At 42.4% G+C, this 72,089-nt stretch overlaps 1 long non-coding RNA gene across 3 annotated transcripts; it reads left to right on the forward strand.

The window, feature by feature from the left end:
- The first annotated feature begins 24,302 nt into the window (after positions 1–24,302).
- On the forward strand, positions 24,303–51,926 carry LOC118173499. Of its 3 annotated transcripts, none has more exons than XR_004754239.1 (5): positions 24,303–24,388; positions 34,045–34,214; positions 37,195–37,298; positions 47,528–47,702; positions 51,312–51,926. It is a non-coding gene; the product is annotated as an uncharacterized LOC118173499 (long non-coding RNA). The 3 variants fall into 3 exon arrangements; XR_004754241.1 differs by having other exon boundaries at positions 37,195–37,270; XR_004754240.1 differs by having other exon boundaries at positions 34,045–34,168.
- The last annotated feature ends 20,163 nt before the right edge of the window (positions 51,927–72,089 follow it).

Genomic DNA, 72,089 nt, shown 5'->3' on the forward strand with positions numbered 1-72,089 from the left:
CCCCTGGATATTTCCTTGGGCTGCTCTCCTCCTGCTGAGGGGCAGTGAGATGCTATGGAAATCAAACCAGGAGTGTGTGAGCCTGGGATGCTGAAAGCCTCTCTCCCAAGCTAATCCTTTCATCAGAATACATATATTTTTAAGATTCTGTTGCAGTGGAAGTAGTACATATGATTAGAGCAGAGAATGAGCTGCAAAGCCTGGTTTTATGGCTGCAGAGCAGCTGTGAGTGTGGCAGCAGCTGGCTGCGTGACCAGGTTCCCCTCCTGAGGGAGGACGGACAACAGAGAATTCAAATACCTGCGGCGATGTAAAAGAGCAGCTGTAGCATTCTCCTCTGTAAGGCAGAAGAGCCATTGACCTTCTTGCCACTACCTGGGAGATAAATCCTTTGTGCTGTGCTCTGCTTGCCGTGCTGTGGTCCCCGCTGTCACCCCCCTGGTGGCACAGGGTGCTGGGGAAGGACGTGGGGTTCGGCCACACCAGTGCCATGTGTCCCCCAGCCCTTCTCGTTGCCTGCCCCGTGCCCTCTGCCCACCACCGCATCCCCCAGCAGTGAAGGAGAAGCAGGAGCAGGTTTACACCCAGCAGAGACCCGGGCTGGCCCCGCCAGGCTCGGCTCATCCATTACAGTTTAATTTAGGAGATCCAGGCCCAGGTTTGTGTGTGCAGAGGAAGCAGCTCATTACAGCTTAATTGCTCGTAGTGCCTGGAGCAATACATCTGTATTGATACAGAGCGGCACAGAAATGTGCTATCCATTAAAGCAAACCTATTAGTCCTCTACTGCGACGGCAAGGTTTATTATTTGATACGTGGGCTGTGTTTGCAGTCACGCATGGCGAGGCATCCTTCGGCACCCAGTGCCCTCCCCTGCCTGGGGCAGCTCCGTGTGTGCTCAGGATGGTGCCCGGCCGGGCGAGGTTGGTACCTCACTGCCGTGCTAGGGCTACTGGATTTCTTAGCCGAGGATGTGTTTAATGCGCTATTACCGCTGGAAATTGTGATGGATTGTGTGTAATAGCAGTGGTATGTAACTGAACGACTGGGTAGTTAATTACTCCAATTATAACGTTTTATGAAAAGGAATTGGATTCACGGTCATTCGTTATGATGATGAATTCCCTGTGTTTTGTTACTGGACATCGGCACCACTCTCACGACGTGTGGCCGGAGCCCTCCCCGTTCCTCCCCTCCCGCACCCAGGCAGGTGCTGGTGTCCCCCGGCAGTGGGTGATGGCTTTGGTGTCCAGGTTCGGTGCTGAAATTCGTTTGCACTCACTGCTGACATCTGAGGATTCTGCTACACGTTGCACGGCTAGGTGTTACAGATACATTTAGGGTTGGTTTTCTGTGACGAGCATAATGCATCTGTTTGGAAGGAGGGTTTTGGTGTTTCTAGCTTTGTGCTGTTTCGGGCTGCAGGGAAAATGTTGGCCTTAAATCTTTGGAGAGACCAGGGAGTGAGATGTTTTGGCAAATTGTGTAGAGCAAGTGAAATGACAGGAATCGGGAAGTGGGAGTACTGCTTGGTACAAGATCCTTGACTCTTGTTGAGTGATAAATTTTCCATTACTAAATAGCTGGCACATTACGTTACACAAGGTTGATGGGTGCAAATTATCGGCTTGGTTGTTTCCAGACAGAATGTTATTAGCTGGAGGGAAGTATGGCAAACCGCCAGAGGCAGAGGGCGAACTCCTGCGTTCGCTGCCTTGAATTGCAAAAGCAAACGTGTGCGCATGTTCTAATTGGCAACAGGAAAGTCACTACCAAAGCTATATTTAAAGCGAAGAGATTGAGCTTTTTCCAGTACAGACTTGAGACCTTGATCACATTGAGAATATCGGAGTGCCAGCTTAATTAGAAACGGCGTGTAATCAAATAACCGAATTTCCTGCCACACTGAGACCATAATACTCAGGACTCAACAAAGGATTGTGAGTAAGCACGGCAAGAAAACCTATAAAAACAAATATTTCAGAGAGGATATTGAGCTCCACTGTTCAAGCAGTTTGCAGACAAGCAAGGTGAGGCCTCTCAAATGGCCGGACACCCCCCTGCCCTCATCGCTTCACCTCCTTCCACGTGCTGGTGGCTTCCCAAGCACGGAGGTAGGAGTTGGGCCAGCCCCTTCTCTAGTCCGGTTCTTCATATTTTCCCATTTTGCACTGACCACCAAAATATGCAGTTTTACACCAGCTCACACATATACAGCAAGCACTTTTCGTAGTAATTTACTTTTGGCAGCCAGAGTGCAAAAATGCTGAAACCAAACTTGAACGCCATGGCTTTCCCAGTGCTCGTGGGGACCACGAGTCTCTGGGGGTTTGGAAGCCTCCTGAGCACACTCCTTACCAGTGTAAGCTGTGAGCAGCCGAATCTGCAGTACAAAAACCATTGCATAAAATACGCGTGGGTGATGTTATGTGTAGACAGTGAGGCAAAGGCTACGGAGGGCAGAAGAGTTGACTTGGAGGCCTTCTGGCACGCCGAGGGCTCCACTTCCCATCCCAGGCAGCCTGGCTGTGAAAAGCTATTTTGAAATCTCTTTGAAAAACACTTGTGTCATCTCCTGTTCGGATCAAATAGAAAAATGTTCTCACTGGAGCCTTCTGCAATGAAAACGAAAATGAAAGGAAGGCTGAGACTGGCTGGGGCTTGGTCCTTGGCCCGATGAGACGAGATGCTGAAGCACAGCAGGAGTGCTGCAGGAGCTCGAGGTTCTGCAGCCGATGATGTGAATGGCTCCTGGGGTTCACCAGAGAGGCAAACTCACACCCAGCAGCATTTTTTTTTTTTTTTCCTAGAGAATAACGTGACAGGGTGGCCATGCTGCCCCGCCGGCGGGGCTGTCGCGCAGCCAGCAGCGTGAAGACGCGCTCGCTGGGAAAGCCTTGTGAAGGGAGAAGGGGAATCGCAGCTCCTTTGTGCAGAAACCACGCGGCTTTGCCAAGCTGCAGCCAGCCTGTTTTTGGGAAATGCCAAATATTTGTTCGCAGTCAAGGCAAACATACCGATCTCATGTCAATAGATGTCCTGATTCCGTTCGGTGTTTGACAACAGCGTGCTCGCCCCAGCCAGATCCATTGCTTTCATCAGCGCTGTTTCTTACACAAAATGCTCAGACTGTTTTTGTTTTGACATAACAGTAGATCATTTCTCTTCGCCAGCAGTAGCTGCTTTCAGAAATCTCTGGAGCCAGCAGCCTGCAGCCTTGCTGTGCTGTCTCTGTGGGAAGCCCGTGGGCTCTGGGTCTGGCTGTCCCGGCGCGACGCCCGCTGTGCACGCTGCTGGGGCTCTGCGCGACCCGCACCGCGTGAGGCGTGCTGGGCTTCAGGGAACCTGGTTATGAAATCCTTCTCTGTATAGATATTCACTGGTGTGCTTTCCAGCTTCTGCTTGTTTTTGTTATGATTTAGTATTAGCAATGTTTAACTTTTTATCCCAAATCTCCCGTGTCTGTTCTCCTTCGTGAACGTGTGCTGCCATGTGCCTCCGCAGTGAAATTCAGAATAAACTCCTGTGCCAGAGCATCCTGGCTTTGCTCCTGCTTCTTTGCAGCAGGAACCCTGCCACAGGAGGAAGCCAATCCGTAATTAACCTGCCTGAGGTGGGTGACACACCAGTGTCACTGCCACACACCTGTGGCTGGGGAGGGCTGCTCCAGCCTCTCACCTCCTGCTGATGCTGATTAAATAATCTCACACATTTCTGAGTGTGCACCTTCATGAGCCCTCCCAGGCTTCCAGAGCAAGCACTAACACCCATTTTTGCTGGGGGGTGGATGCAGCTGGACACCCAGGGCACCCTCCCCATGCCGGGGGCAGGGCACTGGGAGCACAGCCACGGCTGGGGTGAGGGAGCCTTGCCTGCAGCTCTCGTGGAAAAGAGGCCCCTCACTGCATTAATTCCCCTGGGATGGACTGATTTCCTTCCTGGGTAATAAAGTTGCCACGTGCACTGTCAATGTGCGCTTGCTCCCTCTCAGCCTGAGCCACGGCCAGCTTTGCCAAGATGCTGAGTGCCCTGGAGGCTGCCGGGACTTCCAGCACCTTTCTTTGAGCGATGTAAACACTGATCTTAATTTTTTCAGGGTTTTTTTCCCCCCCCCCCCCCCCAATCAATTGACATAGGAAAGGCAAATGGCAGCAATTAGGAGCTTCTTTTTTTTTTTTTTCCAGTGTCTTATTTCGGTAACTATACAGGAACTGCAGATCATTAAGTTCCTTGGTCAGGGAAATAACTAGACATCCAGCCTTCATACTGAATATGTAAGTACAGGTGACAACCTGAGCCTTAAACAGGGCCCTTGCAGTGTGCCAATTTGCTTATTCCTCTAATCAGATCCGTGAGATTCATGCTGTGGAGTTATGTAAACATTTTATTAAATATTTATACTTTTTTTTTTTTTTTTTTTAAATTTAAGAGAAGTCTGTCCCTGTGGATATTGCAGGTTATGCAGTTCTCCAGCTTTACGGGGGAAAAGCAAACCATTAGCTTAGTAAGTCGTAAAATGGGAAGGCTTCCCAGGTCGGTACGGTGTGAGTCCAGTCCCAATTTAGACAAGAGACCTGAAATCTCCTGGTGGAGACACGCTCCATTTTCCAGTTTTTACATTTTGAAAAATTGGCTGGGTCAGGTCTTGTCCTGCAGACTGTTTTGATGTGAAAACTATTCATAGAAGCGAATATATCTGCTGGCACGGGCGAGGTGTTCCTGGGGTTGTGAAGCACTGAGCAGGACGGGAGTCTGCAGGTTCAGCTCCAGCAGCAGAGAGCACCTCAGGGACGTTTTGTGCTGTGCAAAGCAAATGTGGATGTAAGCAGCTGCCCGGGGAATGCTGTGGGACCTGCAGTCAGGCGAGGTTTTGCTCGGTGATGTGCCACGGGGCAGCAGCAGAACACGGGGCAGAGCCCGAGCGCATCCTGCTCCCGTGGCAGGCACAGGCGCTGTGTTTGCTGTGCACGTGGCGAGGCAGGGAGGAGTGTGCAGGCACTTGTGTTGTGCTTTGGTTAGCCCATTTAAACATGGGCGAAGCGGGCAATGTGAAATTCGTAATAATTAAATGGCATCGGAGCGGGCTTTTAGCAGTTTGGATGTGAGTCACTGCGCCCAGACTTACAAAAAAATAAAAAATGCAGTATCATTCATTGCTTTTGCTATTTTAAATTACAGAGGGGGGAAAAAAAGTCTAAACTAGCACCTACTGAAGTGAATGGGATGACTTCATTCATTGGGGGGTGTTGTTTCATATTTTAGGACCTTACATAAGAGCTCCCACGTACTCCCCCTTCCCAAACAGTTGGAGGCAACTCGAGCACAGGCTCCTCTGCACAGCGTGGCTTCTCCAGGGATGAGGCGAGGGCTTAACAGTTGGTTAATTCATCATTTTACTGCAAAAGGTTGGTGGAATAATTTACTTGGGGAAAACTAGTGGGTAAAACAGCGCTGGGTAGTGCCAGAAGCCTCGGAGGGTTGCAAACACTGCTATTAGTAAAGAGGGCACGGTGTTTGGGGATTCTTCAAAGAGCTGACCTTTTGGGGTTGGCCTGAAGAAATGTTCTGTCTTTGATCTCTGCTCGCCCCTGGGAAGAGGTGATTTTGGCAGCTTTCAGCGAGCTTCATTTCTCACCTTAGGAAAGCCAAGGGCTCCAGTAGGCAGTGGTGGGATGGGTGCTGCTGCCGGTGCCGCTTCCCAGCCCCGGGGTGCCCGTCCTGGCAGTGCTGGGTTTGATGTTAAAGGTATTTATTAGTGCTTCTCACATGTAAATAGGCTTCCCAGCTTCTGCCTCTAACTTGAGAGATGCAGAGAAGATGCTGGAATGATGTCCACATGGGGAATGCGCTTGGATGACTGCTGATCAGAAAAAAAGCTGTCTTCCAAACCCTGACTTTTGTTTCCTCCAGCCTGCCGCTCCTCTGCTCCTAGTTCTTCCATTTCTTTTGTAAATACAGACTGACATCTGCAAACTTTCTGCCTATTGCAGTTGTGTCTTTGTCAGCATCTCTTCCTGAAAGGAACATGCGTGATGGTTTCCAGAAATAGTCTTCATCTCCCAGAGTCCAAAACAAACCCAGACAAACGCTTTCTCGGTCTGGAATGGCACAAATAAGCAACCTGCACTTGTTAAATTAGGCACTGTAAAAACACTGAGCTTTAAATTGCTGTCCTAGTAATTATCGTCATTATTAGATGACATACGATTTCATTGCTGACAATTTGGAGGTTTTGACACACTTACTTGAGCTGACTGCTCTTTTGGCTAAGAATAATTGCTTGGATTCCTCTCCTGGGCTTTTGCTGCTATAAAAAGATTGTTGACCTTGAAGCTTTTATTTGATTTTGGGTACTTATTCAAATACAAATATTAATAACCTAGAGAAAAGGATGCAGCTTCCCAAGCAGAACTTCCTATTGAGTACCGGAGACCTCGTACAGAAACATGCGTTTTGTTGGCATTGTTAGAAATCCGCAGCCTCTCCCTCAATGCTCCTTTTTCTGCTCTGTGTTATCTGCCCTGGCCTTTGTGCTCTTTTGTTTGGGCTCCTTGTCTACGTGGGCTTTACAGGAAGATTCCTTGTAGGTTTTTTGCTCACCCTTGTTCGGAGGAGGAGGAGTGTGTACTTCTGGTGCTTCTTCAAGTACAGTATTCTCTAAATTATCAAAAGCAAACATGAGCCTTTCTTTTACCCGGCTGTACCTGTCTCACAGATGAGATGCCAGAGCTTTTGAGATGACTTGGTGATAAGCCAGGACACCACTGCAGAGGTGGGCATTTCCCTCCTTGTCCATGGGCTTGCTGGGGAACTGTTGGCAGGTTGCACCCCCTCCCTCAGCCTCTGTTCCCCTGCCTGCACAGGGGGACCCTGCCAGCTTTCCTCGTGAACTAATTCCAACTCAGTGACAAAGCGCTGGGCACTTCATTTGTAGTAATTGCATATCTAAGTCCCTTGCTAATAAGCTAATTTTAGTGCAAATTTTGTGGCGTCTGATGCTCCAAATCAGAGAGAATGGCCCCGAGGAGCTTGCACAGGCTGTGCATCCTCCCAGGGCAGCTCCGGAGGCTCCTGCAGGGAGGCGCAGACCTCTGCCGGGAGAGCATCAACGCCACGGGGGCAGGTGAGAAGCACCAGTGATCCAGGAGGAGAAATGGCCAGATCACAAGAGAAAAGCTTTGTTTGCATTACAAACAATAAGGAGTGGCAGAACTTTTAAAAAATATGGACATAACAATTTGTGAATTTGTACGCTTATTGAAGTGCCGTCGGGTGCATCTAATACATACGGAAAGCAGGTTTTTTACTGGAGGATCTCAGTATTGGAGATGCTCCAATAATTAAAACTCCAATATATTTCTTTGTTTGCTTATTCATCTTGTCCAGGGAGAAGAGGATTCGAAGGCTCTGCAGCAAACAGGAGAGAACTGGACAGACCGATAATCAAAGCCTTACAAATTAGCTCCATGCTGGAGAACTGCTGCCAATTTTTATGCTCTGGGACGTGGGCAGCTCTCTAGCAGGAAGGGTGTGAATGACATGTGTGCGTTTGTGTCCCCATTCTGGCGGGTTCCTGGCTGTGTTTATTTCAAGCAGTTTTGCTGTTCCTACAAGAAGTCTGTTGTTGTTTCCCCCCTCAAAACTGTAGTTGGAGGGAGGAGACCCGCCGCAGCTCGGCTGTCTCTGTATTCACCTCCTGACGTGGTGTTGCATGAAATGGTGTGCACTTAAGTGATATACCAATTCAGCTGTGGTAATAACAAAAAATGATCTGGGAAATAAGTTAAGAAGAAAAAAAGAGTCAGATAACAACATGTAATGGTGCCAGGCAGTGTGAAAGACTCTGGAGAACTCTGAAATGTCATGGTTTCATGCGGTGTGCAAATAAGGATGAAATTGAAAATCAGCTATTTTAGGAAAGCTGTCTCTTCATTTGCATGAAATAATAATCAAATAATTATCTGGCCACCTTAAACAGCAATGTTGAAGATTTGTTTAAGGTCACCTAACTGCACAGAGTGCCACAATACATGGTATAAATTTTTAAGTATTTGGTAGAGCTATAATTACTGATGGGATTTGTTAATTTTTATTTTGAATAAACACTTGTCTATCTATAGGTATTTAGTTGGAATAAACAACTTCAGCCTGCAAACATCTAAAAATATTTGACTCTCCGATGGATCTTGAGTAGTGTTGAACTCCAGGTGCTAACCTGAAACTTAGGAACCGAGGCAATGCATAAATCAGACACAAAGATTTTCAGTTTCTTTTAATCAAGCAAGTAAAATTAATGAGTCCAATGAGAATAAAGATTTCTCCTTGTGACAGCAGGTAGACTGACGGACAAAAGGCCAGATGAGTCAAAGTCCTCTCCTGCATAATTTGAAAATACTTTGTTTACAAAGAGGAGAAGAGCAAACCTTTGTTCCAGTGAGCTGCAGGAGTGTATTTTGTGAATTGCGGGCTAGAAGATTGCTTCCAAAGGGCCGTTATTACAACGTGTCAGCGATGATCACAGGCTGCTTGACGTTCCCCACCTAGCTCTGACTTTCACTTCTGTGACAAGGTTGTAATCTTGACAGCATACAAAAGAAATGTGTCTGGTCAAGTGTGGTGCAAATGAGTTGAGCTTAGTGGTCAAAAAGTGGAAGGTTACCCTTTTTAGGCAATTTTTAACAGAGTCACTAGCACGTCAGTCTTTTGGCTCTAAGATCAAAGCCAAATAAGCAATACAACTTTGCTTATATTGAATGATTTAAGCTGTCTATCCTATATGGGACTCGGACAGAAATTTGAGTATTATATCCATAGTACGGTCTCTAAGCAGCGCATTTTTTGGTCTGTTATTGTTCACAATCCATGCCTCTTACGATCTCTTTTATCGGAGTTAATGGCAAATACTTCTAAGTAATAATAAGGGTGCAGGCTAATTGTTCAGTAACCACAGCTAAAGAATGCGGTGGCACAAAATTTTCCACCCTGGTACAGAAAGGCTTCTTTTCCATCACGCTATTTAACATCCTCACTTAGAGTCCTTAGGATGAGTCATTGCCTCTGATTTAGGATCATTGAAAAGCACATAGTTTCTGCCTTTATTTAATTGGCTTCTGATTTACTGTTAATTAGATCCACGTATCCCTGATTGTACAGTTTAAAACGGGACTCGTCTGGGTGATATCGGAGGCAGTGGAAGGTGTCTGCGGGGCAGCATGGTGGTGTGTCGGCGCTGAGAGCAGCACCTCGTGCGCGTCCCTGCGCGCTGGGGTTTGCAGCACGTGGTGGGCTGCAGGGCAATGCGTGTTCCTCTGAGAGATCCTGCACCTCCACGGCGGTGTTTAAAAGCTATGCTGTGTTTAAATAGTCAGCTAAAGAAGCGTCATGGTGTTAGGTTGTCAGCAGAGGCTGTTTGGGCCCCTGCGATGGTGGGACAGCCAGGTGGGATGATAAGGGTTTCAATCTGGCAAGGACATTTGTGGCAAAGCTTCTAGAAATCCAGCAGGGAGGCAATTATTCTCGTCTTAGGGAAGTGGATGAGTAAAGAGATGCTGTAATGTGATGTTACAAGGGAGCAGCTTTCTGTGCTTGTTGGCCCCATTTCCCGGGGGTGAACCAGCCCGGTGGCAGGGGTTGTCCTGCTGGTCCCACCTCTGTCCTGCAGGTCGTCCGCCTGTCTTCCCCTTTGTGTCTGCATGAAATACGGAGTGACCACGGGCTGCAGGAAAGCAGCTGCGATCCTTTTCCTCCAGGGTAAGGCTTTTGTAGCGATGTTTAATTAATAACACTAATAAATCCTCTCAGCCCATCGGTCTCCCGCAGCACAGGTGAGCATTATCACAGAGACAAAACTCGGGGCACTGGGGTTAATTAACTTGCTCCAGGCCGGTGCCTGAGCCAGGGTAGGTCTTCAGTCAAGAAAACTCCACAGTCAAATGCACGGAAATTAGAAGAATGTCCCCATGGAGGCTGCTTAAGCAGCCACAACAAGGTCACAGAAGGCACAGGAACAGCAAAATGAGAAATGTGTGAACAAGTACAAGCAACTAAGGAGGAAAAAGAGGGAGGAAAGATCCAGGGAGGAAGATGCGATCTATGGAGAGGTTTAACTGACAAGCACAATTTTTTTTTTGGCCATTTTCCCCCTCCTCTGCACAGGTGAGGCAGGATCTCCATGGCCGTGGGGCGGCTACATGCACACCACCTGCTGCACCTCTGCCCGACGGCGAATAAGCAGCAGAGTGTGTGATGGCTCCCTTCGTCCTGTAATACGTGCAGCAAAGTACGTATTTAATGTAATCAGACTGTAGGCTATAGATCAACAGCACTTTCTGCTTTGTGCAGTTTCTGGAATGAGTCATGTTTTCATCTTCATTTGGATGTGCGCATCCTCCAAGCCAGTTGATAAATTGTCCTTCCCTAACTCAATTAAATGTGGCTCTGTTTTCCTGTGGTGCTACAGTTTAATTCACAGCATTGCAGCGAATGTACTGCAACGAGGCTTCTTGTAAGTTATTTGTACACAGTGCTGTTTTGTCTGAAAGAGCTGTGGCTATAAATTAAAATATGAATTTCTAAGGAGAAACAAAGTCTTCTCGAGCTGCGCTTTTAATAAAGCCCTTGAGACCAGTGCATGGAGAACCCTGAATGTCAGCAGAAGACCTCTGAGCTACACCCGTTACCCTGATGTTCCTGGGCACGTCCGAGGTTCTTCAGGGGTTGCTCGTGACCCAGGAGGCAGCCTCTGCCGACACTAATTGTCACACTTCAGGACAGTGGGGTGGTGGCAATTAGCACCATTAGTAGCCCAGCCCCGTTCAGCACACAGCCCCAAGCGCCCATCGCTGCGCCTTGAGGGATTAAGGCTCCTCAGATGGTGATCCCCATTTTGTCATCTCTCCCACAGCAAGCTATTATCAGAGCGCAACTTTTGTTCAAATTAACATCTGAAGCCTTCTGTTTTGGGGGTCTTTGAAAGCTTAGGTAATCTATCAATGACCAAAAGTAATTGCTTTCTCTAAAATATGGCTTTCTAAAAGGAAATCTGACTTGGATGTATGTAGTGAATGACTTAATTTATGTGGAAGCAATGGGTCTGAAAAAGGAGGAGGAGGAAAAGTTGTGATATGGAGGCTGAATCCATCTTAAGTTATGAATAATAGATGACTCACTTGGGATTGTTTTTTTTGCTAGATTTAAATTAAATCTCATCAAATAAGTGATAATTGGATATATTTATAAACGGGTAAAGCCCACTCAAGGGGATTTCAGTAATACTGTCAATACTACAGGTTACCTGTAAAATTAGCCAGAATTTATTATTGCAAACAGTCGTACCTGGCTGCAACAGTAATTCATTGTAGTAATCTCTGGAAACACAGGCTTTAACACCGTGTCCTCTCATTCAGGATTTGGCCTCTAAACTCCAGGAAACGAGGAAGTTCTTGGCTCAGTAAAGTGAGGCTTTCCTCTCAGCAGCCTGGCCCGAGCTGCTTTTAGGAGGTTTACTCAAAACAGCGGTGTGGTTACCAGGAGCTCCAGAACTGTCAAGCAGTTAATGAGTCATAAAGCTGCCTTTCTTGGGACTGGTGTGTCCCCGTAAGGTTTTCTGAGGTCTGAGTGATTTGATACTCCTCGTGTAATGGGGACATTTGTACGCACGCCAATGACCCGTGTGATCTTGTTTGTGCTTTACACGGGCTGTGCAAGCGAGAGCTCTGTCCTGCAGCTGCCTGCATGTTTCTCACGGCACCTGCAGGAGCTCTGGGGATGCTGGTTAAGAGAAATCTGATGGCGCCGGCCAACAAATTCAATGTTTGGTCATATTTGCTCCCCTGGTCAAAGCAAACCATCGACCTGAAAAACCTTTCCCTCTTCTGCTGCTGCCACACGAGCTGCTGTGACGTTTGCAAGGCTGCAGAAAATGAGCACAGAGGTGAGAGAGAAAGACTGACTGACCTCGGCTTGCAAGTTCCATTACTTGTCCTTTTCTCCTTACGTTTTGAGACAAGTTGTCTAGAATTTCTTCTGCACTAAGTGGTACGAGCTGCATCACTCCTGCCCCTCTGCTTTTTTTTTTTTTTTTTTTCCCAGGAGAACAGAGCTGTGGTTATTTCAACATGGTCTACAACCCTCTCATTGTGCTGGGTTAGTCTGGCCAATATAGGTCGTGTTTGCCTCATCTGCATGCAGGAAGGCATTTCTCCATAGCTTTAAGGACTGTGGCATTCTCTACTGATGAAAATTGTTAGATACTTTTTTTTTTTTTTTTTTTATCCTACAAATTATCAGGTCATTTAAAAAAATGAACTCATTTTAATCTAATTCTGCATGTGCAACAGTCTGGAGAGTTATTTTCAGCTCCAGTAGTTGCAGTTTGCAATTATTATGCTTCTTTTAAGAAAAGAAAAGTAACAGCTCTATATTTTATGTGAATTACTGGTGATTTTTCAGCACAACTAGTGTTTAGGATAAGTAATAAAAAAATAAGAGGCCAAATGGATGGTAATGTAGACTTGAAAAAAAACACAGAGGAGGTAGGAACATATGTAAAGATTACTAAAATATTAACATTTGACTACTTAGGCATGAACATTTCAATAAAAAAAAACATGTAATTCTTATTGAAGTGAAATCAATAGTTCCTAACTAACCATTGCTTCTGATCGAAAACAAAAGACACAATATTTTTATTTCATTTATTTAATTGCTGTAATTCATGTATGTTTCAGACTTGTCTGCAGCCCGTCTCCTGGAGCTCTCCTGCACGTAGCGGTGTGTTAGAAGTGCCCCAGTTCGCTCCCAGCAAGAGGCTGGGCTGAAGAGGTGGTTTTTCCTGTGGATTTTTTCCTGTGGATTTACACCCAGGCTTTGAGAAGTTTTTGGGTACAACATGCCAGTGCGTGTGACTTGTCCGAGTGCTGCTAGGACAGGCATGGCTGACGGTCACGCTCCATCCCAACTTGCTTTTAGATTTGAAACGAATTTTGTGCATTTCCATAGAGCTTGCAATGGATTTAAGTGCTTCAGATTCAGAAGCATGGTGGTTACCTCATGTTGGGCTCCATCCCCTGTGTATTGCAGGGATGCCCTGGGCTCAGTTGGATCATGAATCTGCTTCCCATAGGCTGCCACTAGAGGAGCCGAGCGCTGAAGCGGCGGCAGTAAACGCTTCTGGTCCCCTGGATGAGATACAGGATTTACTGAAGGGGAATTTTAAAAATGTTTTCTGTGTGAGCAAGCCAAAGATTTTTGAAACAAAAGAGAGACTTTCAGGAATTTAATACAAATTGTCAGCAATTTGCCTGATGTTTAACAAAGGGAGCAGGTCAATCCAGCAAGCACGAGGCAGGAATAAAAAGCATCAGCATCTGCAAGGAGTGATGCAGTGCAGCAAGGGGGAGCAGAAGAAGCAGGGAAAGGCTTTTTATAATGTTTTGTGGGGATTTCTGGATTTGCTAAGCCCTGTGTAAGCAACGTGTGCATAGCCCTGTGTGTAACCTCCCTGCCTGGTTTCAATGTGCCTTGCTGAACTTGATTCTCACCTGCATATTCAGGTGTAAATCAGGATGGACATTGGATGTGCCAAAATCAGAGTTGTCTGTAAAGTGCCAGGTCTGGGTGACCAGGGCAGCACTTGCAGAGGTTCAGACCCCGTGGGAGGGTGCACACACAACAGATGCCCGTTGCTGTCTCTCTGTGGCTAGCACCATGTCCCTTTCCCCCTTCTCCCCACAGCAGCAGTGGGACATGGCCCCCATTTGTCTTTATAAGTGCCACGTCACATTTCACCATTCGGGTAGAAGAAACAGTGATGGGATATTTGTTCTCTGCAGAATACAAAGTGACAGGACATCTTTCTTAACAAATGAATAACCAGGTTTAAATAACCATGCCAAAATATTCTTTTGGAAAACGTCTGTCCCTAATTCATTTTGCCCGATCATTGTAATTTAGTGTAGTTTCCTTCTGAGAAACCGAATTATTTGGGAGGCCACACAAGATTGCAAAGGTATAACCGGATTTTTGCAGATGTGGAAGTCTCTTACAAATGAGATCTAGGAGGCTTTGTCGGGACCGGAGAGTTCATCCTGAGACCTGCTTTGCCCCAGCTCGGTGACACCAGCTCCCTCAGGGCTCCATCCAGGCAGCGTGTTAGATAAGAGAGCAGCTCTCTCGGTGACGGATGTGTCCCCCCGCAGTGACCGCAGCCTGGGTGCTGCCACACGCTGCCATGGTCAAGCCGTTCCGTGGCTGCACACTGCTTTCAGGGCAATGGCTCCATTTGCTGGCTCTGCTTTTTCCCCCTTTTCCCCACCTCTGCAGTTCAAGTCAGTATTTGCCGTTGAGACCCCCAGTGCCCCTTTCTCCCTCCGACACAGAGACACCATGCAGGAGGCTGGCACCCCCAGTGCCTGTCCCGGTGCAGGTGCTCAGCCCTGTAAAGCGAACAGCAGGCATTCGCCCTGCTGGGAGGCAGCAGGACTCGGGGCAGCTTTCAGGAAAGACAGATCAAATGAAACGGAATTTAAAAATCGCGTGAACACCTCTCTGCATGATGAAGTACAATGGCTGAAGTGCTTCCAGTAAGTCATTTCCCGCAGTTTCTGAGATGGCTTCTGAAAGGACACCGCTCATTGCCCTCATTATGTCCATTCCAGCCAAAAATCAAGGCTGTGTACTCCACTGCACGAGTGTCAAGTGAAATGCTTAAAGGCCCCTTGTACTACGTGTGCGTTGCTCCTATGTTTCCTGGCATGGTTCCTGGGAGTGAAATTAGAGGGCATTAACGTCGTGTGTCCTGTTTTTTTTTTTTTTTTTTATATATATATATTTATTTTTAATTTATTTATTATTATTATTATTATTTTTAAAAAACACCTGTAGAGTTCATTCTCCCGAGCTCTCATTCCTTAACAGAAATTCTTGCAATAAAGGGAAAACCATCCAAGCCATTATCTTTATCTTCTGGGGAACTGGAGGATATTGTTCTTTTTGTGTTACAGGGTGGTGAGAAGGCATATGGAGAGGACAGAAGCACAGTGAGGGACAGACTTGTTTTGAGGCTGAACAAGAAAAGACAGAAGTCGCAGACATTAAGACACCAGGATGCCATTCTTCGAGAATTCAACACCAGGATTTAGGAAGGAAAGGGCCTTTGGTGTAAGGATTGACATCAAACCACACTTGTAGGGCAAGGAGAAAGCTTCAGGGGGTTCAGCAGTATGCTATGCAGAAAATGTTAGGTCTAAGTTTCTGAATTTTGGTGCCAAAATTTCTTATGAAATGTTAATTTAAAATAACAGCAGTGGCAACAACAAACAAGCAAACAAAAACCAAACCATTTTTACAGCAGCAGGAGCAGTAAGAAGGAAAACCCGAGGTGTGGAGCCAGCCGTGCCCAGGATAACCGCATGTGAGGAACAAGCCACGTGTGGAATCCTAAGCAGAGAACTGCTGGGGAGGGGCAAGAAAAGTACCACGAAGTAAAAATCCTTTAGGCAAAATAGATAATTGCACCGCGATGGATATGTGATTCTTTTTCTTATGTATCTAGGCAACTATTTGCTTTAGAAGTAATGACTGTTATAAATCACAGAATGAAGTTTCTAACCCCAACACATGCCTGGAACAGAGCTGATGATACTACCCAGCTAATAAAACATATTTCTTGAAGCAACATCAAGTTGCCTATCATTGTGTCACTCACCTTTGTGGCGATGATTACAGCTTATGCAGGCCATAATTTAGGACACCTTTAGAACAGCTCCCATCTTGTGTCTGGAAACAGCAAAAAGCCGAAGGAACTGTGAACACATGCCATCTTACAAACAAATGGTGTCATCTAACTCGTGAATTTCTGAATGTCACATGAAGATGTGCGGTATGATATACGAGCTGGTGCCTCTCCCTGCCACTGCTCTGGCTGAGGCTATTATTTTTGGGGTCAGTGGGTGAGGGACCTGGGGCCAGTGCCTGGTCCGCATGGATAGAGAGAGGGACAGTTATGTGAAACCTGAAAATAAAGGTTCTGGGAAAAAAAAAAAACAAAAAAAAAAAACACAAGACAAAACAAAACCAAACAAAAAACACATACAAAGATGTGTACTCTATACTATTATCTGGCTGGTTTAGGTCTGGATTAATATTTGCTTCACTGGATTACCATTTTGCTCCTAGGACCTAATGACCACAAATAAATAAATCCTCAAATGGTACTGGAACTTTGATTCCTCAAATGGTACTGGAACTTTGATAGAGCCGTCTGAATGTAAGGATTTCAAAGTTTGGCATTTGGCAATACACTCCGAATGTAAAACACAATGGCATGTGTTTGGCTATTTGAGAAAAATAATGCTGTTTTTTCTTTTGTGTGTGAAAAATGGGCTACCCATTGAAAGAGGATCTTGTTCCACATGCTACAAGCATTTCATGCATATTCACAAAGGAGCAGTTTTGAAAAATACGCTGATGTGCGTGCTGCTGGAGGTAGAGGGGAATATTAAACATCCAGTTGTTTCACTTCTGCTGCTGTGTAAATACCGTGTGTGCTGTCCTGTTGGGATTAGCTGGTGTTTGCTCAAGGTGGGAGAGGTGTTTTTGGAAAACAAGTGGCTTGGGACTGGATTTTGCCCCCCGGGAATTGCTAAAATGGAAGCTGATTTCAGGTTGTTCTCTGTAATTTTTACTGTTGGCTCCAATGGAAAATACCCAAAGCAGAGTCCATGCAACAGGTTGTAGCTTACCTCGGTCCCCTCCACCATGCAACAGGACTGCTGTCCTACACACATCGCTGTCCTTGGAAACTGAAAAGGCCTTTTGCTATCACATTTTTAGCAAAGTATTGAAAATATCTATGATTTAAGGAAGAAGAAACTCCCCAAGTTGCCTGAGACTCTGTGGCACCTAACTTCCAATGACCTAGAAGGGACAAAGTCCCTGCTTGCTATTTATTTTCATTTTAATTATCAATACAAATAAATAATGTTGTCTGGGTTATCAGTGGTGTGAAGAACCCACAGATTTTGCTCCAGCCTTTCTGTTGCCAGTACAACTAATGAGGAAAGCAAAGCAGTGAAATAACAGCCTTGGGAGGAGAACGTGCCGAGTGTCTCCGCCGTGCATTAATTCCGTTCTGCCATGTGACATGGCACCTTCTCCTGCAGAGAGGATTTGAGAAACGTTAAACATATCAGCACTGGGAAAAAAAAAAAAAAGTCATTACCACAATGATAGCCATCACACCAAAGAGTGAGGGAAAGTGCAGAGAACCACATAACTGTTTTTCCAGCTTTCTGTGAAGTGTCTTTCTGTTACAGATGAAAAAAGGGCTTCTCGCAAGCTGATGAGGCTTGGGGTTTGTTTGATGGATGAGCTGATGGCAAGCATTCGGGGGGAGAGCGGTGCTGTCGGTTCTGAGCCCAGTGTCCCACAGCCCAGCAGCTGAAGAGGTGCCTCAAGAGGTGGGAGCTGGGGCATGGCAGGGGCAGGACGTGGCCGGGCCTCTCTGCATCCTGTGTGTTTTGCTTTCAAAATACGAATATCCTCATGCTGACCAGCAGGTTGGTGTTTCCTCCATCCCTGGAGAGGGCTGCAGCCCCCTCCCCTGCACAAGCCCCCCGAGCAAGGTGACTGCTGCTGGCCAGCACCTCCTGCCCAAGCCCTGCGGGAGGCAGCCAGCTACTGCCGATGGCAACGGGGCAGAAACCTGCTGGTAGGCGTGCTGTTGGAGCTTGGCAGCTTCTCACCGTGTGTTCTCCTGAATTATGGCAGCTGGGCAGCAACCATTTGGTTTTTCCCTGGTTTGTCTGAAAGCTGTGCACAGGTCGTGAGGCTGTGCTGCGTTATAATAGGTTGAAAAAGGACCCTCCAAATGCGAGGCAGGATGGGCAGAGTTTCAATTTTTGTGTGTATGCACCATCACCCGCAAACAATTACAAAGCTATATATTTAGTGCTTACATGCTTGGTTAGCTGATTTGTGGTTGCAGCCTGTCAGTGAAGTGCTAAACGCTGCTGTTAGCTCTCGTCCTGATTTCAGAGGCAGGGACACAAATAACACGGTCACAGCTGTCTGGGGCACGGGGTCTTCAGGGGAGGGACGTGTTTGTGCCACACATGCACCCTTCTGGTGGGGCAGGAAAAAAGCCTGGACTGAGATTTCAGGGACTGTTTTAAGAAATATAACTGAAAGCAAGATAAAAGGAAAATAATTCCACAGGACTGTAAAGCAAGAAATTAAAGGTTTTAAAATTGCTTGGACTTGTTTGTTTGTTTTCTTCTTCCTTTTTCTTGGGAACACTTTGCTTGGAGGCAACAATAATTATAAATCTGTTCTGATACTCAGCTTGGGCTATCTTCTCTCCCATTTCAGGAGCGAAAGGGACTACAGAGCTCACCGAGACACACTTATTTGATCACAAATACAAGGATGGTGCATGACAGTAATTAAATTTTTACTTTCAACTAATTTAATTTGTTAGCAAAATAGGGGGAAAGGCTTTACTGCGGATGGGAAGAGGCAGCTTCTTACACCTGACTTTACTGGCACTTGACTAACTGCTTCATTAGAACACAGGCCAGTTTGGTGGCAGATCATTAATTTTCATGGATGTAATCTGGGAAGCCAAGTATTAGTAGAAGGCTGCTCTGCCAAAACCAGCATAAATGTGTTAATGCTTATTAAAACTAAGCTCTAAGTCTGTTTTCATGCTGCCTTTGCCACGTTATGAACTAATTGCTGAAATGTATTAAGACAGCAAATGCAAAGAGAAGGGATTACCATGTGTTACAGGAAAGGCAGTGGTTTTCTACGGAGAGCCCGATCCCTCTGGCACAGGTGGTGTTTCCTAGAAAGCAGGACCGCTGATGGAGCTGGGTGTCAGGCTCAGGCGGGAGCAGTTAGGTGTTGCATTTGATGGCCTCCGTTACTGAGGTGTTTATGCCCTTGCAGTTCAAGTTAATTTCAGTAAAATTACTTATATTGAAGGATACATAGCACTGGGTTGTGAGGCAGTAAGGGCTTTTTATTATTATTTTTATATAACTTGTTTGCAGGAAAATGTCCTCCTGGGTTACTGGAAGAAAGCAGTCCTGAGCTAGCTGTGTCCAGTGCAGAGGCCAGGGACCATCTTTACAATGCTAGAGGGATTTTCAAAAGGGATAATGTAACTGAGCCAAAAAACACTTTTTCAAAATTTCTTTGCCTTGTATTCACAAAGAAAAGGAACTTACTTCTATTAATTTAGATTTTATATATATATATATATAGTTCAGAAAATCAAGGATTGTAATTGATTTGTACAGCAGACTGTAGTAATCCAATGGAATGCAAATAATTCACTATGGGATTTGTCCATTCTTCATGTCTAAAAAAAAATCTGAATTTCTGAGTTATCCTTACAAGATCCGTTAATTGTGTCCTTGGAGATTTTCTCTTAGGATTGATGCTGACTTCTGCTGGACATGTGATAACTTACTGATACAGCAGAAACAGAAACTTATTTAATAAAGTACATAACATTTTTTTTCCCCAGCTATTAGATCGTCAGTGCCCCTGCTTGTTTGTTTTATTGTGAAACTGTTATTGCAAGCAGTGGAAATCTGTGCTTGTTCGGTTGTGCCATGCAGACATTTTCTGTAGCGAATGGTGTCCTTTCTCCTTCTACCTGTTGATAATAACATTTTTATTTCAGTTTGTAACTGTATTTCTTTACCTTTATTTCTTGAATCCACTTCATTTGCCAATAAAGCCCACAGTCAGTGGCTGGAAAAGCTATTTTCACAGCAGAAAATATTCTGCCCAAACATGTTGTAAAATTAGGACAGACGCATTGTTTTTTGAAATACGCGGATATGAAATTTGATGGTAGCACTTCAAGCTTCACTCATTTCATTCCAGGCTCTGATAAAAGTGGCATTAATGGAAAATGTTGTCAGAGCAGTTCTGTTCCCTGTTGCAGCAGGAGCAGTGTCAGAGCCTGGAACAGGAGGCACGGGGGGAAGGGAGGTAATGCCACAGCCCGTGCTGGACGTCTCACCTGCTGACACTGAACGAGGCCATTTAACGTGGGCCACAAGACATACGGGGTATTTACTGGTATTTTTTATCTCATCAGGGAGCCTGGCAAATCTCAGGGTTTGTATGTGCCGTGCCACCTAGCCACACACCGAAATCCCCCAAAGTGTAGAGCTTTCTGAAGTTCTTTGATTTAGCCGTGGGATGTGAGGCCGGGAAAGGAAAATGCTGATCTCCGGGGACTCAGGTGGGGGGAGGCCAAAGCCTTTTACCAGTCATGCACACCGTGAACTCACACTGAACATAACAGGTTTCGAGGGTCTCACCAGTGTAAGGGTGGTTTAAGCACTTCACAAAATTGGCCTCAAAATTGTTATAAGATTATATATGATGCAAGCAATTTACCCCCCTCCAAAGACTCCAGCTGAAGGCTGGCGGTAGTAAACATAATTGTGTTTACCATTCCCAGTTTTGCAGAAGAATTTGTTGATTTCCAGAACAGTTAAATTGATTTTATACCTTTATGAGCACACAAAATAGCAATTAGTCAATGGTGTATATTGGATTTTTGACAGGTATAAAATTATAGTGCCAATTATTTCACCCAAGTCAATGAACAACATTCATTTCAAACAGCAGAGGTTTTTGAACAATCTTTAGAAGAGTGCTGACAGTAGAAACACGGCAGTTCGCTAAATGTTTTAAAGGTGTGACTGCCTTTAAACTGAAAAACAACTTTTGTTATGTGTGTGTATCGTGTCTGCTACAATTTTTGCTATAATGCTGGCCACTTCCTTACAAACATATGCTTAAATTTGTTAAACCTTAACTATTTAACAGTAATGTAATAGTTTGTGAGGTCTCCCTGGTCTTTAAACTTCCAGAGGCATAATGGAAAGAGCACTGAGGTTCCTCCTTAAAATAAATAAATTTGTATCATCTGAGCACAGAAGCTCTCTACCCATTTGTAGCAGTTTTTTGGTCTTTAGGGTAGCTACAACATCACATTTTACTCCAAGGCAAGTGAAATTTCACACCTCCAGAAAGGTTGGTGACTGCAAAAAGGTTTGGTCTAATTGGTATTTAATTTCAATTATTTCATCTATCTGCTTGTCAAATGAGAAAATGACAAGTTCAACAAGCTCTGCAACTTGGCCCTGCCACTTGCTTGACTTGGGTTGTTGATGAAAGACAGCTTATTAACTATGCTCCATTATATTCAAGAGAAGATAGCATTTTTAAAACAGAAATGCATTATATAGGAAGCTTCTGAACTTATACACCTCTCAATATAACAGTTACATCAATTACAGTAATTTTGTAAATTACATATTTCAGAGATTGCCTTCAAAGTTTGCTTCTCTGAAAGCAGAATTTTAAAGGAACACGGTGTTCTTCATTGGTGATATTCTTGTTCTAATAAAAGCATGCAAATAATAGAAACTTGTTATAAACATGATTCCTATATAATTTGGAAGCCTGGCTGAAGTGAATTGCTTTTATTACTCATGGGGAAGGGATGCACAGTTGGTCATGATGAGTACAGGCGGATATGTTTTCAGAAAAAAAAATGCCAGGGAAAGTTCCTGAGATCTTTCTGCTGCAAAGCTGTCCAAACACGTGGCAATGAAACGTCCCCAAGGTGCTGACAGCCCAAAGCGGAAAGGGAAATCCTGCCATGCTCATGGGATGGCTTTGTCTTACCTAGACGGGGAAAGGTATAGGTGGTACTTGGTGGTTTTAAGGATTTGATTGCTGAGGACTTTTATTCATCCCGGTGCTACAGCTCATGGCTCTGGGGCTCTCCACCCCCAGCGAATCTGGCAGTGACATCCAGCAGCCTGGTGGCTTCTCTCCAGTGCCAGGCTGGGGGGGGGTTTATGTTCATACAAACATCCTTCCTGGAAAACATTGCCACTGCACTTTCTAATTTCACCATTTCAAGTGAGGAATTCATTAACTCTTCCCTGACTCTGAAGACACCTCTATCACTATCTTATCATTTATTCTCCTATTTTTCTGTACAATATAATCGATAAATCCATGGCTTCCAACAGCTTTTCTAGCACTTTAAAAAAAATCTCTGTTTATCTTTTGCAAACTTTCCTTCATTTCCAAACATTCTCAGCAACATTTGTTAGTGTTTCTCAGATTTCATCGTATTTTTGGAGCAGCATTTCTGGCAGAGGCTGCAGGCAGCGCATCTGCGGCTCCTGTGGACGTGGGGGTCTGAAAGGAAGGTGAAGCGTGCCAGTTCGTAGACAAAATACATTGCAGGACAGCGGTACTTACAAAGCTGGCAGACCCTGCACTCAAGCAGTGCAAGGTACGAGGATGATTTTTTTTTCCCAGCTCTGTTTATTGTGATGCCAACTGAGATTGAAGAGCCTGTTCAGGCAAACCGTGATCCAGCCGTACATTTGCCTCAGGACACACATTTTAGCTACCTGAGCATTCAGGAGATTTAATTTGAAAGGTCTTCCCTTCCCAACATAGCTTTAATTAAATAGTAATTCTATTTCTTAGCTTTGTGACATAGGGATTAGGGGAGGAAGAAATGATTTGGCAAATATCTTTGGAAAAATACAGAATATGATTTTTTTATTAATCATTTCTCTCCTAAGGTTAAGCTGACTTTACCAGCATAAATGTTAAAATGCAGAGAATTTCATTGCCTTTAAAAGTTTCATTTTTTTTTATTACTGCAACTTTGACTGATCAGGATTGAACTATCCCAGCTAATGGCACCATTTCTTTTTTTTGCAAACAAACGAGGACATTAGAGGCATGATTTATCAGTATTCCACAGAGTTTTCCTAGTCAGTGTTTCTAGCCACATCCCCTGATTTTTATAAACTTCATTAGATTATAATCAATGCATGTGTGAGGCTGAGGGAGATGAGAAGTATGATTTCTTATTCTTAACTGCCGTAGTAAGCGTTTATTAAGGCACACTTTTCCTGTTATGGCGTTACAAGACAGAAATATTGAAAAACAGCAGGCATCCCACAGGGCAGAGTTTGGTAATCAAGATTGCATTAATGCTAATGACAGTGGCTGCACAGCTTATTTCCTGAGAGGTAGAAGTTATTTTAACCAACAGCTCTTGTGATAGAGGTGGAAACTGGGAAAATTTAGGCTGCTTCAGGCTTGTGCACGGACTCTGGCATAGCATACGGGAAAAGAATCCACCCAGAAAGAGGAGCACTGCCGGGACAGCCTCGGGGTTATCAGACTTGGAGGATGCAATGCCATCTGCTTGCGGCGAGCTCGGGTTTCCTGCCCTGTTGGCCAGCATTTAGCAGGATTTGTCCCCTCTGGGGCTGCCTGGGCTCCAGCAGTGTGCTGAGAGCAGGGGTGCCCATATCCCCTCGCCCCCATGGGGGCCACCTCTGGGTGCACGGCAGGGTGGCGGAGCAGCACCCAGGAGCATCCTCCTGGCATGAAGCCTCTCCTGTTAGCAAGGTGCTGAGCTGAGCCCAGCCGAGCCCCCAGGTCCTGTGTGTGCAGACAGGGAGGAATGCTTCCTGCCTCCCCTCCACGCAGCGCGCCAGAGCCCAGCACCTTTGCTCCTTGTTCCCAGGTATGCAGCGCTGCTGTCTCTTGTCTGGCTTGTGATCCACACCGATCCCAGAACCTCTTCTGCAGCATTGCTACTTAACCTTATTATGTTCCCTATTCTGTATTTCTATTTTATGAGACTCTAAATGGAAAATTTTGCAATCTTTTTGATTGAATTTTATGCTTTTCATGTCTTTTTTATTATTTTATTTTATTTTATTTTATTTTTTTCTCCCTTCAGGCTGTTTTTCATCTTTGGCAAGGTCACTTTGAATTCTGATCTTGTCTTTCAATGTATTTGCAGTCCCTGTTAGCCTGCTATCATTGGGAGATTTAATAAGCATACTCTCTGTTCCATCACCCAAATCACTAGTGAAAATTCGGAGTAGTGGCGGATCCTTTGCAAACCCTGCCGGCTTCTTTTGATAGGTGTGTGCCTGTCAGCAGCGGGCTGCTCGGAATTGCTCTTTGTGTGTCCTGAAGACAGGTTCCTGCCGCTCACCTGTAACAACAAGACGGGGACAGGGTCAAGGTCCCCACCACAGCTGCCCTGCCCACCCATCCTGTTGCCTGGCCGCAGAAGGAGGCCAGGTGGGCTCAATGTGGTTTGCTCGTGACAGAGCCATGTCAGCTGTTGCTCATCCCTTGTTTGTGCTGGAGGCTTGTTAGCTGATTTTTCCTAGCTATTCCAGAAGCCAAGGCTGAGCTGGCTGATATATAATGTCCCACGGCCTGCTGGTTTTGCCCTGTCTTGGCAGGGGGGTGTTGTTTGATTTTTTCCTTGCAGCTGGGGCTCCTGAGCAGGCTTCCAGAGGTAGCTAAGGCCCTAAGGCTGTATCACTGCTTACCCAAATGTTAGGGATGGATTTTTTCTGACCCAAGCTGAATGAAAGCATTTAACTTAGTTACCCTCTGAATTTTCCTCTCTGTATTGTCCAATATTCAGTTGCTTTTGTTACTATGCTAGCAGCTATGTGGTTGTGGTTTGCTCTTTAGTGAAGGGAAAACAGAAGAGGACTTGAACTTTTCTTCTTTCTTGACAATCAGAGTTTTAATAATTTGATAAACCTTGTCAGAGGGGAATTTGGACTGAAGATACAGATGTGTGAATTAATGTTGTAATGGCAAATATAAGGGAAAGGCTAAGATCCTTCACCCAGCCATCATCTTTCTGGCTGAGAAAGGCTGTGTTTCTGCCAAGAAAGCTCTGTGGCTTCTTATACATTTCACCTTGGCAGCACTTAATTTAGGGTAGTAGCTTGCTGAGTCTTCTTGAAATCTGCCATTATTATTTTATGGTTCTTTTACTCTTGAATGTTGGAAGTTGTGGGACCAAATGGGGACTGGTGGCTGGAATGAGGAAACGCAATCATAACAGCTCCTGGTGGCTTCAGTTTGTGCCCTGTGCCAAGCCTGAATTTATCACAGAGCTGCATCTTCAGAGCTGCTGATGCCCTAGGTCAAGCTCCTCAGTCCTCCCTGCAGAGCTGAGTGCCTCTGTGGCTGCCCGAGGGTGTCAGCTCGAGGGGAGTGCTTCTTTGCAGTGGTTTATGTGTGTGGCTGGCTGGTGTGCCGCGTGTCCCCGCATCCAAGCAGCACCACGAGGGACCACCAGGCTGCCAAGGAAGGCCTTGCAGGTCAGGAGTGTGAACAAGAAAAAGGTGAGTGCAGAGAAGCTGAAAAGTAAATCAGCAATGGCCAGCGGTGGCAATGTTTGTTTAGAAATAAATGACATTCTGACTTGGGCTGCAATCTGACTGCTTCACCGGGAAGGTGATGTTTGATCTAATATAGGCTTTAGCAGCTATTGTTTTTCAGATCAAATTTTAGTTTTAATGAAGTGGAATAAATGAGTTTGAATTAGTTATCGTGCTAAAAAGAAGAAAGAACATGAAAGTAGTCACTTAATTTGACAGGTCAGGCAAAATATTTCGCAAATTAGCAGTGCGTTTAACTCTAATGGGATGTGATGACTTAAACTTCTCTGTGTAATGCTATCAGCAGGAATGGGATTACACCAGACTGTGTTTGGCAGGATAACTTGGCTAAAACTGCGGTCTTAAGTCGTTCCAGAAGCATAATGGGATATAAAACCCAGGTGCGGAGATGCTTTTTTCTGAATTAAAAATGAATCTGATCAGTCTGGGAGATCTTAATACATCTGGGTTTGAAATGGCTTGAAGCTGCATCTGAGCTTGGTGGGTGCAATGTTCGATTCCTGTTCATTTGCAGCGTTATCACTGCCACAGCAGTAAGGGAATTCAGGTTGTGCTGTTAAGTGCTTCGTTAACTTGAGCAATTTTCAAGTGCAGCCACTGGGGGCTGTGCGTGGCTCCTGCATGAAGCCTTATTACCTAGCAGTACTTCTGCATAAACTGTGAAGAAGCTACTCACCGAACTTTATTCTTATGGCTGTTGCCAAGACAAAGCTTTGGTTTTCTGTATCATTTAAAATATTCATTTGTTCATTGTGTATATACAAAACAGACTGTGGCAAGAAAGAATAAGAGGCACCTGCTCCCCACCTATCCCTGCAAAAATGTTTTGAACGCCGGTGGCTTGGACCGTTTTGCACCACGGAGCTGAGGAGCATCCCTGCTGCTGCTCCTGGAGCAGGCTGTGTGCAGGCTTCTCCCCGCCTGGTCAGTAAGCCTGAGAAGTCCTCGGGGCTGATGTCAAGAGACCTGACTGAGCCAAGGCTGGTGAGGGGCCTGCCTCCAGCCCAGCATGGGCAGATGTCCTGCCCGGGGGGGTTCTCACTGCCCTGTTCCCTCTGGGGTGGGACAGAGCCCAGCAGGACACGACCTGGTGTGGTGTGCGTTTGTGCTGGGCTTCACAGCCACCTGGTGGCTACTGCTTTGGGAAGAGCATCTTTCCTTTCATGGTCCGTGTCCCAGCAGGTAAACGGAAACAGCTTGTTCTTGTTGTCCCAACAGAATCAATTCAAGGCACTTCTCTGTCAATAGATATCATGAATAATTTTGTTGTTGTTGTTGTTATTTTCAGGAAGCACTAAGAATTTGAAATGGTTAGACAAAACACTTGAATCTAATTAAGGAACAATTCAGTGAAGAAAAACTTGACACTTATTTTTAGTATTTTATTCCTTGCCATACAAACTTAAATGTAAATTGTGCTTTGGAGAAGGATGCTTCCATGAAAATCTGAGAGCATGTGTTGTATGCTGAGTGTTTTACAAATGGATTATCTCAGGCCCGGATCTGTAGTTCCTGCCTGTGGGCAAAATTCCACCTCAGTGCTTGCATTACTGTTAGTCATACCACCCTATGTATGCTTTTCTGTTCTACATGTTGTTGATAGAATTGTATGGTTAAATAGGATTTTTTTTTTTTTTTTTTTTTTTTTAAACGCAAGAGATTGTGATCAGTATATTGAGGTTTGGGTTTGGATATAAAGCTTGAAGTAGGCTGAGAACAGTAGGCTAAGAATTGTTTCAGTCACACATTGCTGGCAGGATTGGAGTGCCAGAGATCTTGACTATTCTAAAGCCAAGGGCTTAGTGATGTCTTCAGCAGGTGAGGTAACAGAATGCTGGCTGCCTCTGCTGTCAGCCCCAGCAGTGCCTGAGTCCAGCAGCTCACAGCCAGGCCAATGCAGTGCTCGGGTTTTTGCTTTAAAACAGGCATTATATTGTAATTGTATTATTCTCTGCTTTACTTAATTATGAACCGAAATGAGCTAGTTTTTCAGCTCCCTGAACACCTCAAAGTATTTCACAAAACTTACACCTCTGCAGTCAGTAAAACTGGATTCAGTTCACCAGCTCTGTAAGATTTATGCGGGGTGGCCCCGATGCTCTGATGAGGTCTCTCATCCTTTCTGGTGGGCTGTTTCAGCTGCAGCGATGGCTCGGAGAGCTGGAGGCTCTCACTTGTGTCTGTGGTTCTCAGGTGGTCGCCTCCTGATTGCTGCTGCGGGTCCCAGGGGATGTGCTGAAGCCCCGTGGGCCCTGCAGGTTGGGCTCGGGTGCATGCTGTGGTGGATGCTGGCGACTCGGGTGGAAAACAGCGTCGGACTGAACTCAGCTTCCTGGCTCTGTGGTTTAACTGTCCCCATGAGTTCTGTGATTACTGTTATTTTTTTTTTTTTTTTTAAAGTGGAAGATACCTGTGCTTCTGAGAACTGCAGGAGCTGGAAAAACTTGAGCAAACAAAACACTTAAAAATACACTGCCTTCGATGCTTCCAGATTTACATGGCAAATTATACCGGCAGCCTCGCTATGGAGGCTTTGTAAGGATTCTTAAAATTTCTTTGAAAACTAGCTTCACTCCTACAGGCTTTCTCTGTTCTTGAAGTAGTGCTTTAAACCTAGATTGTACTTTCCTGCACAGCTACGAGAACTTTCTTGCATGTGAAGGCTGCCATTTGAGGACTGAACTCAATGCCCTCGGAGCTGGAAGCACGTTCTTCCCTGGCTCAAAGCAAAGCTGTGCTCCTCCAGCAGAATCATGTAGCTGATCTGTGGCAACACCACTTCCAGGGAGGTGTTATCTCTGTTTTGCACTCCAGAGGAACCAGAAACGTCAGACCTACAGCACACAAAGATGTGGCTGCAGTGAGCTTAATGCGTGTGAAGCTGGGGAAGAACCTTCCTGAGCCTGTGACTTGCAAACTCTGCAACCCCTTCACATGTTTGCAATCAGATGGATTGCCCCTCCTCCAAAAGGTGTCCCTAATCAGAAATACAGGGTTAGGCAGAGGGATTTAGGGAAGTGTTAGACTCTGTGGTGTTATGGTAGAGAACAGCTTTCTGCTTCAGGGTGGAATGCCTGGTCCCGGGGAGAGCCAGAGATTAAACCCGGAATGGCCACTGCTGGGGGTGAGAGCTGCGAGCCAGGAGCATTGCATTCCTCCCTTCTGCAGGGACCAGACACCGTTAAGCTTCTGCTCTCCACAGTCTTGAAGTATTTAAGTATTAGGCTATAAAATCAGTTTGTTTCTCTTAATGGGTATTTAACAAAGCCACACTTCCTTATATTGCCCTGCCAATGGGTGCTCGTCCTTATTTTTAATGCGTTTGTTTTGCCTCAATGGTGTAGATCTATAAGATTGTTTTTTTCTACTTCCAGAAACTTTAAATCCTGGTGTTGGGCTATCTCTTTCTTCTGCATTGTTGTCATTTTCTGGATGTAGAACACATCCTTTAGAAATATTACCAGAAAATAAATTCAGTGGTGGAGGGCACTCATGTGAAACAGCCCTGCATCTTAGGTGTCAAAGGTAGATAAAATATGTATCAGCTACTGACAAGCATTAGATTTTGTCACTGTGTTAATGCTGGTTACATATCACTCAGATAGCAGAAACATTTGCTTCTTGATTTATGTTCACCGACAATGAAATGTCCAGGATGATTAATTACAGCTCTAAATGATAGTGCCCTTACTCATACCTCCCTGGCCTGAATGATTGAAATTAATAAATATATCTGTATTGCCTTGGAATTTGCCATTAGCTGTTAAAATATTTGCACAATTGACATGCTGTGAAGGGATTTAGTTAAGACTTATTTTTGGAATCGGTAACTTACTACTTTTTCATAGCAGTTTATTGCAGGGAAAGAAGTAGTGGATCCTGAAACTGGTTATAAGGTTAAGGACAACAATTTTTCTGCTCATACTTTCACCTTATGACATTTTTGGGAATTTGTGAGTCCTTAAACCATCACTTTCTGCAAGCATTTTCAAAGGCTTTTGCCTTTATATTTTGTCATAATTAAGTCTATAAGTTACTTTGAGTATCTGTACTTTCAAAAGATCAGACCCAGGCACACACCTGGACTAAGTCATGTGGCACTGTCCTGTCAAGAGGAGATCACAGATACCAAAGCATTCAGAAATATCTTTGCTGCTTGCAGACACAAGGCACTTACAGTTACCCATATTTGGGGAACTTTTTATTAAATTAATTTGTTCTGATAAATTTTGTGTGTATGGGGGGAACCAAACAAAGAAAGCAATGACCCTTAGTCATATTTGGCTTATTTGCTCAATGGAAATGCCACATTTTCTGTTTAGACTGGAACAACCATCTTTTCACTCTGAACGTTGTTTGCCCCGTGCTTCTTGTTTAGGCTTCTCGTCTAGTTTTCCTTTAAACGTTCTGCTCAAATGTAATGCTTTATTTATTTATTTTTATTTGAACTAAAACACTTCTGTAAAGTTTCTGGCTAGCTTCAGTTTTGACTTGAACTTCTCTGTGCCTCAGTACCCCGTGTGTAAACTGGAGATAATGCTGCTGCCTTACCTTGTCAGTTTAATTAATGTTGTGAAGCACTCAGATAGTGACAAACAGCAGAGAAAAGCCCAAAGGAAATGAAAAATTCTTTATTCAGAGTAGTGTTTGGACAGTATGCAGGAGATAAGGCCTCAGACATGCTGAAAAATGAGGCGAACACGAAATATTAAATACACGCTCATTAAGTAAAAGGGATCCAGCCTATGTTCAGGAAGGCAGGAGCACATGGGGACATGCTGATGATGCAATTAAAGATGTAAATAAACAAGATGCGTGAGATGAATGAGGTGAGATCGGAAGCAATTTCTGCATTTCTGTAATGCTTGGGTGACTTTCTGTAAACAGTAAATGTATTAAAATGACCTTAAAAGCAAAGCACTTATTAAAAATATTGACCATTTCAACTGCAATTAGAAAAATATTTCTGTCAAGATCAATGTATTTTCTTATTACTTCTGAGTAATTTCTGATAGCGAAATATATTATGGTTTACAGGACCATATATTCTATGAGGAAAAACATATTTTTTTTTTCTGGATTTCATTTGTAAGGGGAAAAAAAATAGACATGCATTATAGGTGGGGGTGATTTTCTTATTAATACGAGAAGCTTCCCCTGACACGCCTGGAAAGGTACAAGCTTCGAGATGAATTAGTTTTGCCATGCATACAATTTTGTCAGTGACATCAGGGAAATGATATTCAGTGCTCTGGGGCTTCCAGAAGGATTTCAGAAGTCAGAAGGAGAAGGAATGAGTGGCTGCCACATATATTAATTCATTACTTTTATTGTCTGCTAGAGCATCTACAAGCAGATAACAAGTTCCTTTAGATCTTATTGTAAGAAACCTTATATATTGGTGTACTAGCGGAGACCAGGAGGAAACTTGAAGTGAAGCTCCTTTAAGAAAATGCAGCCAGTGTATGTTTGGCTCTTTTGTGTGCTAGAGGAAACATCAAACAAATGTTAAATATTTACTGCCACCCCTCTCCAGCACTCTGCTAGGTCAGGTTTCGGTAACTTTCTCTGCACAGAAATCTTGCAGCCACCTACTCACTTCTTTGGCTACGTTAACCCAAACCAACTGCGTGCCTCACCAGAGCAGGGAGCTAAAGGGGTGATTACCTAAACAATAAACTGAATTGATTAGAAAGCTCCTGGTCTGCAGTCAAGATGATAGTTACTGCCTGTGGCTTCTCTGAAGCTCTGATATGCTTTGTACATTCACGTGACCCTTCTATTTCTTCAGAGTGGTCCTTTCTGGGTGGCTTCCAGGTACGCTTGCCCCGTGTGATCGTTTGTTCTGCGTGCAGGCTGCTTTGACATCGCGTTACGTTGCACCACATACAATCTGACATCCCCTATGGTCTCAGAGGATCTGAGGGTGGAGGGTCCTGTGGCAAAAAAATGAATGCCTCTCTCTTTTTTTTTTTTTTTTTCTCTGACAGTAGCAAATGCCTGTGAACCTTCCATCGTTCTTGCTGGCTCTTTCCCATTTGCATCAAGGCACATGAAAAGTGATAAATGCTAAGAGCGAGAACCCCTGTGATAGGAATGTGGTATTGCTGTCACTGGAGAAAGAAAACTTTGCGTTTAGAGAATAGATCTGAAATGTCAACCAGAAAGCCCATATAAATCTATTCCTGTTTAAAATGCGTGATTGTAAAGTCATTGTCACAGATGGCAAAGAAAATAATGTAAGTACTGTGTATATGCATAGGAGTGTGCTCATTTACATGGCTTTCTGCAGTAATAGATTCTTACAGCGCATCTAGTTTCACCGGTGTTCTGTACTTGCAATCAGATCAAAATAAATTAATATAGCAGCCTCTGAATTGCCTTAAAGGGGAGATTTATGGCCCTTATTGGAATGATGAGAAAATCATTTAGGAGGGACTAACAAATAGTTGATTGTGGTGCCAAACATCTCTGGCAAACAGCAAGTGCTTCTGATGTTTATTGAATGAATTTTCTTCATCTCTTCAGATCTTGTGATCAGCCAGATCTGCTATTTCAATGGGATTTGTGAATGGGATAAAGTCTCAGCCAGCAGGCGTGTTTTCCTTTGATGCCTAGGAAATGCTGAATCTTTCCCTTATTATGCAGCTATTCATCCTTCCCTACGTAATTGTAGGGGAGAGAACTGGTTTCCAGGGTTGCTGTAGTGGCTTCCTACAGCCAGATGCTGGACCTTGCTGCAGATGCACAAGGATGCTGGTGAAAAGGCGCGAGGTGAGCTCCTGAGCATGGCTCTCCCTTGGGATGTGCCTGGACAAAGTGCTTAATTGGTTCTCAATGAATTTTCGGTGTGCTATTACTCTCCTTTCACAGACAGTCTTCCAGGGGCGTTGAGAGCTGTAGCCGATCAGCTGTCTGTGAGTTGTCAGCACACCAGGGCTCTCGGCTGAGCAGCTCTGTAAATGCAGGGTATTGTTAGGCGAGATCTTGCAGCCAGCCTGCAAGCAGCGGATGTATTAACTGTGCATCTCATCAGAACTGCCTGGCTCTGGGTGCATTAACTCTTATCCCTTTCCTGAATCAGAGCAGGTATAAATGCACTGCCAGTTTCAGTGGCCCTTCCAAGAGGCCATCGTGATGGTGGCTTGTTTGAGCAATGGTTTGTGCCAGGACTGGGTCACTAATCCTGTGCCCTGCCTGCTTTTACTTGTTGGCTTGCTGGAGGTTCCCAAAGATTGCCAGGAAAAAATAAAAACAGAGAAGGAAATAAAGTGGCTGCATGCTCCAGAGAAGCATGGGACCAGTGGAGAGGATGCAGTTTGTGTAGCTCCCTGGAGATTGGAATAAATTGCTTTTCATGGCTACAGTGGAAAATTGTATTGAAAGAGGGCTGGAAAAATGCATTTTGCTTAATTCCTACCCAACAGAGTACTGTGAATTGCAAGCTAGGAAAGGAATTCAAGCTATTCTTGTAGGTATTACTTTTTGACTTTGTGTTCTCCAGCAAAGCATCACCTGCTGCTCTGCATCTACGGCACTGGGCTTGGAGCAGCCAGGGCTTGCCCCCAGCTGTGTGCCAGCCTGCCCCTGTGGTCAGAGCACTTCAGGTGAAATCTAGCAAGCTGCATGCTTGGATCTTCATCTTTGTGTTCTTTTCTTTAGGCTCTATGAAATTGATGCTGTTATTTTCTTTGTTTGTACTTTTATGTTGTAACCAATTCAAAATAGATTATTTTCCTTATAGTATGGATGCATGGTCACCCGTTAAGTCTCCAACAATGGGTTTTTGATTTCAGCTGTGGTCTCTTAGTGCCACTGCAATGCAGGTGCTGATACCGGTGGCTGTGGATATGCCCCCTGCTGCCCCTAGAAAGCCCATCACACATCCTGCATGCCACACGTGCAGCGAGGCTCTGCCTGGTGCAGGATCCCTCACCCTGGGACTCTCATGGCTGTGGGAGCTTGATGAGAAATTAATTCCCGTAGAGGGCTGTGGCAAGGCAATGGATACCTCTTCCATACAGTCAGCTTACCAGGCATATTTTTAGGCTTTCTGCCACGCTGTAAAATGCCATGTTTGTAGAGTACAGCGGGTTTCTTGCTTGCATGTGAACCTGTTGTGAGCTTGAACTGGGAACTTGGAGGAAAGATATTGTGGTCAGCTGCTGCCCTGGTCTGCGTTAGGGAGCTGCTGGTGAAGTAAACCGTGGCCTCTGACTTTCACCAGGGTTTGAAAACATAGGGGATGCGTTTTCTAGTACTTTCTGTTTTCAGATTAATTTAAGAATTTGACAGGCAGCTCAGCACCCCGAGTTTTACCGTTCACTGCTGTTTGGTACAGACAGCTTCCCCGTCTCCCCGTGTTTATATTGACCCTTTCATTGATTTATTGTGATCATTCTTCAAATTCCTTGTGAAAGAACCGACCACCTCTTGGCATTTAGCATAGAAACCTTTCCATTATAGATAAGTTTAAGAATGGCAAATCCTGTAGGAGTTGGAAAATAATTAGTTACATCTCTTATAAGAGGTTTTGTTCAGAATTAATTGAAAAGAGGAAGAAATTATTCTAGAGGTGTCATGATGGAGTTTACTTTGACTTTTTAATTCTTCTGTCCCTGCTGTGTCAGTGAAACTGTACTTGCCATCTTTATGACTATCCTAGCTTGTCTGAGATACATGCCTATAAAATTCTTGGTGTGTTGTATAAGGAACATAACTCATGTTGTTCTGAAAGTTTTTTATTTTCTAGTTCTTTTGCTACAAACCGGCAACACCTGCGGCAGTTTGCATGTGTGCACGTGCCTCGAGAGGGAGATGTGAATCCAGAGCCAAGCTCTAAGGGTGGAACTGCATCGAGGACATAACCGAGACACGTGAGTGCCTCGTGTCGAGGAGGGCGAGCAGTTATGTTGCAGGAAAGTAAGACCAGCAGTACATTTGTATGACTTAGTCTTTAACTAATGTGCTAGGGGGTTGACATACTGCTGGTAACTAAATGCTATTATGAATTCTGTTAGTCTATAATTACAAAACATGGTTCAGTGCTACTCACATTGCTTCAGATTGGCTGTGCTACAGGATATGTAAGGCTCCTGCCTGCTGAGGCAACACTGAGCCCTTTAAATTGTACTTACAGAATTTTTCTCATTGTTATTCACCAATACTCACGGTTACCCTATGAATGGGTATGAATTCTCCTGACTCAGTATGATATTCATTGTTAGATTAGCACCTGCTCGTCTTTCTTCAGGGAAATCATAGAATTTGTATCTCTCATCATTGATAACAAATATTCTTTTCTGAAAAAAAAAATACACATTAAGATAAAAAAATGAAGATCCCTTTTATGCTGCACCAGTAAAGCCCCTGGATCCCTCCTGTGCCTCAGTTTCCCTGCCTGTAAAACAGGCTTGCCCACACACTTGGAGAGATGATCCTCCAAAGCCGCTTTGAGTTTGCAAAAATCAGATTGAATCCTAAACAAAATCAGATGCCTTCCTGCCCTGTGAGAATTAGTTCCTCTGCTCCTTATAGAGGAACTCTAGCAGAAGCCAGAAGAGCTTTGTGCCCCGAGTGCCCAAAGTCACAGAGGTCATGGCTTTCTGAATCCACATCCTCTTTACAGCCAAAACCCAGCTTTGGTATCTGAGCAGAAGGCCCTTAGGGTTTTAGTCTGCATTGGAGAGTGTGAGTTGGTATGCTTTTCTCATTTTCTTCCAAGTTTAACTCCCTTGTAGTTAAAACAATGTATAATTAAAATAACCTCCTGTCTTCATTAATTATCTATGCTTTAGATTGTTACTGGGGAAGAAATCAAAGGGACCTGGCTGCGAGTTCACTTGAAGTAAATTTTGGCATGAGGAAATGTGGCAGAGTCACGGAAAAAACACTTCGTAATTTAATTGTGCACCAAAGCACACGGAGAGGGATTTCCCCTGTGAATGATGCATGTTTCCCTCCAGGTGACAGCAGGCAGAAGTGGGGAGGCCCCGTTCCTGCAGGCACTTCCTGGCTGAACATCGAGGTGTGCGTGCACTTCTACAAGAGCAGGATCCGGTAGGACACCACGCTCTTAAAACACAGGCTTTTGGGAGGATTTAAACACCTGCAGGGCTTTCATGCTTGCAGCATCACTGCTGTCTTTGGCTGTTTCTGATGAGCAGGATAAATGCTGCTTACGTATTTCAAGGAGGAAAATGTGCTTATCCCACTTCAAAGGAACTCCTGGCTGTGGATGCCAAGTGGATGGGCACATCTCCTGGGAGCTGCCGTGGGGGTGCCAGCCTCCAAGGGAGCACATGGTGCCTCCCACCGCCTAAATACGCAGGGCAGTCCTGAGAGCATAATTTGATTTACTCTTCTTTTTTTGGCATGGATCTGTTCAAAATATGTTCTCTAATGTGTATAGGTTCATGGTAGTTAAAGGCTGAATTTACTTACAAAAACATTTCTCAGCATCCTAGTGGAGTAAAACAAGGACTCGGTGGCACTGTCAGCAGTAGGTAGAACCTGCTGCCTGCTTCCGTCCATGAGAGGTTGAGTGCTAGACGGTTATTGGACTCCTTCCGGGTATAACAATGAAAAATACATATCTTAAATAGGTGTGAAATCCATTATGGAAGAAAACCATCAGTGTTCTAGTGATTATTACTTTTTTTTTTTTTTTTGTGGGGTGATGGAGGCTTTCTAGAAGTCGTTTATGAGCACTAACATCTGCCGACTGTTATAGCACATCTGTCAGGGACAAATGTAAATAACTTGTGTCTTTTGGTACTTGAGAAGATTCAGCAGTATGTTTTTGGTCGTAATTGGTCTGTATTGTTTGCCCCAGAAAGCAGTATTAAGACTGTTACAAAGTAAAATATCTAGCTGGATTGTATAATGCAAATAATACTGAAACCTTATTTACAGCTAACTAAGCTTTGTTTTATTTGCATTCACATTAATTCCTATTAGAATCCAGGTTTTATATGTCTGAGAAGTTACAAATTCTGTTCTCTGCCAATCTCACGTTTTGTGGAAAACCATCAGAGCTGATGTCTTCTGCCTTACCCCTCACTGCAAGGTCCTCCTCTCCAGATGGTCTGCCCCTGAGCCATCCCAAGCGATGCTCGCAGCACTGCTGCTGGCATTTCTTCACCTGCCTTACCCCAGGAGCAAACCCTCCCACATCAAATTGGCACCCACCTTGATCTCCTGTGTGCATCCTCAGGCATGCCTCTGGAAAGTAGAAATTTTCTTTTAAATTTTACTATTTTTCAGGGTTTTAAAACTGCACAAGGGGTGTTTTTATTTATGGGCTGAAATATCCCATTTCACTTCCCATCCAACGCTGCTTTATTTCACTTGTCACCTCAGTCACCATGTGGTGCAATTCATGGTTGCTTTTGTGAGCAAACAGTGATCACGCAGTTGAAGAGCTGGACTCTATTTGCTTTTGACATTTATATTTAATCCCCTTTAAATTCCCTCCTGTCACGGACAGGGAAAATCTGTCTTTCTCTCTGGGGCTCCTTCCCAGGTGAAGAGCAGGGACAGTATCGGTTTGCTCCCCAGAAGCGTTCTGTGAGCACGAGTAAGTCCGTCTTTCTGAAGTGTTTGGGTGTTAGTGTGCTGTGCACATGATGACTGATAGAGAAACATGTACAGCTGGTCTGTGCTTGGACGTTGTCCCAGTATAACACAACGGCAGTTAGAGCAGTAACAGTGCACTTGTGATGACAAATGTAATGTACGGGTAACAAACGGTGCTCGAACTTTTTGTAAGAATAAACATAACTTATACCAGCAAATTAACTGTGTATGCAAACTGAAGGGGATTTAACAAAACATTGTAATGCATCTTTTAAGTGTAGACAGCCTATCACATTAAAAAGCTTATGTCTTTGTGTTTTCTCAGCCGAAAGCTCAGCACAGTCCCATCCGTGACTGGTTTCCAGCTTGCTATCACAGCATAAGCAACAACAGCATCAGTGGTGAGATTCTTCAAGCTGAATAATAGAGGTATTTATGGACACACAATAAGATGACTATATTTAATGAACTAGAAACTGTGTACTGTGAATTTATTTCTAGAGCTATTTTAGTTATAGAGATACAACAACATTAAACTTCTCTCTATATTCCCTTGCTAATCTCAAGTAGCAATAAGTATGGTAATTAGCTTTCACAAAAATTAGGTATTCAAAGGGAGCTTAATTGCGTAACGTCAAGTGGATACAGGAGCTGATACCTTGCTCTCAAGAGACGGGGCAGGGCCAATATTTGGGCAGCACCGCCTGGCCAGCAGCCCGCTGCCGAAGGGGCGCTGCCACCGGGGTGATGGTGTTTGGGTAGAGCCTGTGCGGAGAGGCTTAGGCAGTGCAGAGGATAAACAATAAAGCCGAGTTATTCCCTGTCAGGGAGTTGGAGTCATAGCTCATTACATTCCCTGGCATAATGCGAGTTATTCTTTTATTGTGAGGCACAGGTACTGCTTTGTTTTGGGCTGATTGATGCGGCGCACGTAGCTTTTCCCAAGGTGCCTAATTGAAAGTACCTCGTCAAAGCTGCAAGGTGTGCTGACACTACCTTTGAAGTTATCATGTAATGTCAGAGCCTCCTGAGTTATTCTACTTTATTTTTGCTTCATATTCTGAATGATTGCCATTAAATAGATTGATGTTTTCCTGGGAAGATTAATGCATGGAGTTGGGTGAGATTTAATTTTAGGCTTTAAATGCGGTTATTGTGTTCTGGCTTTAATGGCAAACAACCAGATAGCTGACTCTTTCCCAAACTGTGCTTATCGTCCCTGGAGAGATCTAACGTGGATGTCTATATTTTACTGTAAGACATAAAACTGAAGAAGGCCACAGCATTGCTATAATGACTCCATGGCATTTGACTGACTTCCATTGGCTCTGCAGCTTATTTATCATTATGGAGAGAGTGCGTATAAACCTCTTCGTGGCTTGGGAGCTCACAGCTCTAAGCTTAATGTGGACCCATCTACCCCATGTTGGCAGAGTTTGGCTGCACACCGTGGCTCTGAGATAGCAGGGCAATTTAGTTTTCATGTTACAGAAACTGACTTTAACTCATATCATCTGCAAATAACACCTCAGTACTTGACATGGATGATGTTTTAATATTTAAGTTGGAGGTGAACAATGAATTTATTAGACATGATGTCCGTAACTCTTGGTAGCTTTTTGGTAGTTTTGTGTAACTTCAAGTGATAATAAAATGGGTTTATGCAGTAATTATTGGAGCAAATTATCACCTGAGATAATAGTGGGCCATTTAAAATGAAAAGACCAAGGATCTACATGCAAAAGGAACATAACTTACTTTGCTCAAGATTTTATAACTTATTCAGGTCCCAGTGGGCTCCCTGTATTCATACGGAGTGTCATGCTGAGGATCTTTTGGGCCCTAGGAGTGAATTTTCCTGGAGCTGAATCTCTACCTGAATGTGCTTCTCTGCTAACTTTAGAGATAGGTATGGTGTCACTGTCAGAGGATTTTTTTTTTTCTATAACAATTTGATATCCTTATCAGAAGTTCAAGAATCTTGTGGTTACCAGTTTACATTCAGACTCAGTTTACATCATTTTACACTCTCTCTGGCTCCCAGGTAAACAATAGCTCTGTGTGTCATCTAGATTATTGATATTTAAAACTAGTTGATTTCCAGCTTAGGGGAAGTTCTAGATACAGACAAGCAGAATGATCTGTAAGCTATTCGGCTCAGAGAACACTTGAGCAAGACCAAAATTGATTGCACGCTTTCATCAGGCTATCATAATGTTCATGCTGTGGTTATTAGTTTCCATTCTCCACTCTCATGGCATGAACGATGTTCATGCTGTCCTTTTATTGTATAACACAGTTTAGCATTCTTGCTTCTCTCCACCATTATCTATGTTCCGAAATAACAACACTGGAGATACGGTGTGATGATCACCACTGGATTTTCAGATTGTCCCAATCCCTCTTTGAACTGTGGCACCATAGCCTGTTTCCAATTAAATGTAAGGGACTTTTATGAGTCACCTTGGCAGGCTGATTATGATTCTCCACATTTGTGGTGTTAGTGTTCAAGATTTGAACACTACTTAGAGGCAGGTAGACATAAGAGTCTGTACAGCTTCACAACAAAAGCATGTATGCCTATATATCCATGTACGTATACATACATATATATGTACTTTTGTTCCGAAGCCAGTTTATGATCATTTCAGGATGTTACTATTTCTGTCATATTGTTAAGTGATTAACTAACTGACAAAATAGTCTATTCTATCTTCAGCTTTTAATAACTATTAAATGCTTGGATGGAGCTGATTCAAATCCTTTTATCAAGGCTTTTCTTCAGAGCTGTTGAGAAAGACAGAAACACGTATCTGAACCAGCAGCTGTTCTAAGTTGTTATAGTTTTAGGTGCAAAAAAGCAGTAACAGTAACCGTCTACTGAAGATGCAAATATAAAATCCAGTATTATTTTTGGATTCTGGATTTATATTGTACATAATATATAATTTAAAGCTTAAATTGTTGTTTAAGCTGCAGAGCACACATACGAACTACTTAACACCTGGTTGGTTCCTTTGAGATCAATTGAAATAGTAAAATGGATCAAATAATTGCGTTTTGGGTCAAGACAGTGGTAGAACAAAGTTGACTATTGCTCAAGGATATAGCAACTTCAGCATCAATAATACATAGCATGTAGCTATATGAATAAATCTCTTTTGGTATTCAATTCAGTGGTTCCTCATCCTTAGAAGATTAGTTCTGTAAATGTGTTTTGCAGTGGTGTGTAAATTATTACCTTTGGAGAAGTATGGTACACTTATCGGAGAACTACTTGGAAGGTTCAACAGTGTTTTTTCAGTAATGTACGAGAATCACTGATCTTGGATAAATGCAGCAGAGCTGGTTATCGTGACTGACATACTGTAGGGTAAAATGAATTCAAATTGCAGAAGAGTCCATTAGTCAAATAAAACCAGTTTGGGGATCTTGTTGAACTCTGCAATAACTGGACAAAGTTCCACGTTTTGCCTTCTGGCTTATGCTTATCTGAACAATAAAAATGTGGGGGGTGAATTTACATTTTATTCATGTTGTATTTACTTGACATAAGCTGCTAAAACAAAAACACTTTCTTAGTGTTTTATTAAAGGATTCAAAATATGTTTTCTGGGATTTTTGTCTGAAAAGATCTTTTAATGAATCACTTCTGAAAATACAATCAATCTTTTCTGAAACATCAGTATATACTGGTCATATAATACTGTGTGGGGCAGGAACTGTAATCTCTCCCAGGCACAAATAAATCACAATCAATACTCTTAATGAAACTGAGTTCTGCTTGGCAATGTCTCCTGCGATACGGGTGGCAATTACTCTTACTACTTAATATCAGTATTCTTTTGGTGACTGTGATGGTCTGATGGTGAACAAAGCAAGGCTGTAGTGAGAGGTAATAACTGGAAGAAGGGCTCGTGTCACTTGGTACAATCGTGGGAATGGCTGCATTGGGTCAGACCACAGGCTGTTATACCCTGTGGCTTGAGAAGGGTAGGAGCCAGCAGAGAAAGCATGGAGAGCAGGTGAAAAAAAAGTCATTCTGTAATGCTGTTAAACAGCAAAGAAATTACCCTCCCTGCAGGCTTTGCCTATCTGTAGTGACTGAAGCAGTGTCTGACACTGACAGCGTTTGACAAACAATTGTCCTGATAGGATTTGCCACCATCAAAGTGAGGGCACTGCTGTATATTGCTTTTGATTAAATTCTTCTCTGCCAGCTGCCTCGTGTGGGTGACTGGCAGTGAGTGCAGGAGGCTGGTGACCTCCAGCCCCCTGGTGTCCCAGCGCCTGGGGCTCCCAGGGCTGCCGGGGTCTGGCTCTTGAAAACCCTTCTGGTGCTTGCAGGCTCCCTCGCTCTGGGACAGTCCATCAGCTGGGGTGGCTGAGACTCCAGCTCTGCTTTGAAAAGTGCTTTGGAAATGTGGAAATACATTCTATTCTAAGCTGGTCTCAAAACTGGGATTTTTTTCCTCTTTGAAATGTTGCAGTTTTTTCTTCAGCTCAGCAACACTTGCAAGATACAGCAATACCGGGTTAGAGACATTTTACTGGCAGTGCTGCAGTGATGAGCAGACTTTCATGGGGGTGTAGGAGAAAAGAGTTAAGCTTGTCACTAGTTGCCTTGAAATGTTGTGTACAGTGATAACGTAGTCTTGCAGTGTAGTGGCTGCCTTCATTATTCCTTCCTTCAGTCTTTCAGACACTCAGTCTTTTGTCAGCTGTGACTCCAGTACTTTCTCTCTTCATTCTATGTGCTTAACGTTGTAAGCCCCATCAGTACTCTTCTGTCCCAGAATTCAGGATGCACCTACACTCATGCTACTTATCTAGGAGAGCGTAACTCCCATGTATTAGCCAACCTTTCCACCGATAAAACACTTTTTTTCTAAGGTCATAGAGCATTCATAGCACAGTAGTGTGATATATATTGGAATTTTTCCACAATAGAGCTTGCAAGGCTGAATCATGACAACCTCTGTGTGGAGAAGTGCCTCTTCTAAACTCTACTTGGGTATTTAAATAAGTGCCACAGCAATAATCAGATGTCTTATGCACAGGTCTCAAAGGGCAGAGCTAGGACTGGCAATCTTAAAAATAATTGCTTACCAGAAATGTTTTCAAACTCTAGTAAGCTAGAGATGTTTTCTTGGTCCCAAAATATTTATAAGATTACTTGGACTAGAATACTAACAAGTTTTTTTTTTTTTTTTTTTTTTAACAGTGACTTTTAATGAGAAATTACTGGCCTTATTATGGATACAAAATTAAGGATGTGGTAAAAATGTCTGTAGTGTTTAGTAATTCATTAAGAGTTTTTCTCCAAACAGAGAATGCATAACTGATGAAGCTCAGCTTATAGAGTAAGTGGAAGCATTAAGATATGACAAAGTGTGAACCTATTTCTATATGCAGATCTGCAGCAGAAATTGTAAGGCCACAATTAACATTGTGCCAATCTCTAGATTTAGAAATGTATTTTACAAAATGCATTAAGAATGCATGTTGAAATGCCAAGCATCTTAATGATGTTGTGTTCATATGTACAAAGGTATGTATTCTTAAAGAACGGAAGGGCTAGCCAGGGTAGATTCAAAACACATTAAAATAGTTTGGAAGTAGTATTGCAAAGCACAACAATCTGATTTATGAATAGGAGGAAATTAAAGTGATATGCCATACCTAATTATTTTTGTTTTTGACTTAGAAATATCATAACTGTCATAAAACAAAATTGTCTTTTGATTGTAGTAATATGCATTGAAATAACATGTAGGAAAGTTAATCTTCTGAATCTTATGAAAAAGCTTATGAAATAATTTTTTTTTTATTTTGTACTGAGGATACATTTCTTCGAAAAGTTCTCTTCTATCTGAAATACTTTAATTTTAGGAGTGAAATGAAACTGTGGATCTCACAATGGCCTGGGGAGGTGTTGCTCCATACGAGGAGCAGGAAGGCAGGCAGTCTGACTCATGGAGCTCCGTGCTGCACCTGGAGCCTGAGCACAAGCTCACTGCAAATGTCTGTCCCTGGGGACTCCCTGATATTCTGTTATCTTTCTGTCAGGGGAACAAACCAGGGAAAAGATGAGGTCGTCTCATGTTGCAGAGGCTGGCCCTTAAACAGCTTTTGTCGTAGGTTTCCTCCACAGCCTTGAGCAAGTCACTACAGCCTGGTGTGCTTGGGGTCTGCCCAAGGGGAAAGTCCAGTAGCCCCTCTTCATGGGGTTTTGCTCTTTTGAGGGCAAGACAAGAACATCCCAGGAAATCTGGAGCAGTAGATGTAACAGCCTATATGAGATATTGTAGAAACAAAGCTGATTCCCTCGGCAGCACTCGCTGCGGTCTGACACCTGGCCTCACGGCAAAAGGGAAGTTTTAAATATTCCATTTTGTGCATCATTGGCCAACTCAAAATTGACTGATTTATATTCAACATGAAAACTGGATTTCAAAGTACCTTTAGGAGTGTTGCAAGGAGGCGGCTGGCCTAACAAGAAAATTATTCTGTGGTATCACTGCATAATGTAGCTAATGAATTAAATCTAACAACCTAAGGTTAAATCTGTTTGAGATGTATAAAAATTCACATGAAAATGAGTTTTTGTATTAAAAGTATCATAACTCATTACTTTCTTCAGCCAGAACGTATATTACATCAGTGCATTGCTGTATGTACAGCTGTAAGGTGAATGTTATTACTCCACACATTTAATCTAAATACCCAAACATAATTAATTATTTTCACATTTGTCATAAACCTTGTGTTTCATTTTTACAGTGCACCCATGTCAGGAATCATATGAACAATGATGGCCAATATTTGCTTCGTTAATAGAAGTGTTAGTGGAGATTAATAGAACTAGTCTGATTCATCATGTTATTCACGATGAAGAAAGTGTTGCTCCAACCAACAGCAATATGCACTATTATTTATCATTTATGTTGAAACGCTTGGTTATTCGGTTGCTTGATACCTGTTGTAATGGTAGACCTTCCACTAATTTTTTTTTGTGAAATTCCTGCTCTTAGCTCATTAATCTTGAAGAGTTTAGGTGGTATTTTCGTTAGTGTTTTGCCTGGCCACTACTGCTGTTCTTCTGGCTGCTCCCCCCTGCAGTGGGCACTGCTCTGCCCAGCCCTCCGGCCGTGTGCCTGAGGGCTGCTCCTGTCCCTGCTCAGGCATGGACCCCTCAAAATAATTTTCTTAGGTTGACACTTTATGCACAATAAGTTTAATTTCAGAAGAATTTATAGCTTTGTTTTAATGACTCATTAAAATACCATTTTGTTTATGGCTTGTCTTCACTTAAGGCAATGTTTGAGAAGTTTTGTGATTTATAAAAGTGAAAAATTATAACTGAAAAAACTATTTCAATCTATGAATTCTCTGTGGAGAAGGTATGGTGATTGCCAACAGCTCAGTGACTAACCAATGTTTAAATGTGCACTGGCATTTTTCAGCAAATATTTACTGAAGTGTTTTTTATATACAAAACTTGAATCTTCAAGTGGGACATTGGGATTAAGATGATAGGCAGTGGCGGTTCAGAATGATTCATTTTGGGCTATCAAATCATCCTTGTTATTTAAAAAAAGAAATGTATTCATTGAACCTTAACAGCTTCTTCAAAAGTTGTTCTAATTTATTAATTTAAAACAAATATGCCCTTTAAAAAGTGCTAGTATTACTAATGTTAAAAGAAATCACACGCATCAAAAGGCCAGGAAGCATCAGTAGCTTTTTGGATGCTGATATGTTTTTGTTATGACAAACCACTGCCCCTTCCAGCCTCTTAAGCTCGCTGTTGGTGTGCAATTACCCTCGTGCTGTATCTACTTCAGGAATCCCTTGGTGTCCATCACAGTGGTAGCCAAGCTGTTCCTCAGTAAACAGCACAACTATATTGCTGACTTGTACCTTAACAGACACTTTTTTTTTTATATTATTGAACATATGTGGTGGACTTGTGTGGAACTAATTAATTTTTTTAATTAAAAGAGGACAAACATCATCCTTGCAAGCAGTACTTGTAGGAAGCTCTGACTCCACATATTCCTCCTGGGCGCAGGTTCCTCATTGCAGGTGGTGATGAGAGGTGCGGGGGAACTGCTGCAGAGCCTCTGCTCCCAGAAAATATAACCCAATATTTGTGAGTGATTGATCATAAAGACCACAACATGTAAACCAAGCAATTTATTTCCAGTTGTCGTAGTTCACCTGTGAGCATTTGGAGTGTTGGCTAATTAAATTATGGACTGGATTGGCTTGGCAGGCAAGATCTTTTTTTTGTATGATTTTTTTTTAAAATGTGTGTTATGTTCTGAGGTTCTTTCTCATCTCCTGTCTTCTAAGTGATAACACTGGTTTGTATTCCTGAATTTTAGAATCTCTCTACTCTCACAAGAGTTTGAACAACTCCCTTGACATTGCAGCACTTCTCTGCCTTGGTACTAGAGATGTAAAACTGAGTGTGTGAAAATATTAAAGCTGTCCGTCTGGGTGTGCTGCAGTTCTCTGGCTTCAGCTCTGTGCTCACAGGTGTGGGGAGCTTTGGGTCTCAGCACCTCTACTTCACCAGCACCAGCTTCCAGCTCTGGGTTCAGGCAGTGCAACCAGACTTGGCTCAGGTTCTACCTTCTGCACTTCAGGCACCATCTCTCATCTCCAGACAGTGCCTGACCACCAAGTACCTTCTCCCCTTGCATCCTTATTCTGAGTGTCAGAAATGCCACAGGATAATTGCGGTGTGTCACTGAACCTCTTGCTTTCTGGCTGAGTTTCAAAAGTGGAAAATTAAATGTATTGAAAGCAATTGAGGCCATTGTGTCTTCCTGGCGAGCCATGGTAACTGTCAGAGGCAGGAATTAGTCTTGTCTGGATACAGAAGAACAGAAATGTTTATCTATTTCACTGAGAGGTGAAAAAGAATATATAGGCTGAAGCTGAAGTATGCTAACAGGGTTGGCTGTAATGAGATTATATGTCTTATAAGCACTAATGATTATATTCCCATTACTAAAATATACATAGGGAATGAAGACAATTATACTGCAATCACTGTGGGGCTATGAACTTATTACAAAGTATACCCAGGAATCAGGCACATATTTTTATATGTTGACAGCTGTACTTTAGCTTTCACACTGGCATATATCAGGAATCTCTCTCCTGAAATCAACAGAATTAGTGGAACTGGAAGTGAAGAGAGAAAAGCAGGCCAAGCAAATTAATATCTTTGTAGGAAGGAACGCAGGATGGAAGCATCCTTTTGCTAACAACCATTGACTTGGTAAAATATGGCTTGCTTGAAATGTATTTTGCTGGAGTAAGCACTGTCACATAGGTCCTGAATTTCAGTGGGTATATAACCTTACTTTCAGCGTGATGTATGTAAATCACTAAACAACCACGTATACCCACTCAGCCCCAGCCCAGTGTGTTCAGTGGTATGCTGAAACCCTCCCCGGGGTGCTGTGCAACACAAGCTAATATTTCCTCATGCTTTCCTTTCTCTTGGCTGTCATCTCTGGTTTCTTATTTTATGATTTTCAGGACAGGAGGTATATTTTCCTTCTGTGGTTGTGAAGTTTATAGCATAATGAAGCCATGGTGTGTGGCTTGAGATGCAAATAGCTGACGACTACTTGGCAGCTAGATCTGTCCAGTTAAATGAGAGGACTCGTGCACACAGAGGAAATTGCTTTTCAGAAGGACGGTCTGGGAGCAATGTCCTGGGCCAAACGTTGAACTACCAGGTTGGGTCACATTGCAACACTATATTTTGGACCCTTTTTTTCAGTAAATACTTGAATCTTTGTATATATTAGACAAAATCACATTCAAACAAAGCTTTATTGATTTAAGTGAAAGTAATAAATTTCTACTGGAACATGACATAAGGAGTATATACACTGTACTGTCTGTTGGTCCTGCGACTCTACTGCAGCTCTTCAGATGGGGAAAAGGAAAAGCAAGTGGATAAAAACAGCCTTCCTGGTTAAATGTCCCTCTCCCAGCTTCACAGGCAGGGCTGTACTTTACCAAGAGAAACCTTGATGACATAATATTGACCCATAATACCGGTTGTGAAGTTTTTCTAGGTAGTGCTTCTGCAAGCTTTTAAGGTGTAATCAAATCTTTGTGTTCTATTTATGCTCTGATGCACTGATTTCTGTGTTTCATTTCTCTGTGAGGGGAAGAAAACCCTTGTTGCTGTCAAGAACACTTTTTTTTTTTTCCTGGAAAATGTATAAGCCAACACAACAATATAAGCCAGCTTGCTGGCTTCACAGCTGGCTTTTTCTAGTGCCTTGGATGATCGTGGTCTAAGAGGGTGTGAGAGAAAACTGGGATACTTGTCTCAGTGTGCTGGGAATATGGCTTTTTTTTTTTTTTTTTTTTTTAAATTAGGATTTACAACCTTATAGGCATTGCTTATTTATTATGTGTTCTTGAAAAAATTCTTTGAGTTGCTTCTTAACCAGCCTAACATTGAGAAACTCATTCACCTGGATGCCAGCTGCGTGGGATATCTGTTGTAGTGACAAGTGCTCACTTTCATGCTTTTGCAGATTAAAACATTCATTGCGTGTTCATAACTCTCCTGTCTTGCAGTTGTCCTCCTCTGAAATATCTCCAACCTGTTCTTCCAGGTCTTCATCTTTGTGTAGGTGCATGGAGGTGATAAATGAGCTTCACCTGGAGGATGAACACAGCACTGAAGCTGAACTCTTCAGTTTAAATATCCGTGTTGCCAACGTGGCCTTCAGCAGGACATCTCCCCCTGAGAATGGCTTTACTCGGAGGCATTTTGATCGTTACTTGTCAGTAAGTGTCCATGAAAAGAGTCTTCAAAAGGTCCTTTATTCTACTCGAGCTGAACAATAATTAATTTTATTTCACATGATAGTTGTTTACTGTTCAATATCTTCAGTAAAGTTTCATTTCTAATTAATGTGCATACCAGGAGGTTTCTCTTTATCTCTCAGAAGATATGTACTCAGACAATCTTCTTCTAGTAAGAAGTGCGCAAGTGAGTATGCAAAACAGAGAAGTCTCTGACTCTTATTAAATTTCTAGAGCAAGCCTTAGTGTTATAAGCTTTTGATCAGATATGATCTTTTCTCAAACTCAATCCAATATCCCTGGGTAGCAGCTACTTCTTTACTTTTTTTTTTTTTTCCTTCTTATTTTAGCTAGTAGTTTCTCATCAGTTTTCTCCTCTCGTTTCCTCCATGTAGGAACTCAGGCACTGAGCAGTCGTGCTGCAGTTATGCTCTTAAATGTGAAATTGAGAAGGTGGCAGTGCCAGCCGGGCTGGTTTGCTCTGTCCTGGACTTTGGGCTGCAGCAGCTCTGTCCGTGCTGCCTCTGGCTAAGACAGACCACAGGTGCATGCCCTGACTGAATATTTTTGGAGAAACAAAGCCTTTCTGCTGTGTGGGACAGCTCTACCACCCTCATCCCCTCTGAAGAGGCTGCTGGTGTGCTCCAGCACAAAGTCCCTGCTCAGCTTGCACTGTTTGAACCCTAGGTACTGTGCAGCGACTGCTTCAGGACAAAGAGCAGCTGGGTGCATATTTATAAATGTAAATTCCCTTTCTGCAATTAATCTAATTAATGTAGGCATAAATGAATAAAATAATTTTATAAACAAACAGCTCTTCTCCAACTCTCATTATAATAAGCTTCTAGAGATGTCTTCATAAGCCTTACCTTGCACCTACACTGCCACACCGTGTTCAGTGTAAGTGCATAGTCTCACCAGAAGGATGCAACCTTGCACAGCACTTTCTTTTTATTCAGCAGCACTTCTGCACACAGCCAGCTGTGGTGTTTGATCCTCCTGAACCAGGTGTTCAAAGGTCCTCGTGCAACAAGAGGGCCAAGCAGATGGGTAGATGCACAAGCTAAGTGCCTAGCTGCCATGGAAACTGATTGAAATTAGGAAATCAGTTAAGGACAAAACCAAAAAAAAAAAAAAAAAAAAAAAAGTGTTATCACTTTAGGAAACTCTGTGCTTGTCTACATCTTTTCATTCTCTATAGATTCTTCCATCTTAGGCATGCAGATATTTTAATTTGTTACCGTGTATTAGCTCAACAAAAGAAGTTCTAAATTAGCCTGAATTACCTTGCATTAGCTACAGGCTGAGTGTATGCATAAACATGGAAATCCAGCTGCTTTATGAGGAGTTGCTCTGGCACAATAGCTTACCCTTATGTCTGAACTCTTAGAAAATTTAGCCTTGAGGGCTGACTTTTCAAATGAGCTATTGGAAAAAAAAAAAAAATCATTGCCAGGCTGGGAAAATAGGGATCTGTGTCCTGTTAATGGCATAGCTGGACAATCTAGAGAAAATTCTGGATTAAAAAAAAAGGAATTTATATTTTGCTGATTTGAAATAAAGTTGTCAGAATCAGCCTAATGATAATCATATTTGCCTGAAAGCAGGCAGTGTTTGCCTCAATACCTGTCAGTATGTGGTGCCTGAAAGACACTGAGTCCCAGCCAAGCTTTTCACCTTTGAGTTCCCACCTGCTCCCCCTGCTCTGTCCTGCTCTGTCCGGTGTTCTTCCCGTTATTCCTCGCGCCCCTTGGTTGTGTTTGTTCTGTCCCCGTGGTCCCGCTGCTCAGCCCTGGAGCACCAGAATCAGGAGAAGCAGCTTCGTGGTCTGAAGTATCTCCTGGGAGCAGATTAATAACCCTACCAGCATATATTTCTCTTCCAAACCGGCATTTTTAATTTCATCGGTCCAGGAGCCGGAATGCTGGAAGGGCCCTGAAGGTGTTAAAAGGCCATACTCGTTGCAGCTCAGTGGCAATCAAATCCCAGCCAAAGTTCAGCCTTTCAGCTTCTTCAACTGACATTTGGAATGGGATTTTCAGCCATCCCGAGAGATGAAGTTCCACTAAAAATCAATGGGACTTTTACAGTTCTAATGACTGAAGCGCCTTCAGAAATCCCATCCTTAGGATTCTAAATTATCGTCTCATTTTCAGAAGTGCTTAGCAGCTTTGCCTAGGTTTTACTGCTGCTGGATATCACTTGGGTCTCTCTAAATCTCCATTAATTATCTTAAGAGCTGTGGGAGCTGTGTTGAGGACACCTGCAACTATGGCTGACATTTATGGATTTTTGGATTAATTTTTTAAAACACTTGCCAAAAAAAACATGGTGTTTTTTATTTTTATTTTTTTTTTGAGATCTTCATAGAGATAAAGCCTTGTATTTTTCTTGCATTCCCCTTTGTTAAGCATTCAATTCCCTATTCGATCTACAGGATCTAAATAAATGAGCATGTTTGCCTATCTTACCCAATGTCTAATTAAATATGAAGATTACAGATGTACTTGAACTGAAAAATGAATGCTGATATATTTTCATTGAGATCTGGATTTATAATGAAATGATTTATTACTTTCAAATTAGAAGCATTAGAAGAAGTTACAGTGTTTGTACTTGTGATTGCAACAAACTGCTTATATTTGCATCTCATGTTTTTTATACAAACACCATCCCTCTTTTGTAGAAAATTGCTCTGAGATGATGATGTTGCCCTTCTGAGACTTTTTTCCTATACCTTTTTAACTGAGTGTAATGCCTAGGGGAGAAGCTGAGCATTAATCTATCGCTTTTCTGGTTCCAGTAGCTGAACTCAATCTGAGGCTTGAAATGCCTTACTAAAAATAGGTTTTGAGGTTGTTACAGCTGTTTTCTTGTCTATAGTTTTAATTTCTAACGAATTCCATGAACCTGATGTAACATTAAAATGAAGTTTGATATTTTTCCTTTCAAAAATATTTTTCAATTGCTCCTTAGGCTTAGAACATCTGTGGAAGCCTTAAGTGACGTTCTTCCCTCCCGAAAGTTGCTGATATGTGGACAGCAAAATGATAAACTTCTGTAGAAATCTCTATTTATCTTCATGGCAGTGAGATCACTTAGAATTATCCAATGAACGAGCTGCTGTGCTGGATTTCAAGACACAAGACTGGCCGATGAGAAGGGCAGTAGGATGCAAAACTTTATGGTAATTCGTAAATACAAGGGTACGTTACTGAGAAGGAGTAACAGAGAAAGACTTCCAACTGGTAAGAAGATGCACCTGTGGGGGTTCATGCTCTGCAACTGGCACATTTAAGCAGGGAGGCATGGCTCAGCCATATTTCATGGAACATAAAACAAGAAGGTATTGTAGGGAAAAAAAAAAAGATACCAACAGTGATGTGGAGAAAAAAAATCTTTTGCAATTCACCTGGTATGCGGGCCCCAGAATAGCTGTGTGAGAGCAGAGTGCGGTGGCAGGTGGAGTTTATTTCCTGCAGATGAAGCAGAATTGCAAAAGAGGAAGACGGGGCTGTGCTGTGTGTCAGCAGGAAGAGCCTGTGGTTAGAGTGTTTCCTGTTAGTACAAGTTTTTTAATTGTTTCTCCAGGATGAGACCTTGGGTGAACTACAAACTACTATCACTGGCACTAGAAGGCTTTGCAGCCAGACTTGTCTGGACTCATGCATGTTGTCTTCAGTACTGAGTAGATATCTGACAAATAAGTGAAAGCAAGGAAAAGATCTTGTTCATTTAGTTAAGACCTATGTAAATAATATCATACATTAGTGTGGGGAAAAATGCCATTTTTGCTCTGGATTTACCATAATCTGGCATAAAAATAATATGCAATATAAATGTGTTTATACCTTAGAGTATCTTGTTAAACCATTTAAAGTTAACTAATGTTTAGCTGTTTTGAAACTTTAATTAGCATTTAACAAGAAAGCAACAGTATAGCCAATTAGACATCTAAGCAATAACACACACACACTTCTATTTTCTAGCAATTAATTGATAACTAGTTTACCGTGGGCTAATAATTAAATGAGAAAACATTCTGAGCAAATTGAAAGCGCTGATGCAAATGAGTTCTGCATTTATTCTTTTCAAACTCACTGACCACATTTTCTAATCTGTTGGGAACAGAGAAATCCTGAATTATGCTAAATATATACTCAAGCTGACTAACCAACCCTTAAAGCAACATTTGTCACTTTTTGGGAGCTTTAATTGCTCTGCTGAAGGAAAATCCTAATGCAGTGCCAAGGCTGGCAGGTTAAAATGTGGTGGGACCACTGGTACGAGGGCAGCTGATGCTCTGCGCCCCGTTGATCTGTCGCCTGGCTGGCGGATCAGCTCCTCTCTGCTGTTTCTGCTGGAGACAGCAACCCCAGGCACGAGCAGGAGGATCTGTGTGTGTGTCCTTCCCAAGAAGAAAAAAACCTCAACCAAATCTGAAGACAAAGGGGTCACCGTTTCAGCTACACTGGTGCTGGCAGCAGACAACTTCTGTGTTCTGCCAACTGAAAAGTAAATGAAACGTTTGACAAAGAAGAATATGAGTTGGCAAAATCACTTGGTACATTCTGTACATGAAAATTGAAGACATTTTTCTACTGAATGCAGCAGTGATCACTGGGAATAGCTCCATACAAACAGGAAGCATCCCCATCACTTGTATTTGAAGTAGAGCAATCTCCAGAACATGGAGGAGAAAGTCTCATTTTGTCTTGAAGTTCATCTATTTATGATCTCTTCCTCATCTGGACAGGCAGTAAGGTGAAATTGCCTGAGGTCTGTTAAGCTTTAAACACAAGCCATCTGTTCAAACAAAGCGCTCCCCAAAAGGTAGCGTTTCCCTATACCACCATTACCTCTGAGCATCACAAAACTGCTGCGTCAATGTGCAGGGGGCAAGCAAGGCCTGACTGGTTCCATTGCTTTTCCAGCACAGTGAAACTGGAAAATAATAAGGCAACACCAGGTATTTTAAGACTTGAAAGAAATGAAGTAATATTTTCAATTATTTATTGTTTTTAATATTTTAATTGTTTATTTTATTATAATTTATTTAGATCATTGTTTTATCTAATTTAGGAGGTGCTGTTTTATTAGTGTGAAATCAGTACCTGGGACCTCACGGCAGTACTTCAACAAGTATTGTGTAATATAATAATTTGTGTTCAAATTCTAATGTACTGTGCTTTCACCCATGAGTGCAGATTATGAAGAATTAAAAGTATTTGTTGTGTTTGGTTCTTTACTGAAGACTTGAACCCTGCTTTTTGTGTACGCACAGCCTTAGCAAAGGAGCGGGTGGCAGACCCTGAGGACAAACCCTAGAAGCATCCATCAGAGCTGCAGCCCCTGTGAGCGAAGGTCACTGCTGTCCCCACCAGGTAACCTCCCGGGGGCAAGCACCCCATTTTGGGCTGCTCTGCTCCTCGAGACCCCTTCCACTGTTCGCTTCGTGGACTCTCCTGACTGCTATCACTGTAATGTCTCTAGATGGATTTTTGTCAAGTCATTTATAGACAAGGTGAGTAATGACATGTCACTGCCTTCTTTATTTAAAAAGTAGCATTTGCCCGTATCCGCAGCAAGAGTTTCCTATTTGAAGCAGTCTCTTGAATTCTTTCTGAGCTGAGAAACAGATAATACTGAATGTAACAGACATTTTGGGATATTTCATGTCAAAGAAATATGGTAGAATTACAGAATAAGTATTGATTCACATTTATCACTGTTTCATAACTTTTTTTTATTAAACTTTATTTAATCCTTGCTTTCCAACTCATTACTTTGTCTCTGGTTGTGACAGACTTTTATGATTTATTATGACCTCTTAATAGATACACATTTTGAGTTACAGAAAGGTAGAGCCATATTAGTTCTTTCAATCTTCTCTAGTGCCAATATAGGATTACTTTGGGAAATACTTGCTTAAAATGCTTCCAAAAGCTTTTTCCTAGTTTGAAATAACTCCCGTGATGGGGTGTACAGCAACTCAACCATCATTTGAAGAAGAGGTTACTGTAAGGGAGCCCAGGTTCTCAGAGACTTTCCTCTTCCTCTGGAGCATCATACGCCTTGCTGTCAGAGCATCTTCTGCCTTTAGAATTGGGGGTTATGGACTTGTAATATTCAGAAATAAGGGCAGAGCAGACCTTACAAACTTTCATTCCCAACAGCTGTTGCTAACACAAATATCTCCATATCATATATATGCAGCTATAATTTGAAATTATAAGTAGTGCCTAAATTTCCTGGTATTTACTGCACAGGCATAAATAGAGCTAAAACTAACTGGAAAGTAAAATAGAAGGAGGTTTATGTCTCATGTAGATGTCAGTGCTAACTTGAATTTATTTTGGTCTGATTAAGTATTGCATATAATTATTCGTCAAACTATATATTTAACAAGAACAGTCTGATTTAGTAACTAGAAGAAAAATATTGGAAGATATAAATGTTATTTGTTAAATAGGAAATAACCTTAAGAAGTCATCAAAAGAGTTGCAGTCTGTAGTAAGTTTGGAAAAAAAAAAAAGTAGAAATCTGACACAACTATCCTGGATATTTTGGGTAAAAAGATGATAATTTTTTTATGGGCAGACTGGAAGTTCTGAAATTTGGAGACATGGTGACTTGCCATAAAGATCACATAAGGAATATAACTTTTATTTGTGGTGTTTCTAGACTTTTTTTTTTTTTTTTACTTTTATTTATGTCATAACTCTTTTACTTGCGTTTAGTTCAGATCTCCCTTCACAGCTGTTGAGTGGATGCTGTGACTGCCACGTGCGTGGCTGTCTGTAGCGCTGCCTCCCAGGCCTGGCATCTGGGGGCTCCCAGTCTACGTGCTGCAAATGAGCACAAAGCACCCACTTTGATTCTAATGGCTTCTGGCTAGTGCTGTTTCATAGTGGGCTTGATTTGATCTGTCTTTGTAAAGCTGTAGTTGCTCTTAAAAAAACCCCAAAGCTGTCAGATCTTCAGAATCCCCCAGAACCACCTTTTGATCCTCTGGAGTTTCATCTGGTCCCGTTTGAAATCAAGGACAAGGAAGGCTTTGTGAACGCTCCTGTTAAGAGCAAGATACTACAAGTGTCCCGGAGTAAGTGGCAGCACTCGGCAGCTTGAAGCCATCGACAGAGAGCTCACGGTGATTAATGGCCCCCAGTCTGCCCTGAGCCCCCAGCGTACCCTTGAGTGAAAGCAGGAAATTACTGCTGCCTTTCCCATGGAGTAATCTTCTTTAGCTCTTCATCTGTAAGCCTGCTTTGAGAAGAAGGGTGTTGTGTATCCTTTGCAGGAGTCTATAATTGAAAGAAGAGATGTTTTTCTGGCAGACAGGGAAATTCAGGAAAAAGAAACAAAAACCTGTAGGTGGGCAAGCTGAACAATGTGGCTTAAGTTTAGAAAACATTTATTTGGAATTTTTGAACCTGCAGAAAAAAATCTTCAGGAAAAATAGCACAGAGAAATACACATGTGGCAGTGTGATTTGCAGGCTGCCAACTTAATCATCTCATTCAATCAGTGGGATGATGATATGAGTATCATCTGAATACTCTCTGAATGCTGGCCACGTTGTGGTAAGCTGCCTTTTGTGAACCAACAGTGGTTTGATCGTCAGCACGCTTGGCTTTGAGCCCTCAGCTCCCGGTGAATTACAGCACCTCACTGTCAGTGACAAAGACCTGGAAGACATTCATATTTTATACTCTCATAACAGTAGGAAGTCTGAGAAATGCACTGACTAAAGGAGTTATCAGACGATCAGCATCGTTTAAGACCCCTTTATGTCCTGTGAATATCATTAAAGGAGTGCAATAGAGAAACTCTTTTCTGATGGGGACAAAGAGCATGTTCTGAACACTGAGATTTACAACTAACACATTTTCTAATCAAATGGCCATTTTACACTCCTTAATTTAAGCAAATTTAACCAGAAGTCCCTCTAGTTCTTGAAGGCTTTCTATATCCTGTCTTCTATTCCATTACCAAAGTTTCCAAGCCAGGCAATGTTCTTTCAGAGAAATACCCAAGACACATTTCCCTGGCTGCATCCTGCAGCACCGTGCTCTCACCAAGCTTCTCCAGCCTCTCCTGGCTCTGCTCCTGCCCATGCCCTCCACATCTCCTGAGAGCTGGTGTGGAGCACTAGTGCAAAGCTGCCTTCTGGGTGCAACTTCACACATCCCTCCCTGCTAAGGACTGCTCCATGTTTTCTGTTTTTTCCTCATCAGTTGCTTCCTTGTTTTGTCTGACTGCTACAACTTTCTCTTTCTCTTTTTGGCATTTGCACCATGTGAAGCCCGATATCTGGTTGTAAGCTGAGAAAGTGACACGCTACCTGATGTTTGCAATCAATGTGTCTATGCTTTTCTTTTGGGTGGCTCAGTGGGTAACTCAGATTTATGCTCTATACGAAGCCTAGACATTTTCCAAGATTCTCTGGAAATATTGATTAACCTTTTTGTTTGTGAGGCTATGGCTGTGAAATGTTGGTGTGGGTTTTTCTTTTTTAACATTATTTTTTTATTATTATTTTATAAGCTTCTCTGCGTTTTCCTGGAAGCTGGCCAGACTGGAAGCTAACAGTGAGATTAACTTTGCTATGTCAACATTGACCCTGAGATCTACATACTGGATAGAAACCACTGTGTACATTTCCACTTATTTTCTGTTTTTCATCACTCTTCAAATATTCCAGCAGATTCTGCATTTCAACAAGTAATGTCTCAGGTATGTATGCACTCATAGCTACTCTTATAGGAATGCTTCATGAATTTGTCACTTTAGGTCGAAAGAATTAAGTGAACTTGCCGCAGCCCCGGGAGGGCTCATTGGATGTCCCATGTTTGCAGAATTGCTCCTCTTGCACACGGGAATCCTCTCCACTGGTACCTCCAGCATCTCTTACCACTTGCCAGGATTTCTTCTTTTCTTCCAGCAGGGTGCATTGCAGCAGTACTGATTGCAGTAGTGCTGTTCAGGTTTTCTTGATGCTATCCCTGCTTTTTCATTTCTGTGCATAAATAGTGTGTTTTTGTTTTGTAGTGGATTGTTTTCAGGAAAATCATTACCAAACATGTAAAGACCAGGCGGATCGTCCTTTCTATGAGATATGCAAAGCATAATCTCCAGCCGAGATGCAATTAGCTAAAGCCTCTGCTGTCTCAGACAAAAGGGGCTCTCAGCCCACCTGTGGAACACGTTCCTGGTGGAGCAGCAGCGCGGTGCCAGAGGTGGGAGGGCTGCCCCCTGCTCTGCTGCTGGGGACGAGGGGACAGTGAGGGGGCTTCTCCTGGGCACTGCCCCGCTGCCCCTGGCTGCACCAGCAGCTGCTAGGCTGACTATTTGCAAACCTAATGGCAATACAAATGCAGCCAGTGGCTATTCAGATTTAGAAAAAGAAAAATGCTTTTCTGGTTCCTGTGAGAAATTTGCTCGCTAACGAAGCATTTTGTGAAACTGTCCAGTTTCTACATAAGCCGATACCCAGGGATGCCATGCTTTACAGGAGTTCAGTTGCCTGCCTTAATCAACATCTTGGAATACCTCATCTCGTGCAGCAGTCATGGAAGATGAAAGAAGGAGGAGCTGATCCTGTTGTGAGAGGTGTTTGAAATCCGGTGTTTCAGCGCCTGTTCGCATCTCTGTCTTGAAAAATGATTATCTTCTAAGAAAAATTTCCTGGGGTGGAAGTCATTCCCAGTTCTCCCTACATCAGTAATTCTCTATAATAGGCTAAAACATCACCCTGATTTTAGGTCGTCTGACTGTTTTTCTTCTTTTCCCCAGATACCTGCAAATCTGTAACTAGATAGGGAGTGAATGTTCTGCTTGGTAAAGCAGCATTCTTTGTCCTTGGCTTGTGGGTGAACCTCCACTGTGCCAAGGAATCCCTGGGTGTGAACAGCACTGGTTCTGAATTGCTTGAACAAAGCCAGTGTTGTACGTTTCGTTTCTTGTACACGGTGCCTGTGCACGGGATCTGAAGGCGCATGCCAATAGAGCGAGCAAATAAAAAATGCAATTAAGATCAGAGAGTTTGCAGCTCTTAAACAATTTAATCCTGCAGCTTAGAAAACCCATGGTATAGCAAAGTCCGTGATAAAATATAGGTATTATGGCCTTTAAATCAAAGATTCCTGACAGTCTAGTAATGGGCTATTGTGCTCCCAGTGGCAGCTGTTCGAGCGGCAGCAGCCAGGCACTGCCTCTGTCGCTGCCCTGGGCCGGTGTGCAGACGGGTTCCTCGCAGGTGGCATACAGAGCAGGAGGAGCAGGCACGCCAGTAAAGATGCTGGACTTCCACAAAAAGCTGAAGATGCAAAGCTGGAACGGGGTAGTTGCAGGCAATGACATTGCAGACGTGTCGGGTAACAGCTCTGCCAGACTGAGGCCAACAGGAGCCGGACAGGGATAAGCCTCCATTTTTCTATCACCTTTTATGTTTTTATCAGCTTCCAAAGTGAATCGCAGTGAAAATCTCTTGAATCTCCCCTGGCTAGCACAAACATTTATCCCGAGTTCCTGAGAATGTTTCTGCGTTGTTCATTTAAGAGCCTTATACGAGGTGCTTTTCTTCACTCCAAGGGTACCATGAATTTCCAGAGGGTGGATTTTTAATGTAAGTGACTTACAGTTTTGTTTTCCCCATCCACATTTTTTTGTATGTTGCTTACCTGTGTATTTAGAAATGTGTAATTATGTGCACTGTGGTACCTGTGCAGTTCCTAGAACTTGCTCACCCTAATCACAGTGAACTGTCCTTTGGTATTTGCTTTGCAAATTTTGGTGCATGATAAATTTTACTTTATGCAAACAGCCTTGGGAAATCCTTCACCAGGCAACTCATGCTCACACCCTGGGCTTCCCCATCCCCACCCCACGTGTTTCTGCCCTGCTTGTGCTGCTTGGTTCCCAGCGCAACCTCCAGTGTCCCCCTGAGCACCAGCTCGCAGGGCAGGAGGTTGCTAGCTTAGCACAGGAGTCTACGTGCAAAGGAAGACCGAGGTTCCCACCTAAGTGTGCAATCTTGCATTTGCACAAAGCAAAGCCTCTGTGTGAAAAGGTGCTCTGGGGTTGCAAAGTAGGGGGTGCTTGGGAATGGCTGTGAGCAGCAGTGGAGCAGGCGACATCTGCAGCTGGTGTTTCACAGGTCAGTTTTGGAAAGCCTTCTAAGCAAAACTGTTCCCTCCATTTACATTGTACTTCTATTTCAAACAGTTCGTTTAAAGTGACGTCAGACATACATCAAGCAAATAGCTTAGAAGAACAAAACTGTCAGACAACTATAAATTAAAGCGAGTTATATCGGAGTTTATGTTTTCTGCAACTTGTAATATACCTTGCAGCTTTAGCATAGTAGTTGGGCTCATAGTAAGACAGAGGCTGACAGGACTATATTTTATTTTAAGAAGTATATATATTAAGAGTTCTATTTGCTGCTTTCTTCTTCTTGTCCTTCAGTCTTGGAAACAAATGGATATGAAACTTGGCCTTCTTTGTATCTTACTCGACTCTCCTGCCATTCACTCATTCTTTCCATTTTCCTGTCCACTTTACAGCACCCAGCAGAGAACTGCTGGTCCTTTACCACTGCCGCTTCATAATTGACATTTGGAGGTCAAGAGTGGGGGCTCTGACGGTACCACTGGGAATATCTCTTGGTGCAGGATCTAATCATTGACAGTCATTTCATGGACAAAAATAATAAATAAATAAAAAAAAAACAATGATCAGCTCAGACGTATTGGAGTTTATCTGATACCTCTTCACACAGTGATACCAGAAGAGTTGAATTGAAAGCTGCTCTACATCAAGCCCCCTGAGCTGCTGTGGCATTCCTCGGGGTGGTGCCTGGAGCACAGCAGTGGGGCTGGGAGCTCCCTGCAGCCTCAGATACTCCCAAATCCAGGCTGACACCGGAGCATTGCTGCAGGCACCCACTGGCCACCAGCATCTGGCAGTTTGTAATGAAACCAGAGCTCTGCTCGCCGCTGTAATGCTGCAGCCTGCATCTGCACGGAGCCGTGATGGTGGCACTGGTATGGTACAATAATATAGATACATTCTTATAGATTGTTATTTTATGTATGTACTATATATAGTTCTTGTTTGGATTGAAAAATCGGCAATGGCTGTATTGGATATGAATATAGCTTTTAGGACAGAGCACGATGCAGCCCTGATATTAAATGTGTATCCCATGGTGTCCCTCAGTATAAAAAATATTTGCTCACACAGTCCTGTAGTCCTATAAGAAAATGCCCTGCAGAATATTCTGAATGATTCCATGCACTCAGGCTTCTGAATATAGATTTTCTTCTCTTTTATTTATTACTTTTTTCTTGTTCTTGAATCATGCTTGCGATGGTCCTTCAATTACAGACCGTGGAGGTCACGAGAACGTGATTAAAAATGATAAATAAAAGATATTGTGGAGGAAAAAAATCAATAAACACTGACTGAAAATATAGCAAAGGAGTAACACTGTGCCCTTGTGCTTGCAAGTTGTTATTGGCCAGCACCCTAAGTGAAATCTCTTTCCTGCTGTAATTGTCTCCTTGGGTGGTGCCCATAATGGATTATCCCTGGGTTTTCTTGATAATGTTTTAAACAACTATCATTGGCTTTCTGGAGGATTAGAAATAAAAGGGCCTAAATTTCAGAGATGTTCTATGTCTTCTATGATTAGGCTGAGCTGTGATAAATAACACACGGTTTGTGCATTTACCCAATTTGCAGTGCAGGAATCGCTTTCACCCCCCTAGAAATGTAGGTGAACTTCTAATAGTGTTTCCTGCAGGAAATGTTTAGATGCTCAAAACATTTCTGGGACTGAAAATGTCACTTCTTAAAAATCAAAGCAGTTCTGATCACTTTTATGAGTTTTTGTCAGGGTTGTTTCTGAAGTTTTACTCATGTTTGGTGAATTTGTTTTTGTTTGTTTTGAAAAAACCTTTTGTAAATTTGAATTAATAACAGTTACAAAAATAGATTAAAGGTACGAGAAATTCTCAAAATTTCTTGAAAGAAAGAATGCATTGTGCCTCATTTATTTGCAACGCTCCCTTACTTTTGCAGGGCGGACAGCTGGGGATGACACAAAAGTCCCTTTCTTGCCAGCACCTGGAGGACCTGACAGTGGCTAAGCCGAACTAGATCCTGCTGTATCTGAAGCATGTGCAGCCATGGCTAATATTTGTCTGGTCCTCCTGTACAGCCCAGACCAGGGTAAGTTGAATTTTCCCACTCAGGCGATTCAGGCCCGGTTTGGGACCAGCCCCGCTGCCCGCCGGCGGCCCTTTGCCTCCTGTGTGCTAGGCTGGGCCCTGGCAGCTGGCAGCGGAGGGCAGCTGAGGGGTGAACCCAGAGCAAGTGCCACAAAACGGAGGCACAGGGAGGCCCCTCATCTCTGCCTGAGATCCCAAGCAGCGTTGTAATAAGAACAAGCAGCAGCACGAGAGCAGCTAGTTCTTCGTCTTTGCTATTAGCCTGGCTCTGACATGCGGCTGTTCCCCAGAGCGGTGGTCCCCAAGTGAAGCTGTAGCAGTTAGGACAGTGTTTAACGGTGTTAACAGTTTGTGAATTGATTGAAAGAATCGGACAGAACCTGTTCCTTTACCCGGAGGGCTGCCCAGCTCTGCTGTTTGCAAGGAGCTGAGCTCTCCTAAGCGCCGCCTCGCTGCCTGGTGCAAACAGAAGTGCTGCTGATGAATTAACAGCAGTGCTTTCCCTGACTGCTCTTACTTGTGAGGATATTTCCTTAGGAACTCAACAGTAAATCACTATTTGTGCGTTCAGAAGTGGGAGAGACAAGTTCATATACATTCCTTATGTGTGGAGGGGTCTGTCCAGGTACTCGTGTGCTGCCTCCATTACTGTAATACGTGCTTTATTTCACCAGCTTGTGTATCTCACAGAGAAACGGACCTATCAATTTACTTAGTCATTTATAGTTCTCCTTCCATTTCTGTTTTATCTACTGTATTTCAACCATTTATGTAGTGCACTAAAACCTTTTTTTTTTGTTCAGAAAATATTTTTGGTATATCCTTAAAACGTAAATTGCAGACAATATAGTTATAGAAGAACAACCTTCTCGGTAAACTTTCTCAGCCAGGAGTAAAAATATCTTTCAGGTTAGCTCAGATTTTTTTTTTTTTTAAAAGCATCTTGGAGTACCTACCATCAGCAAAACCTGCAAGTCCTTGATAGGCCTGCATGTGAGTGTTACAGAGCTTTTTATCCCCAGCCAGATGCTCCTGGCTGCTCCCCGTCTGGGCAGGGCCTGGCGTTTCTGGGTCAGCGGCTGCAGCTCCGGGCGGTCAGACCCGCTCCTGTGCTGTTAGGTTGGCCCTTGAAGTTTTGCATTCCACATTTTTCCAGTACTGCCTCAGCATTATGCTGAGACTTGTCTCACTCCTGAGAGGGGGAAAATTACAGAAAAGCTTCCAGAAGTTGAGCAAAAGATGTACAAAAGTAGGGTCAAAGGGGTTCTAGTGAAAAAGTAGGAGCTGAAAACATTTGGGTCCTTAAACACAGCCTCGAGAGGAGAAGAATGCTCTGCCTAAACTTTGTTTTCTGTCTAGAATGCGCAGCCCTTAAGATGTTGTCTTTTCTGCAGCTCTGAATTATGAATGGCCTTCACTTTTTCTACCTTGCAATTCAACAAAAGAATGAGAAGAGTAAAGGGTGAGTGAGAAATCCCAATGGAACGGGTAGAACTGTAGCATGTTTTCAAAGAACCAACGCCAACAGAAAACAAACCAACAACAAAAAAAAAATTACAGTTAGCATATTTCATGTGTGTTCATTAAGCTGTTTCTAACAAGACCAGCTACTGGCACAGTATCTGCAGACAGGAGGGTTGCCTACCATGGCCTTTAAGGGCCAGGCTCATTCCCCGTGCCCCCACGTAGCACGCTGTTGCACGTGCACATGCAGATGCAGCTCGAGTCCACCGAAGCACTGTGCTTTGTTATGCTCTTTGGAGAGCTGTGCTGGAGAGGATTCACTGAAGGAAAGTCAACGTAAGCTTCTTACCCATAAAAAAGGCATCCTTCATGATAGGAATGAAATCAGTGTTAGCCTTCTGTCTTTTTCTTTAAGCTCTCCTGCCTGCTGCTGAATACCTCCAGGATAAAAGATGTGCTTAAGATGAAGCAGAGAGAAGCAGTACATAAAAAGCATTAAAACTCACAAAGCTCAGCAAGAGGCAAGGGATTTTTTATCCCATTCAAAGTGTTTCACTAAGTGAAAAAGTGACAAACTTCTGGTTCATTCCGGTGCCGTCCCTAATGAGATTGCCAAATGGGCTGGAGCGTTCATGAGCCAGTCAGCTGGATCAATTTGTGTTTGGCTGCTTCGTAAAATGCAGTGACAATAAACTTGCTGTTACAGAAACAATTCCCAGGGAAGCTATTTAAAAATTGCAGGCTCTGTTCAGAGTGCTCAGCTTTACACTAAAGGAAGTCCTTTGACTTCCGTGGAGCTGCTTGTGCTTTCCCCTGTTGTAAATCTGAGGAGTCTATAGGATTCTCCCTGGCTGTGGGATTGTTGCCACTTCACCTTTGGGCAGAAACTCAGCTAAACAGCAGATACAGGATGGACAGTGGGAGTGGTAAAATGCACAAAGACGTTTTCACCCATAAGCATGCTTGCTTGTCTTTCTGCCACCTTGTTATTTCAAACCTGGTGTTTACAGTTATTCCAATAGCATCCACCAGACTGCATGAAAACTGAGCTTAAAAATGCAACATATGATGAGGTGCACACAATGGAAAATGCTGAATGTAGTAGCAGCTTGGGTAAAATACAGATGTGTACCCAGGTAACATTTTTTTCTTTTCTGAGTGTATAAAAGCCCAAAGCCATCTGTTTCCTAGTGATTCTGCAGGAAGGCAAACCAAAGGCTGCCTGTCGTCTTTGCATCCCTGATTAGGTCTGCTAGAAAGCAATTATGGCTGATATAAAGCGGCAGGGAGAGATTGTTTTTGTTTTTTGACAGTAAATAGGTAAAATAAGGACTAAAGAAATACAATATCTAATTATTCAATTTTTGTGTGCAGTGAAGTTTAAAGCATTTTGCGACTTTCTGGACTGGCATTGTCAGCTACTTCCTTCTGAGGTGAAATGAAATGTAGATTTCTAATGCTGCTTCGGTTCATGTGAGAGCAGTAAGTTGTTAATGTTCATACTGGGTCTGGAAATGAACCCAGTAAGCTGGCCATCTGCCAGGAGCTGTATCCAAACATAATGAATGTTACAGGATAAAACCGTAGAACTGCAGGAAATGGAGAAAGGTTAGAAATGGTCATCATAGTAATAGAATGTACTTAGGCTTTAATTGAAATAAAACTTGTATTAAACTAAGGGAAATTTATCAGTCTCTTATACTAATATTTAACTAGAGAAATGGATTTGTTCAGAAATGTAATTCAGATCCCTCTGACAACCTTCTGCTTCTCTTTCAAAGCTGACTGTTTCAGAAGCTTTAAAAATTGTGTTTAATGTAATGCTTTTTGAGTAAAAGTTTTCCATGGATGTAAAAAAGGCATATATGAGGCCATCCAATTTTAAGCAAAACAGGTATTAACACTCTGCTTGTGAATATTTTATATGAAAATACATGGAGTTAATTTTTAAAAGTGGTAGCCTGGGAAGAGGTTCCTGCTAGGTGACCATTATGAGAATGTTGTCTACTGTGCATAAGAGTAAGTATAGCTGTTTTACCAGTTTATTCAAGGTTTTAATATGACAATGAAAAAAATGTTTTAAATTATAGAAGATTTTTGTAAAGACTACATATATTGTTCATAATGTTTAAAATTTTCTTGTTTTTGGCAGGAAAGTTCTCACTAGTTAAAGACTAATACAGGATATGTGGAATATCATTTTTTTTTTTTAATTCAGTGCAATTCAGATGGAAATTAAGTCATTGGTTAATTTCTGCTCTCTGTGGGAGGGATGGCATTTCCCTCTTACTGAACATCTTGGTGTTTTTAATCAGTTTGTTATCTTCCTGGCCTCTGGGAAGAGTTTGTCCTAGGAAGAGGTGCTCTGCACCTTGCTGATTATAATTTAAACATGAAAGATTAAGAATACAAATTCTGTAAGTGGTTCTTACATGTTACAGATTTTATATCATTTTAATACTTATTGTGTATTATCTGGAAGTGGATATATATGACATCTTGCAACATTGATCAAATTTTATGGCCCCTCCTGAAATGTCAGTATGTCTTCTCCAAGTACCACTTTATCATTACTTCATACATTTTTAAAATCAAAAGGAATTGCTGTGATAATATAGTCAGGTCTCGTGCAAAATGCAGGCCATACAGTGCCTCTTCATTTCATCACCATTTTTTCCTGGTGCTGTGGCGTATAGAATCACAGAATCCTGGAATGGCTTGGCTCGGAAGGGACCTTAAAGACCACCTGGTTCCACGCCCCTGCCGTGACTCAGCTCAGTGAGTAGGTTTCAGGTTTTGCATTTTTGTCATGGTATGCTGTCATGGCTATTTCTCTCCCATGCTAATCTGAGGTCACTGCTCAGATGTCTGATATTTACCGGTGTTTTGACACCAAAGGGCCCTGATCTTCCAAAGCATTGAACTATTTGCTTAACTTCTGTTCCAAGAGCACTCTGTATGAATCAATGTATGAATTTAAGCTTATAATTAAGCGCATGGAGTCAAAGGTAAGCAATCAAATATATAATAAATGGTGAACAATTACTCAAGAATTAATCATGGTTCAATAAAATCATGGTAGCAAAGATCTGCGTATAACTACTCATTTTAATCATGGTCTAAGGTATAAAGTACTTCTTTCTTTTCTCTGTCCTGTAAAGGAAATGTCCATTCTGTTCTTCCACTATGTATAAAAATAAGTGTAGTTCTTCACTGGCTTGATAAGAATGAAATTATAATTCAATTTCCCTTAGATTTTCTCTGTGCTGTGCTATAGGTGTATAGGTGTAAAACTCATAGCTGTTTGGTTTACATTTATACCTCTCACATTGTCTGTTGGCTTCTGGAATTGTTTTACTGGAGTGTGTCTGTTGGTGTGTTATCGTTCGGACCTGTTCCAATCTGAAGAGGGGAGAAAGAAGAAAATAATTCCTGTGGAGTGTATGATCAGAAGTAATTTTCTTTTTGCAGAACTCCAGCAAAAAAGGAAACTCTGCATGTTCCAATGTTTCCATTATCTTAGAAGATCACTCTCTAGTGGCAGTTGTCAAATAAATTGTTAAAAGTATAGTGATATTGTACATCTGATTTTGATTCTGGTTCATCACAATTTACTGCTTATTTCCCCCATATTTTACTCTCACTTGCAAGACTTAGTGGAACAATTTTTTCTTAAATAATAGTTGAATTGTCTATGATGTGGTGTGTGTCAAAGAAAATGAAAGCTATGGGGAAAGTTTTGATCTCAAGAGCTACCTTCACTCACTGGGATTACCTCCTGGCATGTACTACTTATGTAGAGAAGACATAGCTCATAATCTATCCTGAGAGCCTTTCAGGTGGGCAGCTTTCTGAAGATGAGAAGGATCAGGGACTATCAGGAAGAAATGCTCTGAGCCATTGCTTTGAACCCATTGATCCCAGATTCCATTTAATTAATTTTCTTAATTATTTTATTATTTATTTTATTAATTGTTATTAATGTGGTCTTCCATTAATACTCAAGTTTCTCATAACAATGTTCTTGCAAGGATAACTTCTTGCTTTTACATTGGTCAACCTCAGTAATTGGTAAAGGCCGTGTTTACAGGAAACCAAGTGGGAAAGTTGCCTGACTTTCCAGGTTTTGCTGTAGCTATGAGCTGATTACTGTGTGTGTAGCTACTGTTTTTATTTACACCATCTAAGTCTGGAATTATGCTACTAATCTTCAGAGAGTTACTACAGACATTCACCTTTTTAACATAGAACTGGAATTGTTCTGAAGTTCCAATAAACACGAAAAGGTAACTAATTTCTTTCCCACACAGGGAAATACAAAACACCTGCAACACCAAGTATGTTGCAGAAATGATTCAAGCTAAAAAGCAGATATTTTTATACCTTTCTTTATATTGATACTACTTAAAAACTCCAATGATGCTCAGATACCTGAGAGAAAGTAAATATAAGTAATTACTAAACATATTTTCCCTGTCTGTCTGCCTGCTTCCTGAGGTTTTAATTGACATACTCAGTCTATGACTTCTGTTTAGTAAGATAATGGAAACCTGTACTAGTCAATGTGAGTTGACTGAGAAATGAGATAGTTGATGAGCTGAGAAAACTTCTTTCCTTGACAATACTTAAAGATGCACAAATGAAATTGTTAACTGACATTTAAGAGGAATCATCAGGAATTCCCAGCACAACTAGAGACCTGGAGAAGTGTTGATCACAATTGAGGTAGGATGTCAGGGGAGTAGAAGCTGGAAGAGAAGAAGCTGTTTCTTAAGCAGGTAAGTTTTTTTTTTTTTTTTTTTCTTGGACAAACTCTGGAATGAATTTAAACAGTAATATTTAAACCAGGATAACATTGGTGTGGAGACACTACTTCTGCAAGGAGATTTAGATTGAACTAAAAGTTACTGTATTAATAAACTTCTCTGTGATGGACAGATCCACCAAACTTATTTTTAAAGGCATGTTTGCACCCAGTATAATTAGCAGAAATATTTGTGTAATTATTTGAAGAGGAGGAAAGTGCCTAGGCACTTGAGCAAATACTTCTGGGTGCTTTATGAAACATTTAAAGTGAACAGAGCATCAATAACTCAGTTTTATGAACATTAATGTTGGATCTCTGTATTACAGGAGCCTTTGGCACTACTAATTTGACAGTAATCACATATGAATGCAGTTGTCATCTTGTTGTTACACGTGAAGTATTTCAGATTCATGCCAGTGTCAATATAGGCATTTCAGCTTGCAACCTTATTTTATATTCCCTTTGTCCACTGCTAGTCGGTGAAACGGACGATGCTCATATTAACTGATTTAGTCACTTCGTCACCCTTAAACATTGATCTGTCTATAACCTTTTTAATAATATTTAATGTCATTCTTGGAGGTTGTAACAGAAACCTGCATTTTGGCCTTATTTCAGTTTAGTAAAACTGCTAACACATTTTTATCTGTTGCTAGTACTTTTTTAAAAGGGAAGATGAGCAAAAAAATATAATTCTCTTATCCGAGTTAAGTATTTTACTTGCAGTTGAATATTTCAGTAAAAAGAGCTTCTTGTACTGGAATCAAAGACTATTTTGAAGATACTGGTCTCATTTTAAGACATAAAATATATTAAAGCAGGACTTCATGATCCAAGCATTTATGGAGCAGGTTCTGATCCCTTCTGATGAGTGAGAGGGAGAAGTTGCTTCACTCCACTTTCTCCAGGCTTACCCTGGAGCAGTAAGCTACTGCAGGCTTGCAGATCTCTTACTGGGATCAGAATCTTGCTCAGCACCAGAGTAAGAAGGCAACGTGCAAGTGAAAGGCTCACAAGTAATTGCTCAGATCTAGGGCACACTTTTCATGGGTGCATAGCCTGTGAGAATTGCCTTAATTCATCTCTGTCTCTGAATAGGGTTTGGATGGCAGAATTGCTGTGCTAACCTGAAATTGAGTTAACTTGACAGCCAGGGAGTAGCATTGTTATTGGCTGAATATCATTAATTTTGATGTGACATATTTCTTACTAATGGGAACATTTATATTATCTGTATTTGCAAAAAGCAGGAGGAAAAAAAAATCTACTACAACAGTATCAATATTTCAAGGGGAGGCAATGCAGTAGGGAACACTGTGGTTTCTGTAGCATTGCTTTTATTGATTGTCATAGGTATAAAAAAAAAAGTTTTCACCTTTCTTCTCTACTTTTTCATTCAGAGACTACTAATGTGTGAAAAAGAAAATTAACATAATGAGGAAAAAATATGAAAAAGCAACTGTAGCGCCATGAATAATCCTGAAATTATACATAAATGTACATATTTGGGCAAAGTGAGTACTATATAATATAAAGACATCAACAGGAAAATAGAACTTAAAGCAGACTTAGGGACAGTAATAAAACCAACGAACGCTTACACATGAGTGATTTGCATTTGTTGTGGGTTGCATGTGCATTTGTTGTGGGTTGCATGGCTTGCTCTGCTTTTTGTGTCTGGGAAAAACTGAACTGGTTTGTGTGGAAAGACAGTGGATGGCCAAAAAAAGAGAATTTGGCCCTACAACTGAGCGAACATGTGAATCAAAGCCAGATCTTTGCTTGTGGTGCCCCAGCAGGGATGGGGTTAGGTGGTGCTGGAGGGGTGCTGCCCCTCTGGTGTACATGGCCTGTAGCTCTGTCTGTGGGTTCTGTGGTTGGGCTCCTCTCTTGGTTGCCTCTGCCCAGGAGACCCAAGTGCATTCGGCACTGAAGGGCTCTTCTGTTAACTCTGGTAATAGATGTCATCTTTACTCTTGTAAATGAGAGCAGGAGATGACCTGTGAAACCGATGGAGGTGCTGGCGAGCGGAAAATGGGTCCAGAATTAGAGTTGGGCTGGAAGGGTAAAAAGAGCAGCTGGTGAGAGGTGATAAGCCATGCTCCCTGTCCTGTGAGACTGGCCTTCAATATAAAAGAAAGGGAGCTTCAATACTGAAAGAAAGTGAATCTACTGAAAAAGGGGGAAGAAAAATGATGCTAGGTAATGTTACCACAAGTAAAACCTTTGGTGCTCGCTGCAGCAGGTGGTGAGCTGGTGCTGGAAGCTGGAAAATGGCGTTCTACAGGGCTAGGTAACGTGATGAGCATTATGTGTCTGATACTCAGAGCTGGTGCGCCTGCTCCTAGACCATCTTTGGATTACCTCTTTAAATAAAACGTTAAACTTTAAGCAAGGAGAGTAATGGTAGTTACTTCATAAAATGGAGGAGCAGGGATCCAAGTGTCGTAGAGGTGTGGCACAGTACAACAGCTCTTTCCTCTGCGTCCCTCAAAGAAAAGTTGAGTTTTACTGAATGAAGGTTATAGAGAAGAAGATAGGTTTAATGCTACCTATAAATCCTAGAAGGAAAGAAGACTGAAGTATTATTATTATTAAATTCTTGGTATTTGACTTCTGTATTGATAACATGGAAAAAATTAACATCATACAACCAATCTCATATGTGATATATTTTTTGTTCTGATTTTGCAAAGTGAAAGAGGGAAATAATTCAGTCCTCCATGTGATGTTTCAGCATGTATTTTCACCTCAGGTTTTGAGATTTTCAATTACATTTTGCTAGTATGAGAGACATTTATTGCAACTTAACACCCCTCCGTGCCCCCCATGCAGCCTTTGTATCACCTTTTCACAAGGAGAAATGCTAAACTTGAACTTGCAATCTTCTAAGAATAGCATGGAAGCTTTCCATGCGAGAGGAATGAGAAGAGTTTTCAGGGCTATGTGGAGTCTAAATAGTTGTCACAATGGTGATTGAGAGGAATGTTATTTTATGAAGGGAAAAACCCATTTCTCAGCAGAACTAAAATTAATCTGTGCCAGTAGAAAAGACATAGTGAAGTTCTCCATTGTAGTTTGCTCCCTGGAAAACTGATTTTCTAGTAAAAATTTGTGGACGAAAAAGCTATAGACCTTTAGCTGGCAGTTTCCACAGATGTCAGAAGAATCAAAATCTTCGAGCAGATCTAGAAAATCTGGGAAAACTTCACTCTCTGCCATAGGTCAGCCTGTAAGCACTGCAGATCTTTGCCCCCACTGTCTCTTCTCAAGTCTTGCCTTCAGCTGAGGATCTTTAAATGTTTTATCAGATTTCGGTCTACATATAAGATGTTCTGCATCTTTAAGTCTGTTTATAAGACACTAAAAAGGCTGAAGTATATATTAATGACCTTAAGTAATTCAGCCACAATTTTATTTAAAACAGCCAGGCATCAACGCACAAGCTTCATCATTGTCCCGACGTGAATACCTGATTATTTTTTATCCTTCAGCATAGCCTGCAGCCCTGTGGTTTACGAACATATTTACGTATGAATAATAAAAGTTTTTCATAATGTTCACCAAGAAGAAATATTGGGTGGGATCTCGTGGAATACCAACTGTGTAATTGTCTTAGTGGGAGTGTGGTTTGGGGAGCTGTGGAGGAGAGAGATCGTGACATGGTATGAGCATGGGGTCTGTGGTTTAAATTCATGAAAGTTAGGCACTGAGCTGCTCCCTCGTAGGCACCTGCACCAAAAGCCCTCTGGTTCCTGGGGGTGAGGAGCTGCACTTTTCCTTGCTGACTCTCAGAGTTTCTAGAAGTTAATCTGTCTTAATGTTTGAAGCCTGACTTCAGGCACACCAATTTTTTCTTTCATGCCCAAATCCAATATTTTAAGTCTGTGTCAAGAGCAGAGTCCTTTGGACCTGCCTCAAAAATTGTAGGCTTGGCAATGAGAGTGTGAATTGTAGCAAGATTTCATTTTTTCCTTTTCAAATGTTATGCCTGTGATTCTCAAATCTAATCCTTAACGTTAGCCACATTTGTTATTACTGTGTGTGTGTGTCTGAAGCTCTCTCCTGTGACACAGGGCGGGTTGATAAGGCTGAGTGTGGTGTAGCTGCTGCTCAGCTGACTGATGCTTTGGGCTCCTCCGATCTCCTACCCTCATGATGGATCGTGTGCATTAAAAGCCTATTTGTGACACCACTCAAGGTACCACTCTTGTCAAAGATTATCTTGTGTTGTAAAAGCCTTCTAAGGATTATGTGTGCTTTGTTATTTTTCCAGTGACAGCTTACCTAACTTTGCTTTCATTAAAAAATATGATTCTGTAAAGTGCTTGGGAATAACATTTTTAAGAGACTGTAGTTTAATTACTGAAAATTTCAAAGAGGAAATATTTAGCCAATTATTAAATTAAAGTTGATTATTAATCCCAGAGGGATAATTACCAAGGTTTGAGGCAATTTATCTTCTATTTGAAATAGATTTTCACTTCTATTCACAATAGCTCTAAATTTTATTTGTCACTTAGATCCATGGCTGTTACTGCAAAGAATCGCATTATCCAACAACGTATAAAATGTTTCTCTGAAGTTGACCATAAATATATTGGCAACATGTTAGCTGGATTCTTCATAAAAGCATGCCGTCTTTCAGGAGTAATCTGTCCTTTCTTGCATCATAGGAAAATTTCCTTTGAGTAAGTAGTAGTTCTATCACAGCAGCAAGAAAGAACACTATATGTAGCAACTAAACCGAAATATAATTTTACTTCCAAAAAGCATAGGTTATATTGAACTTTATATAAGCATACATTAGTGTAATATAATACTTATAGTGATACTTAAAAGCTATAATAGCAAAAGACAATG

This window comes from Oxyura jamaicensis, chromosome 12 (genome assembly GCF_011077185.1).
Source record: "Oxyura jamaicensis isolate SHBP4307 breed ruddy duck chromosome 12, BPBGC_Ojam_1.0, whole genome shotgun sequence".
Lineage (NCBI taxonomy): Eukaryota > Metazoa > Chordata > Aves > Anseriformes > Anatidae > Oxyura > Oxyura jamaicensis.